Here is a 69,537-nt window from a genome sequence, read left to right on the forward strand (position 1 = left end):
TTCAAAACCCTATATATTAAGACATCAATCCATGCACAATTGAAGACTGAAATCTTAGTGCTTTTGAAGATGAATGGTGGCAGCAGTGTCGATTTCTAATGAGCGAATCGATCGAAAATCACAAAACAAAGCTCACTGTTACCCGTCAATTGGGGAGGTGACCAGCCGGCAGCCAGGGGGGGTGGGGTGAGATGGGCTTTGGTCAGTAGGCTGAGAGGAGTGTTTCATGGTGATAGGAAGTGTTGTCATCGCTAGAAACAAGCCTTATCTACCAATGCGGATGGTGGTATTTATAGTGTTTTTGCAAGATTTCAAACATATAAGGACTTACATGTAATTTTTAGGGGTGATTTTGTTAGATTTCAAATCTTAGACACCGGTTTGACCCATTGATCAAACTGCTCGACCCGTGACGCGATGGCCTGGTCGGGTCACTGCATGGGTCGAGTTTCTAATCATTGCTCTTAAGTGATTGTTGAAGCAACCCTTGTAGTGTTGATGATGGTTGATAGCAAGGGGCGATTAGTGCACTCATTACCGATCTAGCTCCTTCTACCACAACATAACTTATGATGCCTAATACAAGACGAATGTATGAATTAATACTGAAAAGGTAATTTAATAAATAAAACTGAATGACATATTTTATTTAAAATTTAGAATTGAGTTGGTTCGTGGGTAATGGGTTGTCATTTTAATTTGTTTTAAATAAAAATGTGTACATAACAAAACTAAAACACACTTATAATATTATTTTGTAACTAGAAAACTAAAAATATTAATACATCAAAATAATTAAATCTATTAATTTAATAAAAAATAAAATAAATGAAAAGCCACTGCCACCATTGTTGAACCACCTCTATCTATCATCACCGGCGAAATTGATTACAAGAAAACATTGCTCCTCTTCTGATTTACGTAATTGTATATATATATATAAATAAAATTAATGTGATATCATTTTTTTTTTTTTTTAATTTGTATGAAGTATTTGTTGTTAAATAGAGGTATGATATAATAACTAAAATCCAATTGAGGTTTCTAAAATAACAAAAATCCTCTGTTATCTAATAACGAACCGTTAAAGTTAATATTATTAAGACTTAATAAATATTATTATTCATTTTAACTCTTAAAACTTATTATTGGTAAGATTTCTATTATTTCTTAAATTTCAAGGGGATTTATCTTATTTTACCATATATATATATATAAGGGATTAATGTGATTAACTCTTAAATAATAATTTTATTAAAATAATTATCTGATATTTTTGTTTACTCCTACCTCTTTATAATTATTAGAGGGGTGAAATATTTTGATGATTATCTGATTTTCTTTTTATTCCTATTAAACAAATAGTTTGAATCTGTGAAACCACGAAAGTAGCCCAACGACAACAATCAATATGACGTGGCAATTAAGGGTGGGCCCAATAAAAAATTAGATTCTAATTTTAATTATTAATTATATTTTCTTAGGTTTACTTTAACGCCATCTCTCAACTCTATCCATTTCATCTCCTGTCATTGTTGCTGTCTTCCACTTCAACTCACAGGTAACCCATCTCTTCATTATCATCATAATCTTCTTCTCCCTTTGTAGATCTTACAAATTTATTCCTTAAATTTATATTTGTTTAAACAAATTTAATATAATTTTTAGGGTTAAAAGTATGCAAGGAGCCATTAAATCGTTTGTCTCCCATGGGAGTTTGATCAAGACTGCTGTTTTGCAACGCGTCAGTGTGGTGAATCCGGTGCTGAGGCCATTGATTTTTTCAAGAAATGAGTCGGTTTCATCGGCTCGTATGGAAGAGCATGGATTTGAGAGTACCACTATTTCAGATATCTTGAAAGATAAAGGTAAAAGTGCTGATGGGTCTTGGCTTTGGTGCACTACTGATGATACTGTTTATGATGCCGTCAAGTCGGTAAGATTAATAAAATTTACTTGTAAATTTTATATTTGACTCTGATTTTTACACTAAATTTTTAGTATTTTATTATTGATTGATTTAAATGTGTTTGTAGATGACCCAACACAATGTTGGAGCCTTGGTGGTGGTGAAACCTGGAGAGCAAAAATCAGTTGCTGGGATTATTACTGAGAGAGGTTTTATAATTTTTTTAAATTTATTTCTAAGTTTATATACTACATAAAAATAAAAAGAACCCAAAAACGAACATGATTTCTTATGTTGATCGGGTTGATTCGGGTTGTTGGTTAAAGTTTTGAGTATTTGGATCCTCAACCGCTTTTAGCTTTTTATCGTATTATTTTGCTTTGAATGATTTTTAGTTCTGCAAAATTGAAGTTGTGACCACTGTTAATAGAAAAAAAGATAAAGAAGCTAGATAGATCTTAACCAAAGTGGTCATCAATATATGTGTCTTAGCATCTTTAAAAGTGAAGTACGTACTTTTCTTTTTTCCATTATATCTTTGTGGAAATTGAGTTATTCGTAATTTCGTATATGATTCAAATATTTTTCTTTTCTTTTTCCTTTTATTTTAAATATCACATTGGTTTGTACTCCCTCGCTACTGGATCAAAACAAGTTCTTTTTTTTTTTTTTTTAATTAGTGTGTTTATATACCAATTTCAAGATTACAGGGGCCTTTGTGGGGCTTGGATTTTAATAACCATGATCCTTATGGACCATTGACTTTTGACTGTAAGAGATTGATAATCATCTGGTTAAGTATGATGGGCTCATCATTCTACGGCTTTGCTACTTTTTGACTGCAACGAGTCTTGATTTTCTTTTTTCCATGTTTTTGACCTTTGTTTCAAAGGTTTAGAGAATGATGGTATGCACCAGATGTAAAATGCGGAAATTTGCTAGATTATTTATTGAGAACTTGGAAGTATTTTTTCTGTTTTTCTTGTGTTTGCTAGTTCGCATACAATTTTCTCTTAATATAATCTACATACTATTGGCTTGCCTGTGGATGGTCCTTGGTAAATGCATTCAGTTTGCTTATTTTACCTGTTCTGACAATTAAATTTCAGATTATCTCCGGAAGATCATAGTGCAGGGAAGATCATCCAAGTCAACTAAGGTTGGGGACATCATGACAGAAGAGGTATTAAGTAATTTTTATGTAGGAATATATGTTTGGTTTGACTTGTCAGTTTCAGGCCGTTTACTGATGAACTTGTGAATTTCTGCATATTCCTTTTCATGCATACATATGTACATATATTGGGTGTTAATAATCACATCATGTGGTGGTTACAGAACAAGCTTATCACAGTCACACCCGACACCAAAGTTCTGCGAGCAATGCAATTGATGACAGGTTTAAGTAGTGCTGCCTTTCCATTAAATATTTGCATTTGTTCAGTATTTTTCTATTCATATGTCAAAGATGTAAGCTAGAACCAATGATTTGGCAGATAACCGCATTCGGCACATTCCGGTGATCAACGATAGGGGAATGATAGGGATGGTGTCAATTGGAGATGTTGTTCGTGCTGTGGTGAGTGAGCATCGTGAGGAGTTAAACCGCTTGAATGCTTTTATACAGGGAGGTTACTAGATAATGACGAAAATGGTGGAATGTTGAGATGAGCTCTTTGAACACTAATAAAGCAGGAGCTTGTAAATAGGGTGTGTTGTGTGCACCTTTGTCTTTTGTTTTTGCAGATGTCAATATCCCTTGACATGAAATAATACCATGTGGACCAACAGGTTAATAACCAGGACTCCAATTTTGATTTGGATATCTGTGTTTATTCTCTCTGCAAAGGATGGTTAATTATTTCTACTAGTTTGTTGATTTTAATCTATGTTAGTGTGGTGGTATAACTTATTTCAGAAGACTTAGGTTTTATTAAAGTAACACAAATAGTATATATTTGGTTGGCTCATGCAAATGGAGAAAAGCTTTTAGAGCAATGCTAGACTAACAACATCTTCTCACAATTTTTCCTCATAATTTGTCACATGTTAGTTTCTCATTTGTCAATTATAATGATTTCACTTGATAAAATTGCAGTTGACAAATAGTAAATTGATATGTGGCAAATTGTGAGGAAAAGTTGTGAGAAGATGTTGTTGGTAGGGGTGTTCAAAAGCGGTTAGTCGAACCGGTTAACCGCTTTTCTAAACCGAACCGGATTTTCGGTTCAAGAAAATTCTCGAACCGAAACCGAACCGGTTTTAGGAAAACCGGTCGGTTAATTATTTTAAAAAAAGCAGTTAACCGATTTTGAACCGGTTTTTCCTTTTTTTTTTTTAATTTTGTCCTAAATTAAATTGTAAATATAGACAATACATTGGGAACTAAGAAAAAAAATTTGGGTTGGGATTTTAGACTGAGTGAATTAAAGATTTATTTTAGTTTAGGTTATTATATATATATATATATATATATATATATAATTTCTCCCGAACCAGTAACCGAACCGAATATTCGGTTTTTTGAATTTTTTGAATCGTAATCGAACCGTTTTTTGGGTTAACCGGTTTTTCGGTTCGGTTTAGTTCGGTTTTTGCATTTTTTTGAACACCCTTAATTGTTGGTCAAACATTTGGAAGCTTTTATGGGGCCTAGTATAGATGCTGTTTTATTGATAGGAAATGATGGAAAATATAAGGCAGAAGATGAGAAAATTGTAATAATTTATATTGATGTATATCTTTATATAGTTGATATAGGAATAATTTAAAGAAAGAACAAAAAGACCTTCACATTTTCCAACTTCAAAAAAATGGAATATTTATTAGTTTCATGAAGGACCCAAGCCGAGTGGAGTTTTTGAGTTCGACTCATTTTGTGGTGGTTAATGGGGATAGTCATTAGGGTCTGCTTGGGAGTTTTATGGTAGCGGTTATGAAGGTAAACCATCGTAGCGGTTTTGAGGGTAAACCACTGTATTGGTTTTGAGGGATTTTTAGTAGCGGTTTTTAAAACACTCAACCTGTGCTTGAGAGTTTATTTTCTAACGGTTCTAACAGTTTTTTTAAATGATAAATTTACATAAATGCCCATAAAGTTAAAACACTCTCTCTTTTGCTTAATTAACTTTGATAAATATAGATATTTGTGTTGGCTAACCACCGTAGGTATTTGCGTTGGCTGATTCACTTGCAATGTGTTCTTCCATGACAGCGGTATTTCTCTTAATTCTAGCAATGGTTGGTGATCCTGCCTTCTTGCACTCAGCAATTTTTTATAGCAAGAACTTGCTGAATATCGCCCTTTTCGGAACGTTGGTCGCCTTTGTAACTTGATTGTACACTGTAATATCACCAAAAAGTGAATGGTTAGCCATCATTGTCGTCGTGATAGGCTCCAGTGTTCCATTTCTCATCAAATTTTTGCACCGGAAGTCTTCCACTTCAAACCCTTTTGTTATAAAATATCTCAAGGGAACGATGAAGAAACTTGTAATCACCTACAGCCCTGGAAGAAGGCGTTCAAATCTTAGTTATGGAGACAGTCAAGCCAAATCACCTCATTGGTACCAATCTATTTAATATAATAATTCTGTTTTCTTGTTTTACTGTCATGCACCGTTCTCTAATCTTCTTGTTTTACTGTCATGCACCGTTCTCTAATCTTTCTTTTAGGATCTTGTTTTAATAAGTTTTATTAGTTATATATTTGTAAAATATAATTTAGATTATAACATGATTGCTAATTTATTTTCTTGTGAATTAGCGATTGCAAAGGGATTTGTGTGTAGCAAAGGGATTCGTCTGCAGCAACGAGAGATTTGTGTGCTAGAGAGAAGTCAACAACAGCAAGAGATTTGTGTGCAGCAAAGGGAGTGGAAAGGGGTTTATTTGAGATTAAATTTATAAACCAGCCAAAACACCTCGATTTGGGGTGTTTTATAAACCCCTCAAAAATACACTGCACTGATTTTGGAGGATTTTTAAACCAGTCAAAATCAGTCTATTAAAAATCTAGCAAGTGGGGGTTTTTAAACACCTCAAAACCAGTCCAATTAAAAACTCTTCAAAACTAATAAAAAAAAAACTTCCAAGTAGACCCTTAGAGTTTTTATCCGATTAATAGTTTTAGAGTTTTAATAAATTAGTTGAAGTATGTATAAGTTAATCTGAACACCCTTAATGATTAAAAAAAAGAAAATTGGTGCACATGTTACTCTTAATATAGTTTTTTTGGGCAAGTAATAGGAATAGCAATTTCAGCCTTGTAAAAAGACAAAAGAATTTCATTTACGTTTCTTAAAATGAATTTAAATTTAAAAATATAAATTTACGATGTCTGATTATATATTATATAGAATTTGAAATGCGTTACCTATTATAATACAAAATCAATGGTCAGTAATTAATTGATTTAGTTGATGGAATTGGAAAATTAAATTGATTTTGCATTGTTGTACGTTAAATGAAAATTAAAATAAAATAACCGTTTTGTTGCTTTTATTTTAAGAAAATATTGAGTGAAATATTTTTTTTTTTTTTTGGGGTGATATTTACTACTTCACACTTTCAAAAACTCACACATGCGGGCTGGAACTAAACCTAGTAGCAGGCATGAATAATACTTTGCGTACCAACGAATTTTATTAATTAATGTACTAATCTTTGTTAAAATTATTTATAGTATCTGTACTATACGTATAATGTTTATATTATACTTTAAGTTAATATACTGGTTAGTAAAATCGGATAGTACCCATGACATTACCCAGCAGGCAGAAGCCAGGGCCAGGGACATAGCTAGAAAATTTTCCTTTTTTGTTTCTTTCTAGGAATGGGTGCATCACAATGATATAAAAAGTATTATTTAAAAAAGCAATTCAGAATCTAGTGAGAAAAGGGTTGAGATTGTAAATTGACAAAAAAATAGGGGTAATTTTGTAGTTAATGGAGAAGAGTAATAGTAATGGGTCCACACCACAGAAACGCCACAACAAATTATCGTGAGTAGATTGTCCAAATGGAGAAAGAAGATGACGTGGATTCAATTATTTTGCAATTTGAAAAGCTGAAAAAACTGAAACCATTCATTCATTCTGATTAAAAAACAAAACCCAATTCCAATTCCAATCCCAAAATTTCCTTAGTCAAACAAACAAACAAGTCACTGCTTTTTATAGCAACTTCACTTTGTATTTTGAACTTCATTTCTTCCAACAATGGCTTCCACTTTAACCATCACTCCTCCCAAACAATTCTTCTGGCTTTCATCTGTGTTTTCTGGCATCATTATCTGCAAAATTGTTAGACTAACGACATTCTTTTTATTTTTTCAAATATTAGTTGCTTCTAAATTTTTAGATTTTTTGCAGGGATAATAATTATTCTTCTTTTCAAGAGAATTAAATTTTTGATTAACAAGCTTCAGTATATGAAATTTTCTGTTTGCATTGTTTGCTGGAGTATTTCACGTTTTGTAGTGACTATTCAATTTTGTTGTTGAAGGTTTATAAATTAACTGGAATGGTTAGCCATATGTGCTTCAAGGGATATGGGAATCTCAGCATTCCAAAAAAAGTTGAGTGGAATAACAGGTGAAATTCTGTTTGTTTTTCATTCTTGTGTATGTTTAAAATGTTTATCTGCAATTATAAATGAATGAATAAATAAATAAATATTGGTGTCTTTTTGTTTGTACAGGGGCTTTTCAACATTTCATGCTGTCATGGTAGCATTTGCTTCTCTTTACTTGTTACTGTTGTCTGATCTTTTCAGTGAAGATTATAATGATGAGTTAATCATCAATCGGACGTCTACGGTTTCGGAAACATTACTTGGGGTGAGTCAATGCAGGAGGATTTTCATGAGGTTTTCATTGCTGTAATTATTAGCTCTTTCACTAATTGTTTGACTTCTTGCACTGTCCTGGGAGTATATCTTTTCTTTTAACAATATACCTTTAAGTAAGTCTAAACCATGCTTATTGTTGATAGATAATGAATTAATTTGTTTAACGAACTTTGGTAATAACGGCATCTCTTGTGCTACACATTTCATGTGCATAACAGGTTTCTTTGTTATTAGCTTTTGAGTTTTTTATCAAATAAAATATATACTTCGGCTTTCTTGTTATGAAAGTTTGGTTTGTAAACACAAAAGTAGTGTACTTGCTTTTTTGATAAGATTAGGTTCAGAATTCTTGGAAGATATTTCTAAGATTAATTCTGTTAGGTAGTCATCAGAGTAAGGTCATTTTTAATGTGAGATTTCTTAAGTTTCTTGTAGAACTGAAATCACTGCTGTGGCCATCAGAGGGATGCAGCAGGTGCAATTAGTGTGCTGATTTTACTTGAACTGTATAATTTTATCTGTTTAGCAGCTTGAAAATAGTTTAACAACAAGGATATGTGATATATTCCATTCTGATGTTGAATTTTAGTGAAAATTGTTTCCTAATTCGTTAAGGCATGGAGAAAAATTTCTGGAAATTTAATGCATGAAAATTTTAGTTAACATTGAAGCTTTGAAATTGAATTCTTGAAATTTCATTTGTGAATGCATCAGAAGAATTACTAAATCGGCCAGCTGAATTATGGTTTCAAGGAACTTGTAACTTTTTCACTGCAAATTTGTGGGAGAATTCAATTACATGGTAGATCTAAGAACCAAGATTGACAATATGGGTAGATGTGCGGACGGATGTGTGCAATTTACCTTAAATAAGTTACCTATTAAACCTGACATTTCAACTTTTGTTACATTAACCCTGGTTTCACATGCTGCAAAATTGTAGGTAAATTTTGTGAGCTGTTATGCTTGGAAAGGATCTATTAAGTATATTTCAGAAAATTTGTTGGTTCTTACATTCTTTAACAATAGACGGACTGTTATTATCTTTTATTTTTGGTGAGGGATGAGTTGGGTTGTCTTCTATGCTAAAATGCAACTTGTACTTGTCGTGTGCTTTTACCAGCTGGAAAATGTATATCATTACTTTCTCTTTCCACAACTGTAGTGGTACTGATTTTGGTGTTATCTTATGAAACCGATAAAACCTTTGAGACACATAAAGATTTAATTAAAATCTATAGCTTATGTAGCAACATAGTGTACATAGGCATGGGGAAATTTCCTTTATCTTCTTTAATGTGCTTGCATATTTTTTCCACCTGAAGCATTTTTGCGTGAAGCTAATGGCATAGTCTGTTTATTTTTTCTGTCTAGAAGTCATCATCTATATTAGACTGGGTTAAATGACATTAAAGGTTAGATGATAAAATTTATGTTTGGTAATTGATAGTGGATTATGTCAATGCTGCCTAAGCATAGAACTGGTTTCGAAGGATGTTTTTACCTCCTTGTTGGAATTAACTCTGTTATGTGCCCAGCCTACTCTGTTGTGATGCCATAATCTATATATTGGTGGTTCCTTTTGATGTAGGACAAGGATTAGAATGAAGGTCCGAAAATTAGAAGAGATAAAAGACAGGAATAGTTATTAGACAGACAGATTAGAAGAATAGAAATAGAAATAGAAAAGATAAAAGAGCAGACGGTAGAAACTAGACTAGAGAAAAGAATTAGAACAAATAGAATATAAGAAATAAGAAACAGAAATAAGAGAAGATATGCCAAGAGAAAAATATAGAGACGTATGGATGAGGGGAGAAAAAGAAGAGAGATTATCAAGACCAAGGATTAATTATTAATGTTATTATTTTCATTCATATTCTCTGTTATAGTACATACATGAAGGTTTATTTATGTTGGCCAAAAGAAACTGATACAACCACCTGCAGATTCAATCAAATACACCCAACCAACAGTAATTCTCACACAAATCAACCAACACACAATCAATCACAACTCGAGACACAATTGCAAGTCCTGCACTACTTGTATTAATCAGAAGAAATGAATGCAAAAAAAGAACAGATGAGATGATTGGAATTATCCCAACACCCTGGCGATTCGAGGAGCCAGGAACCTCCCCTGTTTTATCAACCCAAATTCAAAAGATACCAGACCTACTACAACTCTGCTGAATATATACTAATTCCCTTTTTCCACAATTACCCTTACTCACACAATATGTATTCTCCAAAACAGAATCCACCCCAATGACACCTGTACTTTGTGGTCCCTCTCCCTTAACAACCTTTCTAATGCTTTTTACGCCCCTTAAGGTGTAGACTTTATGCACTGCTGGCTTATCAATACCCCCCCTTGAAGATTCCCTTGTCCTCAAGGTGAAATTGTGGAACTGTAATTGAATCATGGCAAATGGTTCCCAGGTGGCTTCAAAATCAGGTAAATGCTGCCATTTGATGAAACTTCTTTAGACCCTCTGACAAGGTTCGCATCGCCAAAACATGTATCTGGTTGGACCATTAATTCCATATCTTCAAGAGTGAGTCAGGAAGGGGTTGATGGGTACCGACTGTGTAAGCTCCTCTTGAGCTGAGAAATATGGAAGACAGGATGAAGCGGGCTGTGGACGGCAGATCCAATTTATAAGCCACTGGTCCTATGCGTTCCAACAGGGTAAGGACCATAGAACGGGGGCTGAGTTTCTCGTTCAGTTTCGGGCAAGAGACTTAAACCTGTAGGGCTGAAGCTCAGGAAAACGGAGTCACCGGCTGGAAACAATCATCTCCCGTGAAGATCAGCATTCTGTTTCATGCGAGTTGGCCGCAAGTAATTGTCCTTAACTCCCCTAAAATGGCATTACGTTCAGTCATTGGACATTGATCTCTTCCACGGCAGATGGACAGTCTGTGAATTTTAAAAGGGTGGGGGATCTCGTCCATAGAGGGCCTTGAAAGGCGGCATGCGGATGGATCCGTGGTAGGTTGTATTGTACCGTATTCTGCCCAGGTAAGCCATTAGGCCATGCCGAGGCTGACACTGCAGAAACAGCGTAGATACGCTTCGACACCTATTACCCACCTCCGTTTGCCCTCAGCTGCGGATGGTACGCCGAACTAAATTTCAGAACAGTACCTCAGCCTTGACACTCTTCGCCAAAACTGACTCATAAAGAGTTTGTCTCTGTCGAAACAATGGAATTGGGAAAACCGTGCAGACGCACCACTTCCTTAACAAATAGGGTGCGACCTCCTTTCATTGTATGGGTGGCCGAGACAAAAATGGTTGTACTTGGTTAGGCGGTCAACGACAACAAATGGTATCAACACCCTTCGAACGTGGCAGCCCCCGATAAAGTCCATAGAAATATCCTCAAAGACCTGTTCCAATGGGGAAGCTGAGGAGTCCGGCAGGTTTTATGATGACTGCTTATTCAGTTGACAGGGTACAGGTTTTAATGAAGTTTTGTATATCTCCCCGAATACCTCCCAGTAAACTACTGAAGATACTCTTTTGTAGGTTCTGAAGAAACCCGAGTGGCCGCCACTAGGACTCTGATGGATCATTCAGTAACTTGGACACAAATCTGGACTCTTTGGAATAACCAACCTGTTCTTATAGAATAGGCAGCCCGGCGGATATGATAGTTGGGTCCTAGAAGAAAAAAGGAGAAGATCCTGAATGATTACCCTGAGTTTCGGATCTGTTTGTGCTTCCGTGGCCAACTCCTCAAATTCAGAAAACTGTACCGTAGATAATGCTGAAAGGTGGACCCTTCGGTTCCATCTTCTCTTCGGAAAGAGCATCGGCTACTCTGTTGGAGGCCCCTGGGTAATACTGAATGTCAAGGTAAACCCATTAGCTTGGAGATCCATTTGTGTTGTTCCGGGGTTTTTGATCGTTGATCCGTTAAAAACTGGAGGCTGCGCTGATCAGTTTTGATGAGAATTTTCTGCCCAACAGATAATGGCTCCATTTCCTAACTGCAAAAACAATGGCCATTACTCACGCTCGTAACCGATTTCACTTAGCTGTAGGGGAGATGCCTTGCTGAGAAATGCTATGCGCGAGACTGCGTTACCAAAACAGCCCCGAGGCCTCTCCCGATGCTTCTGTCGGAATTTCAAAGGGCCGTGTGAAATCTGGAACTGCTAAAACAGGGACGGTCGTCATGGCTTCCTTGAGTCTATCAAAAGCCAATTGAGCCGAATCATTCCAAATGAAAGAGTCCTTCTTTAATAACTGAGTAAGGGGCGGGGCAATTGAACCATAACCCTTTACGAATCTCCGGTAATAACCGGTCAGCCCAAGAAACCTCTCATCCCTTCGCATTTACCGGTCGCGGCCAAGAGACCATGGCTTCAATCTTTTCGATCTGCCTCAACTCCATAACCCGAGACTAGGTGACCCAAATATTCCAGCTTAGATTGGCCAAAGGAGCACTTTTTCTTGTTAACCACCAAGATGTGTTCCTGCAAAATCTGAAAAGTGAGTTGTAAGTGCTGAATGTGTGTGGTTAGGCAGGGGCTATACACAAGATATCATCAAAGAAGACCAGGATAAATTTACGGAGAACTGCTTAAAGACTGAGTTCATTAAGGCTTGGAATGTGGAGGGTGCATTAGTGAGTCCAAAAGGCATCACCAGGAACTCGTAATGCCCCTCATGTGTGCGAAAGGCTGTTTTGGGAACATCAACCTCGCGCACTCGATTTGATGTACCCTGACTTCAGGTCCAGTTTAGTGAAAATTGTTGCCCCGCTAATTCATCAAGTAATTCTTCAATGGTTGGTATTGGGAATTTGTCGGGTATGGTAATATCGTCAATGCCCTGTAGTCCACACAAAATCGCCAACTTCCATCCTTCTTTTTGACCAATAGACAGGGCTGGCGTATGGGCTACGCTAGGCTGATAATCCCTGCGATAACTTCCCAACCAGCTTCTCGATTTCATTCTTCTGAAAATACGGGTATTTGTAGGGTCGGATATTGGGTGGTTTAGAACCTGGTTGAAGTTCTATGGCATGATCATGGGTCCTATGGGTGGTATTTAGGATTCTGGTCAAACAGTTCTGGGTACCTGGCTATTACTCAGTTATTCCCGTTTAGTTTTCCTCCTGTATTGGCTCTTCCTTCAACCCTATGGATCCAAATTCCACCACATACCCGTTCCCTGCAGCCTGTAAAGTCCTAACCATAGTCTTAAGTGAAACCTCTGTCTTTACCAGTAGGGGATCCCCTCTAGTTTCACCCTCTTCCCTTCCCAGTCAAATTCCATAGTTATCTCTGCCAATGGCGCTCACATCCCCCAAACTACTCAGCCATGTAACCCCTAAAACCACGTCTGCACCTCCTAACTCAAACGGAAAAACTCCTGCTGTATCTCAATTCCTTGAATTTCAGCCTCACTGCCTTACAAATCCCCTTACCCCGAATGGTACATCCATCCCCAACCATTACTCCGAAAGGCTTTCCTTCATCCACCTTCAGCCCTAACTTTTGAACAACCCCGTGGCACAAAATTGTGGGAAGCCCCACCCACCACCCACCACCCTTTCATTCCCAATCTCCCCTTGTAATTTCAATGTTTTTCCCGAAGAATCCCCAATTGGTTCATCGACAGGGCTAGGGATTTACCTTCACCGTTGGCTTCTTCGTCAGTTTTCTGTCCCTTTTCCGGCGTGTTGTGTTTCGTCGTCATCCAAGAGCAACAGCACTTGCAGCGTCTTGTTTTTACATCGGTGGTTGGTCCATACTTCTCGTCACAGGCGGTAACAAAGCCCACGTTCTCGTTTGTACTGCAATCCGCACCAGAAAGCCGCCGAAATTGTCAATCGGTTGACGGACCCCACAGACTCCGTCGTCTTCTCTTTTCGGTCGGTGATCTTGTTGAAGGTTGGCGTTAACGAAGAAGAATCTGGTGGTCTTGCACTGAAAGTCGACCAGTTAGTGCGTGTAATTCCGGGTTTGGGCTGACCCGGGAATAGGGCTCCCCACGGCCCATTTGGTTTCTAATGGCTTGGGCCTTTGTTTATCCAATATCCAATTCCTCTCCTCAATCCGTGGGCTTGATCCATCAGCCCAAATAACGTACTTGGCTGAGCAAAACGAAGCTCACTTTTATATCTTCCTTTAGCCATTCGCGAAAATTCCCTTGAGCAGTTCATCCCCCAGGTCTTCAATGGTGCTGCACTGGATTCGAACTGTTCCCTATATTCAGTAACTGTCCCTCTTGTTTCAAGGCCACTAAAGCTTCATATGCTGTCCTTTAAATGATGGTCGAAAGCGGTCGATCAAGGCTGTCTTGAAAGTTTCCCACTGAAAGGTGCTCTGGATTCGACCCATTGTACCAGCTTAAGCTCTTCCCTCCATGCAAAGCTGCTGCTGCCCACCATTTCTGTCTCTGGAATTGATTAATGTGAAGTAGCGATCTGCTCTGAAGGACCATCCAAACGGATCCTCACCATTAAAGATGTAACTCCAGTTTCCGGTTGTTTCTTTTTTCGTCTTTCCCACTGTCTTCACGTTCTGATTCCTTATCCCTACTAACATTCTGGTTCTCTGCCGATGAAGAAGTCTTCTCTCTTTCTTGTTCCTTCTCCTCCCTCTCTTCTCTCATGCGCATTAACTCCCTCATTTCTGTCAAATATTCTTTCACACTACCCATGTCAACTTTCAAGGATCCTATATCTTCTTTTACTGTATTCATCTCCTTCTCCACATTATCCATCCTAGTTTCCATTTTGATTTTACCATTCCCCAACTTGGCTCTGATACCAATTTGATACAACCACCTGCAGATTCAATCAAATACACCCAACCAACAGTAATTCTCACCAATCAACCAACACACAATCAATCACACTCGAGACACAATTGCAAGTCCTGCCTACTTGTATTAATCAGAAGAAATGAATGCAAAAAAAGAACAATGAGATGATTGGAATTATCCCAACACCCTGCGATTCGAGGAGCCAGGAACCTCCCCTGTTTTATCAACCCAAATTCAAAAGATACCAGACCTACTACAACTCTGCTGAATATATACTAATTCCCTTTTTCCACAATTACCCTTACTCACACAATATGTATTCTCCAAAACAGAATCCACCCCAATGACACCTGTACTTTGTGGTCCCTCTCCCTTAACAACCTTTCTAATGCTTTTTACGCCCCTTAAGGTGTAGACTTTATGCACTGCTGGCTTATCAAAACCTAATTTGTATGAATCGTATTAATACAGATAATAAACCTTGAAAACAAAATCTTATCAGAGGATAAAGCTAAAATTAAGAGTTAACTTAGTAATATTTAAATTTAATTAAATATTTCCTAATGTGTAAGATAATATTTCTGGTTCTGCATCAACCCCTCATTGATGATTGACTGTAAGGTCTAGGTTAAACCCCAAACATGCACAATGACCCGCATTTATAAATATCTGGTAGTCCTGTTGCTTTTACATCCTTTATGGTTCAAACCCGATTAGTTTGAACTTAGCTATTTGAAGCTCTCCTTATTATCACTAGGCCAACGAAAAGGTTTAAAATTGAGGTGTGGTGATAAACTCACAAAAGTAATATTCTTTTGCATTTACTTTCTGGAGTTTTTTTTAATCATGGGATCCTTGGTTAGCTTCCGCGCAGAAAATGTTAGATAAAAACAGTTTGCGGTGTAAATCTTTCTAATTATTAATCATTTTTTTTTTCTTTGTACAGATTCATGGTTATTTTCTGTCAGATCTGGCAATGATTCTTTGGCATTTCCCAGCTTTAGGTGGCTGGAATAGAATTACAAACAAAGTTGCATGCTTTATGTTTGTTAATGTTTAAGTATTACATCAACCATAATGTGAGACTATCTATTGTTACTTTTATTATACTCTTTTTGGAACTATGTTCTCATTTCTGGGATGTGCTTTTTGGTTTTTGTTTACATTTACCTGTGCTCGCATTTCTTTTCTTTTCTTTTTTCTTTTTAAACCCACAACCCCCTATTTGGTGTGAGCGGTTTTTGTTCATGCCCCATCTCTGGAAGGTTTGGAGTAAACTTGAGTATTTGACAATGATAGGAACCCACTCTATAACTCAATATTTAGGTTGGGCCATGGGTCTTTCATGGCTTGGGTAGAACTCTCCTTGGAAAACCGGCTTGCCAAGGGAGGGTGCCCAAGCCTTTATAACCCACATGCCCACCCTTTTCCCTTCTCATGTGGGCTCCCAATTCCACTACGCTTCCGCAACCGACGTCCACGTCGGCCTCTTTACCCCCGTCGGTCTCTTTACCCCTTGGGTGACTACGCGGACCCCTTTCCCTCGGGCCTCCATGCCCTTTCTGTAGCAGCCCGGGCCCAAGGTCAGCCTGCCACGGGTCAGCCTGCCATGCTGCGTTGCCACATAGGCCAGGATCATGCTCTGATACCATTGATGAACCCACTCCAATAACTCAACATTTGGGCTGGGCCATGGGTCTTTCATGGGTTGGGTAGAACTCTCCTTGGAAAACGGCTTGCCAAGGGAGGTGCCCAAGCCTTTATACACCCACATGTCTACCCTTTTCCCTTTCAATGTGGGATCCCAACATTCCACTACGCTTCCGCAACCGACGTCCACGTCGGCCTCTTTACCCCCGTCGGCCTCTTTACCCCTTAGGTGACTACGCGGATCCCCTTTTCCCTCGGGCCTCCATGCCCTTTCTTAGGGTAGCAGCCCGGGCCCAAGGTCAGCCTGCCACGGGTCAGCCTGCCACGCGTGTGCTGCCACATAGGCACAGGATCATGCTCTGATACCAATTGATAGGAACCCAATCTAATAACTCAATAATTTGGGTTGGGCCATGGGTCTTTCATGGGCTTGGGTAGAACTCTCCTTGGAAAACCGGCTTGCCAAGGGAGGGTGCCCAAGCCTTTATAACCCACATGCCCACCCTTTTCCCTTTCAATGTGGGATCCCAACAGACAATAATTTAATTAATGCATCAGCAGAATTTTCTAGTTTGAAACACTTTGTTAGTTTCCCATTCTTACCTTTCACGTTGAACTGAATCTGTTGGAAGTGTCATTCAGAAGCTCATTTGTACTTACTAACTATTTTCCCTTGTTTTTCCTAATAGGTCCTACATCATGGGCTATCCATGTTTTCAATCTTTCTTGCCCTTGTAAGTGGTCAAGGGCAGATATACATACTCATGGTTCTCTTCTCAGAGATTACAACACCATTTGTAAATCTAAGATGGTAATGTTAACATTTAAAAGTTACTTTCATGTTTCATTTTTGGTTGCCAACATTGGGTTTAACTATAATTTTGCATTCAGGTATTTAGATGTTGCTGCTCAAAAAAGCTCCAATATATACATATGGAATGGTGTTGCATTGTTCCTAGGGTGGTTGGTACAGTCTAGCATACCTCAAAATCTTGATTTATTTCTGTTGGCTATAATATAGTGTATCCTGGGGTGACAGTATTGTGTGGTGCATATTGGTCTGTTGGCCTTATAGTCGACATAATCATTAGACTCATCCGTTTTGAAGCATGTTCTGGTCTTTTCACATTTTGGCGAAGTTGTTTGACTTGGCAAGTTAGTTTGAAAAAATTGCCAAATAACCTTATAAAAATGTTATGTGCACATTGGAATTGTGGATACTTTTGCTTTTCTCCTTTTATCTTAATCTTTCTTCTGTTGAACTGGTAGGGGTTGATATATTCCCAATCGCTACTGCATTTGTGAAACAGATAAATAAACAATGATTCCAGATATTGCCCTGTGGTTAAAGCTTTCTGGCATGTAGTATTTTCCTTGTTTGGTTTGTCTCAGATCCTGCCATGGTCTTTTAACATCTCTTTTGCCATTTATGTTATTCTCTAATAAGTTGAACTTGAAAGAGATGGTTTCTGTAGTTCAAAGTGATTCTATTAAGTGTGCTCTTGGAACAGTGATTACATTTTAAATTTATTGCCCTAAATTTCTATTCTACTACCATCATCCAATGATTTTGTTGTTTAGGAGAAGTTTGTACTGTTCAATGCTTATCTTGTTGAAGTTTGTACTAGTTGATTTCTATTTCCTATTGAATTTGTATTCGCAGAACTGGATTAGGTATTTTATTATAGATCTTTCTAGCCGTTGTACTTCATTCTATCGCATGAACAAATCATGTTATAATGACTCTGACATGGAATTTGTGTGGCCATCAGGTAGCAAGGATTATTTTGTTCATCTATTTTTTCATCCATATGGCCATCCATTTTGATCAGGTGAGTGGATAATCCAATAACTCATGTCACATGGATTTAGTTTTGGAATAAAACTATGTGCACTAACCAATGAGTACTAATCTAAGTACTAACATTGGAAATTTGAAATTCTCTCCAAAAAAAAATTTTAAATTTTCAATGTTAGTACTTAGATTAGTACACATTGGTTAGTGCACATAGCATTACTCTTAGTTTTGTGGAGTAAAGTTAGAATGAAGTAAAAATTGTTTGTTGGTGTAAAATAGGTGAAGGAAATATTCCCCTTGGGGTTCTACAGCTTGCTTACAGTGCCTCCAGTGTTGGGAGTTATGAATGTGATTTGGTTTTGGAAAATTGTAAGAGGTTTGATTAAAACTCTATCAAAAGCAAGACACAGCCAGTGATCCTAACTTTCTCTTCTATGTTGGCCACGTAAGTGCATTTTACTTTTTTTTTTTTTTTTTAAATTTAAAAGATGATGGGGTCATTAATCTGTAAATTGCTATCTTCCCACAAAAATTGTCGATAGAAATTTGAGACATGCTTTCTTTTAGTCAAAATCTTAGCAATTAAGTAGATCAATATTTTTATTTATTTAATAATAAATATGTTAGTTGATTTACTTTTACATAAATATTTACTAATAGTGGGTAATTGGATGACTTTTGTGGTTGCTTTTTATTTATGGAGAATCTCCTTTACACATCACATGATTATATTCTTACATCTACCATCACATTTGTTCTACGAAATTTCTTCATTACAGCTTCACATGTTTTAATAGTGAGTCTTCATATTGATACACCCATATTATTTTCATGTTGCTAGTTTAAATTGTCCAATTGATATGATATTATAAGGGTGATAGCCTTTACATGAAACTGGAAAATTCCTCCGTTTTAGAAAAATCAATTCTTTATAAATAGAAACCCACCAACTCAGTAGTATTTGTTTGAATTTCTTGATACACTTCAACAATTCTATACAGCATTTATTTAAATGTTATAATTACCTTTTAAATTTTGTTACATCGTTTGTTTGTATCATAGATTTTTAATAAACTATTTTTACATAATAATTTTTAAATTTCTCCAACTTTTTTTGAGCTTACTTAAAGAACTGAAATTTTAATAAATCTTTGAACTATTTTATAAGTTTTTCAATCAAAAACTGCATTTTTTTTTCATAAGTTTTACTCAAAGAATGGTACCCAAACGGCGGTGAAACTCTTTTTACATAAAGTTTATCTTTTTTTTTTTCTTAAATGTAATAATATTTTAATTTAACAATTATATTGGAAAGTGATGACAAGGCCTATGGATAAGGATAAAGCTATTTGTACAAGAATAAAGATAAGTTGACAAACATTTCTCATAACTCTCTCATAAATGTTGATATGATAACTTACAATTGGTCAGTTAACATTTGATTAGGCGAAATTTATTATGAATTGATCAATTATAAGTTGACACGTCGCATTTATAAGAAGAGTTTATGAATGTAGTATTGTTGTATGTACAAATTCTCATACATAGTATGTCACGTGCCTTATAGACCATATAACTTAATGCACATGAATACCAATATCATGTGGGTACTCAATAGATAAGTGTAAAACTATTTGTATAAGCTCTAATACAGAGTTTATATAAATTGATGTGGTATATTATGTGGATGCCGTGTGACATGACAGTCTACATGATATTAATGTGAGCTACCGAAGTGGGTTGGTTTGCAGAGAATTTCGGGGGTCAAAGCCCCTGTTAAATGCGCGTGGAGACTGGTTGGTTTGCCGTTTGCCTATTTGCTCTAAATAGAGGCTAAATATCATTGACAACCCCAAGTTTATTGTAGCTTTTGTATCCTATAATTTTAGAATTTTTATTAACCTCTCCTATAAGTATCGTAGGGTTCCTTTTAGATTTTGCTGAGATGAGCTTGGTATAAAGAAAATGGATTTGAATTCGAGTTTACAATATATAATAACTAAGATACATATTTCTCTCAATACAATTATTTTTAAAATTATTTATCATATTTCAAACATGGTATTAAATCTAACTTGATTACTAGTTACATTGATAATTAAATGGTTGGAATCGAAGATTACTGATTCCAAATAAAATGAGTTTGGTCTTGTATCATTGAGTCTACTACAATAAGATTGAACTTGCGATGTCTCTAACATGAATGAGATTCTCTTTCTTTAATTACTATATGATTGGAATTATGTAGACCTATATCAAACTAATCTATTGTTATCACTAAACGTCAATAATACTTTTTTTATAGATATAAAGTTTTTCTAATCAATGAAGTAATTTTTTTTAGTAGTTCCATTTAATAAAACTATTCTTGAAGAAACAAACTGTATCAACCATATCCTTATAAGGAGGTAATAAATACTATTTTTGAAACTATTAAGGGTGATAGAGGAATCGGAGCAAACCCTAGGTGAGGTCCAACATCAATCCTTGAATAAAACACAGTTCGAGTTCGAATTAATTGACAACAGCGTAGCAAGAGTGAGATGGTGCGTGACACATGGAGAATTTTGTACTCCCCATGATAGATGAAAAAGTTTAAATACCCCCAGAGTTTTGTAAAAGTATTTATACCACCCCTCGAAAAGTATTATAAAAACCTCCTCTAAGTTTGCCGAATCTGTGGTGGCGTTTAAACTTGTCGTGGTCCAAGCTTGGTCCGAAGTGTCAGCCAGAGTCTTGTGGCCGTCCAACAGATTATGAATCTCTTGGTGGGTAAGTCGGCTGTTCCCTATTTCTCTGTCTTCTTTTATTGCTTTGAAATTTTAGTACAAAAAGATAGGTAGATCTGATCTCATTCATCTGGAATTATAAGACTAAGACTAAGAAAACAAAACAAAATATGGAGCCCTCCAACTGTAATTTATATAAGCTCTAGGTGGGTTTTCAGTTTGTGGATTAAACTGATATTATCACTGAAGTTCAAGAAGATAGCCTTATCAGGAAAGAAATGTGGAGGAGTTTATTGAAGCAGGGGGTTTCAGTTTTTGGGAGGACAAACCCATTCAAACAATTCCCATTTCAATATATTAGCAGCAGTAATAATGTTAAACCTCCCTTATTATGGTTCTCTCACATTCTTCCGTTTTCGTCCTCTTCGGAAACGGAATCGCAATCTCAATCTCCGCCGTTAAATTCCAAGGAGATGTCGTTCGCGGAGGCCAAGAGATTGATGAGATTGGTGAATGTGGAGGCGTTGAAGATGAAGCTCGGGATGCAAGGGAAGGAGGTGATTGGTTACAAAGAGTTGCTTGAAGCGTGTGAAAGCATGGGAATCGCCAGGTCTCTGGAAGAGGCCATGGCTTTCGCACGTGTTCTTGATGATGCTGGTGTTGTTCTTCTCTTTCGTGACAAGGTGTATCTTCATCCCGATAAGGTAAACTTTTTTTTTTTTTTTAATATTGTTTCGGTTTGCTTTTTAATTAACTTTTTGATTACCGAAAAGGTTAAAAAGATTTTGATTTTATACGAATCTTGTTAAGAAATCAAGAGATATGAGATGAACAACACGAAATTTGTAGATAAAATTTTTATTGTTAGGATATTGAATATATTCCTTTTGCTTTTGATTTGGGGGTCTTTTGAGTGCAAATGAACCGTTTCTGTGTTGATATGACATAAAAGAAAAGGGAAGATTTTACACTAATCTTGTTTGAGAAATTAAGAAATGTTGTTCTTTCTTCAACTTAGAAATGATAAATATATGGACACTTGTATTTCAAAGTTTTTGTGAGAGATTTGGTATAGTTTGGTTTGATCAAAGATGAGCGGGTGATCCCTTTTTTCGCCTCTTGTGTCTAAGAAGAATAATTATTTCTATTAAACTGGATTTTTAAACCAGGGAAAGGCGACTTCAATGTTTGAGTTTTTTTCTTTTTGGATTGGATTCAGTTTAATAGAGTTAGCAATGTTTGATCTATTATGTTTTATTAATCAGAGATTGTCCTTTGAATGATATGAGATGGTATGGATCACTATCTTTTGTGATGTAATATTAGTTTGCGGAATTAAGTCAACCCAAAAAAATTCCTTAATAGCCTACTTTTGTTTCTTAAATTATGCCTTGATTGCCTAGACAACATATTGTCCTGGCTATAATCAACAACTTCTGATTGTTTTTCGGGCTGTCAAACACAGAACACCACCTTAAAACACTAATGATATATCGGTTTTAGTAATTTCACAATATTCATGCATGCGTTTGGTGTTTGTGTGACTACATACGAGATAAATTGTATCAAATGCTTCATACGTGTGAGACCGTCTGTAACACATATGTTAAATCAGAGGATATATGCCTTAAGATTTTGCCGAAGTAAATATGTTTGTTTGCTATGCCTTTCTTTTTTACTGTGCTCAAATCAATGGCCAACAAGACATAATGCATTTGCAATGTTGGTGCCTGGTGGAGGGCTATCTCTGTTTGACTCTGACGTTGGATGAGGAAGGAGAAGCTTTGTCAAATAAGTAACATAGATCTTTTCAAATACGGAAACCATCAGATCCTAATCAAAATACTTTCTGAAACATCACAAGATTTGTTGATTTTGCATTAGAGACTTTGATTAGACAGCTTTGCTTAACTGTAATACCCATCAGATGGTAAAATAAGTAATGGAATTTTGTTCTGTTACATATTGCCTCAAGGTTACTGGTTCAGCTCCAACTTTTCCTGAAGAAAGTGCATAATCTATAGCTTTGAGCATCTGCCTCGCTTGTCCTTTAGCATGTCTTAATTGAAGGCTTTACATTTAAGAGATGTATTCTGAATAACACACAAGAATTCTTTCATGAAACTTTCATTGTAATGCCCTGGATAATTATTTCCTCTTCCTGATTTTATTAACTTTTATGCTAATTCTCATTGTTTATGTCCAGGTGGTTGATCTTGTTAGAAGAGCAGTCCCACTTGCTCTAACTTCGGAAGATGATCCCATGAGGGATGAATTAAAGATGCTGAAGGAGAAGAAGGAAGAAATTGACATGCTAGCTCATAAGCAAGTTCAACGCATCCTCTGGTGTGGGCTGGGTTTCTCTATTTTACAGATTTGTCTTTTCTTCAGATTAACATTCTGGGAATTCTCATGGGATGTTATGGAACCCATTGCATTTTTCTCCACAACAACCGGCATAATCTTAGGCTATGCCTACTTCTTGTTCACTGCAAGAGATCCCACTTACCAAGACCTTATGAAGAGACTCTTTCTCTCCAGGCAGAGGAAATTAATCAAGAGGCACAATTTTGACGTTAACAAATTCAAGGAATTACAATTGAAGTGCAAAACCCCTCATGATGCTTGTACCTCTCTCAAAAATCGTACAGGGCTGGAACTGGACATTGAGGATGCTTTACATAGGGACTAACTCAACTCTCCACACACATTATTTCGCCCAAAATACATCATCATCCAAGTCTATTTTGGTAACCAGTTTGTCTCCTCTTGTTTTCATGAAGGTAGGGCAAATATTTAACTTCTTTTTTTATTTTCACAAAGTAGCCATCAATTTTGTCACATGAATTCATTTTTATGCCCATAGTAACCTATCTCTCAGCTTTGACAAACACTTACTTTTCAAGTTGCTGGTTAGTTTTTTTTTTTTTTCTTGGTAGGTTACACGGCCTGTGTCAAATATATTACATTCGCAGACCACTTATGAGACTATTTGTACTTGGAATTTATGAAAGCATGTATGAATTTATTCAATCTGTGACTCCTTATCATTTTATCTGCGTCGAAAAAAGTGTAATACATTGAAAGTGGTTTACTATGTTTGGAATACTTTTGTTTTGCTCCGGAAACCGGTTGCTGAAGTTGTAATCACATACTGCTTGTGTTTTATATCTCACCCTTGCTTACTCCTAGATGCATAACTGTCATCACAGATAGATCCTTTTTGTTAGAAGATGTTAATACGAACCATTCTTTTCGTAGTTTCAAATCCTGACACGTATTTATCATGTTATATTCACAGATATAGATAGTATTCTTAAATAGTTGTCATTATGCCAGATTTGTTTAAGAGATAGCAGAACCAATGACGATCATTGATTACTATTACATGGTTAAACTTAAGCAATTTGACTTTACTCAGCTAACCTTGAGACCTTTCTTCTAATCTTAAAACAGGAAAAGCTAAAGGATCAAATTTCTTCCTGCAATCCAATATCATAAATTGAGAAGTCACAGTCACAAGCACTATGGAGAGATGGGTGGGTATCCATAGTTGCTTGAGCTTGAAGAGACATAGTTTGAGAGAGTTGGGCTCTTACTGCTGTAGCTTCTGCAGTAGCTGCAACCAATTCACTTTGCAATTGTGAAACCTGGGATTGCAGAGAGGCTATGAGACCAACACTACCATAAACTGGATACATCACCCTAACTCTTTCTTCATACAGCATGCTCTTTACTGCATCTTCTCTTCTGTCTGCTGGAATTCTCTGCAAATAAATTAACATGATTTAGTAATTCAAATTGATGACCCATGTATATAAATAGGTAAAAAAAAAAAGGGAAGAAAAAAAACCCCATTTTGCAGTTGGACATAAACATCAGGCCGATTAGAAGGTACCACATTGTAAAACTAGGATAAAGTTGAGCCAAAAGATCTCAATTCAAGATATATTCATGAGGAAGTGAAATCTCTTTAGGATCTATTCCAACGTTTAGAAATTGGTTACTAGACAAAGATAAACCGCCCAAGAAAGGCATCAAAGCCCTAGTAGCCCTACTAAATGATGATTCAACACTCGTGATTAGTGGAATATATGTACATATGGTGCAAAGAGGATTAAATGTGAATGGTAATCAGAACTAGAAATATTACTTGCAACATTTTGGTGAAGTTACTGCAGCAAAGATTCGATGAACAGCTTCAAAATTGTGAGACTCAGAAGGTGGAAAATAAGGTAGAAAGATGCATTGAGTGGTGCAACGCCTGCGGAGAAGCAGCACATGGCATATTAATTTGCATGCAAACTCTTTCAATTAGAGGATTATGGTTACACTAACAATGACAAATTTGATATTTATTGAGCCCAATTGGAGTTGCATCTGGAAAATGAGATGCAACATATTCTAATAGATATTGCTGGATGAATATGCCATTGGCTTGATTTTTATGGCTGCCATTTTCATTAAAAAGGTCAATGGAAATCACTGGAGAAGTCGATCAATTATTAACCAAATTTTTACGTGGGATGAGGCTAGTAGGCTACATTTGATAATACTGTAGTGTAGGATATTGGGAGGATTGCATCAAGTAATGATACAGGTAAAGGTAACCAACTCCAATTTGGATTATTCACCACCAGAAATGAGGTCTGCCTCACAGCGTCAAATCAGGGGCATTTTGTGGGGCGCATGGTGAGAACTCCGCCGGAACTTTGAGTCTGGGACACTGGGCCAAGATATCCTGAGTTTACAGTGGTGATTAATTTTTAGATTATGATTCAAGTGGAGATTAAAGTAAAGCTATAGAGATAATTTTGGTGAAAGTTCAATATACGTATATAAAGTTTGAGATTTCAATTGTGTATACGTAACTTTAATAATAAAATCTAAACAATATGAAATATACACCGACACCGACACCGATATAAGAGAAAAAAAGTTTTTAAGGGAATTTTTTGAACTTTCATATTAAATAGGATTTGAGATTTGAGATTGAAAAATAAAATCAATATGGATTTAAATGTCATGAGTTAAGGAACGAATGAGCCTAAATTGATGAAGCAAGACATCATAATTCTATCTCTGTTTTCCAACAACAGCAATTTGGAATGAAATCCATTTATGAACAAAAATGCCATTGTTGAATATCAGAGGTTAGTTTATCATTGTAAAGTACATTTAAGTTATCAACTAGTCATTTACATAGGCAATCTGTATCACCAATCCAATGCATCTATACCATTACAATAGCCTATAAAGATCATTCTTCTTAAATATAATGAATTCACCTTCCAGGGAAGTAAGCAGATCAATCACAGCTCCCGCTTCCGATCCATCAAAGTATTCCAAAATATTAGACAGTGAAACCTGCAATAAGATATCCATATTCAGATGTTACTATGAGCAAATGAGAAAAATGTGTAGACTAACTTCAGGGCTCTTTTTCAACTCACCCCCTCGTCATACTCCTGAATAAAGTTTAAGATGGAACTCTCTGTTGCTCTGAATGCACTGGAACTTCCAGCTTCATTTTCAACTCTTTGGCGTTTCATTGAACCGCGTTCATCATCATCATCATCATCATCATCATGGGCTAGCTTTGGTCCCTTGACACTTGTGGAAGTAAGAGAGGCACTTTCTTCATTATTGTGAGATGAACAATTAGCAACCATATTCTTCGGCGACTCTTCAACTACATGAGGTCCTTCAATGTGGCTCATCATCATCATCATCATGGGCTAGCTTTGGTCCCTTGACACTTGTGGAAGTAAGAGAGGCACTTTCTTCATTATTGTGAGATGAACAATTAGCAACCATATTCTTCGGCGACTCTTCAACTACATGAGGTCCTTCAATGTGGCATGCATCAGTAGAATGTTCTCGCGGTGCCTCGCTCAGAAATCCATCAGCTTTGTTGTGGCTAGGTGCCATCACTTCTTGCAACTTCCCCCATTTTTCCATTGCCAGAAAAAGCTTGATATGTGCGTAACTTATCTGGCATCATTGGGCAAATATATTCAGTTTTATTCTCAAGTAAATGACATGAACAAAAATCTCTATACATAGGTCAATAAGCACACATAAAAAAAAAATTAATACAATGGATTCATTCAAAATATCAAAGAATTGACTCAAACACATCAATCTTACATCCTCTGGTAGTTCATTCTTGATGGGCTTCAACTTGTCTGTGGAGCCAACCTTTGAGATTGCACCCTGAATGGCTAACAAAATCTCGTTTGTCAGTCCAATCTCAACACACAGTCTGGTCCAATCAATCTCAAATCCCTCCTGCACAGCCTCTAAAAGATACTCGACAACAGTTTGTTCTTTTATAGGAGCTGACCTACCAGGGTAGTTCTACGGAGAAAAATATAAGTTATGCACTTCAAAAATGACTATGCTGTTAAAAAGATATTTTGTTATAAACATCAAAGATGTCATACAGCAATTTTCTGAATTGATAGATCCTCTTCATGCCACATTTTCCAAGCTTCAAACTTTGCAGGCGTCAGCGGTTTTCTTATAGAAATAGTCTGTAAACCTACTTCGCCATCCAGGGAAAGGTTTAGTTTTTGAGAAAGATGCCTAATAGTTTGAAGAAGATGATTCCCGTGTGTCATTACAAGGTGCTGCAACATTAATCAACATTAGATTGATATTCTAATCTATATGAAAAGAGCTTCATCCGAAGGAAATAAATCTTATTTTCTTTACTAATAGAAATTACTTTCTCAAATTTACAAATAAAAAATGAAATAAGCAAAGTAAGGTTAGTCTCAAGTACTAACAAAGGGTACAGCAAACCATTCTTTTTGCTTAAGTGTCTCAATGTCCCAACATACTTCCTGATATACATAATTTCCTTTCCTCCTCGAGTATGGAAAGAAACATGCACCAGTTCTTAATGTAAACTTGATCAAATCAAGCTAAGAAGCGAGAGAGAATCATTTATATAAAAATGTTAAAGAAACATGCACCAGTTCTTAATGTAAACTTGATTTCCATATAGTAGGTGAAATAATAAAGAGCAGAAAAATTGAATATTTTAATAAAAAATTTCTCTCCTAGGTCCTAAATTCTCTATTTTGTGAAAATAAAAACTGAAAATTCATATACAAACACTGATTGCAAATTTTGAGAGGGAGAAAAAATGATAAACGAGAAATGAGTTAAAAAATGAACAAGGCCATAATGAGCATCAAGAGGACAAATGGAAAGAGAAGATTATTTTAATGCCTCCTAATGACATGGACATACCACTGGGAGCCATAGAAAATATGAAGAAGTAGGAGAGAAAGTGGAAGCAAATAGACAGTAATCAGTGGTCAATAGAATATAAAATACCTTACTAAAAACCTGACCAAACCAAGATATACTTGGAGTTGACATAGACAAACCTATGGCAAGTGAACTGTAAAGGAATTTGATTTACAAGTAGAAAGACTTTTCTACAATTGCTCAGAGTTAAAGTTAGTGTAAGGACAGTTGGGATTGCTCATCTTTACATGGTGCAAACACCATGATAAAAAATTACCAGCCATCAACTTTGCAACTGCAGTGAAATGAATTTTGACTTCCCAAACAACCCGAGAATGATTCCTAGCATAAATTGCTGAAATTGGATAGAGAAAAGATAATAAACTAATAAGAGCAACTCTAAGAGGACAAATAAGAAAGGAAAGAAGGGAGAGAAAAGAAAATAGAAAAAAGAAAAAAAGAAAGAGAGAAATAACCAATCACACAAAAATATGTTTCACTCTGCAAGTAATGTGAAAAAGAGGGTTCCATGTAGTTGATGAACCCCAACAGAAAATGAAACTTTAGACTACATAAAATTACCCTATAATCAAATATCTTATATTCACAATTATTAGGCCAATAATTAAAGGTCAACAAAATTAAGTATATATAAAATTAAGGTGTATTATAAGATTTATACCCAATCATATTACAACACAAATTATCACATTCCTTAACTTCATTATACTTTTGTTCTTTAATACACATTGGGATACATATACAAAAACTAATCTTTTCTGTTCACCAATTAATGTTTGAAAACAAAATTATGTAATTTATGATTAAGGAAATTGTTTAGCTTATGCTGTCATATCCTGAGAGGTGCATGACACTCATTCTGACAATTTGTGCCAGATAATCTATATTGCAACTGCTCCATAATACTGTCAGTTTGCATAAATCCTCGATTATAGTGTAAATATCCTTCCTACAAACAGTTTTTGTAGATAATCTATATTGCCACTACTCTCTAATATCATTGTCAGTTTGCACTTGTACCCCACGGTAGTGTAGATACTTATTTCACCCATGGTAAAATGAAAATACAATAGAAAAATGATTACCACCCCATTAAATTACCTTCCTTCTACCTACTTCTTTTCTGAGGTTAATGAAAGCCTTATATGAGAAACTAAAAGAGGGAAAAAGTTAAAGGTCCTGCACACTATATCATTATTGTCTACAAAAAATAAATTATATTCTTCACAAAGCATAAAGGATACTAAGTTCCAAGCTCAAGAAAACAAGTATTTTGGGTAAGTAACTGCTATTTTCCCTATTGTTAAGATATACCTGGTTGACACCATCGATGTTTGCCAATCTTGCTTTAGTAGATGGCCTTATTAATGCAATTTTCTTTATAGTTTGATCACCACATACAGCATACCTGTGATGAGAAAATAATATTTAGCGCACTCACAAATGACACATTCCATCTAAATAGATAGACATAAGGTTTCCCCTGTAATCTATAAGCCAATTGCCCTTACTAAAGGTAGCCTTGCTTAGATGAGAAAAACTTACGGAGCAGTTCCAGAGAATCTTGCAAGCTTCATTCTCTCCTCTAACAGCATGTGATAGAGTTGTGCCTCAGCCTGAAGTAGAAAAAGACATACATACGCAGAGGAAAAATATGAAGTCAAAGACCAGAATTTTAGAAGTGAAGATATAAAAGCACCAAGTGAAACAATAATGTCAGACCAACCTAGTTAATGTGCCCAGATCATTTGTAAGGTTTCAGTGGGTAAATCATCTCCCACAGGCAATTTAGAAATAGAACCCTATCATACTAAACCAGATAATTTCAACAAAGAAAGAAAAAGAATTCCTCAATTCTCAAGACAATGTTGAAGGAGATTTGTTTGAGGAAAATATATTTAGCAGTTCCAGTGCTCATCATTAGAAGAAAAATCAAATACATAACAAGAAAATATGGGAGATGTGAACATTATTTAAGGCATTGGCTAAACAACAAACTGAAAAAAATTTATTAGAGAAGCTATAAATATGTTTTTGCAGAGATCTAATGACTATTATCCTGAACTTGGAGTTTATGCTCACTTGTTTAGAGTGGAAAAATTGTTTTGGTTTAATTAAGAAACTGAGAGAAAATCTAGCCGATAGCAGTACAATCAGAAAGTTAAAACCTCAAGTGTCATTCCATCTCAAGTAGTAGAACTGCTCTTCAACAAATAGCAATACTAAAATGCAAGGATGCAGTACCTTTTGACACTTGAAAAGGGCTTCATGGGTATCACTCTGAGAATCTAAGTCTAAATCAGTCCAGAGACTCCAAACATGGACAAAAATGCATGATATTATACTAGATTACTAAACAATCCAAACGTATAAACCGAGAAAACCTCAGCATTAGATTTTGGAATCTTGGTCCAATCAGGTTACAGATGCCAGAAGAGTGGGATCTCTAAAGTCTGACGTGATTCAAACTTTTTCACTCCTAATTCTTGAAGACTCAATGCAATAATACAACGGTAGAAGCAAACCAGATTGAAATAACAATAAAAGAGAAAAATAACACTTATTTACCAACCTCTGAAAATCCCTCATGTTCTAATGTCACTAAACTCTTCAGTTCTCCAATTTTGCTTGATGTGCTTTCATGTTCCTCTTCATCAATCATTTCACTGGTTAGCGGCAAAACTAAAGGTGGTTGATGATCAGATCTTGCCAAACTAAGATATTGCTTTCCCTTCTGACTGACACTGATGCATTGAGATATAAAGTTGTAAAATTAATTGTAGGTACAAAATTGACCAGAAAGTAAAATAGTAGTCTTGAACTGGTGGCACATAAAAAGTGGCCGTGAGAAAAATTGCAAAAGCAAGGAAAAATTACAGCCAAAGAGTTTGATAATTTGCAAATAACATAATAAACAAACAGAACATACCTTACAGTTCTGTAAATATCTTTGACAGTCTCCATTAAATAACCTGCATTAAGTTGCAGCTTTTAGTTTAAGACCGACTATAGCTAATTTATTATTCAACCTGAAACGCTAAAAGACAGTGCAATCAGTGTCAAGGTTAGAACAAACATTCTATAGATAAAACTCATTTAAGACAAGAAATAAACTAAATCACTAAATTAAAAAATGTGAAAAGTTAATAACCACTGAAAATTTAGTATGAGCAAAAGACCACATATTTCTTCAGTTGTCTCCTTATACGTATCATTTTGCATTGTACTTCTAGTACTATCAAAATGAATACTATAGCTACCATAAACAGTCCTGAAGGGTACCAATATTAAACAACTAATGTAGTCCTAGTACCAGAAGAGATTAATTGGTAAGCCAGCGCTTTCCACCAATTTGATGAATGATCCCTACCAAGTCCATGAAGTGGAAGCTTGTCAAAGAGAGCATCAAGAACCTTTTTTGACTGTAACCACAATTGAAAAGCAATTATTAATAATATAAGCACCGATCTCAGAACTAAGAAACAGCAATAGAATCAAAGCAAATAAAAGAAATTTGTGTCATCAAGGCTGCTGTAATACAAATAGGAATTCAAGATAATGAAGAAAATTAAAAGGATCTGGAAAGTTAGTTGAGTAAATTTCTATAAAATATTTTCTTTACAATTTCAGGATTGGTATTTTCTTTATTATGCAGGATTTTATGATTTCCTTGTCTGAGTCAAAAAAAAATTGTTTATGATTAGGACCAGCTAGGATCTTTCATAATTCACATACTTATCGTCTATTTTCTCTTCACAAAATTCAAAAACTCCTGGTTTAAGTGGTTATATCTTGCAGATTCAAGACTTAACTTCTAGCCTATTTTCCTCCAGTACATCAAAACTCTGGAATGACTACAAAGCACTGAGGGTTGGAGGAAACTTAGTTGGCAAGGCTTATAACAGGGGTGATGCTGTCTTTAGAGATTATAAAGGTTATCACAAAGGTAGTTTTCAGTCAGTATAGGTATTCATGAAACCTTTTTTGCAGACCTCTTAGCAGTTATTCTTGCATTTGACAAGGCTTATACCAAGGGTTGAGAACCTTTGGTTGGAATGTGATTCAAGGGCTGTTTTAGGTTGGCTAAATAATTCTCAATTTGCAGCTACTTGGAAGTTGAAGATAAAATGGCACACTTGCTTTATCAGATAAGGCAAATAATTTCATGAAAAAATAGAGGAAAAACTTATTCACACTTATTCACTTAAAAAATACATATCATACATCTCTAGTTATAGACTAACTCTAGATATCTTGATAACCTTAAGTTAGGATTATCCTAACTTTTAAATTTAAAAACTAGATAATGCCTAGATAACTCCTAAGTTTTCACATTCTTATCTTAGGAATTCAACACTCCCCCTCAAGCTGATGATAGTGTCTATGCAATTCCCACTTGGAGGTAAGACATCAAAACTTTGTTTAGACAATCCTTTTGTAAGGATTCAGCGGTCTGCTGGCTTGTAGGTAATATAACACACAAAAGCTTCTCTTCTATCTTTTCTTTGATAAGTGGCGATCTATCTCCACTGTTTGGTTCTATCATGATGAATTGGATTGTGTGCAATTCCAATTGCAGCCTTGTTGTCACAATAAGCTTCATAGGTTCCTCACTCTTGTCCCAACTCAACTAATAATCTTTTCAACCAGATCAGTTCACAAATACCTGTTGCATTGCCCTAAACTCAGCCTCTGCACTACTCCTTGCTACTACAGTTTGCTTCTTGCTCCTCCAAGTCACCAAATTTCCCCAAACAAATGTACAATATCCTGAGGTAGACCTTCTATCACTCTTTGAACCTGCCCAGTCGTCATCTGTGAAAGCTTCCACCTTTCTTCATTAGTCTTCCTAGAACAGTCCTTTCCCAGATTTTTCTCAGATATCTTAAAATTCTATTTACACTCAAGATGCTTCTCTTGTGGATTGTGCATATGCTGACTTACAACACTTACAGAAAATGCTATGTCAGGCCTAGTATGAGATAAGTATATCAATCTCCCAACTAGTCTTTGATACCTCCCTTTATCAACTGGTGTATCTCCATTTATCTCATAAGTTTCACATTCTGTTCAATGGGAGTCTCACAGGTTTGCAACCTAACTTCCAGTATCCTTCAATAAATCCAGAACATATTTCTCTGAACACAAATTCCCTTCTATTCCTTGCAATCTCCATGCCTAGAAATATCTTACTGCCCCAAATCCTTTATCTCAAAGTCTCAGCAGAACTTTTTTTACCATATCCATTTCTTCAAGATTATCCCCTGTAAGATAATATCATCAACATATACTATTAAGATAGTAATCTTACCATCCTTAGTCTTGAAAAACAGTGTATGATCAGCTTGTCCTGAATAAACCATAACTCCTGATAGCCTTAGTAAATTTCTCAAACAGGCCCTAGGAGACTGCTTCAACCATACAAGATTTTTTCAGCCTGCACACCTTCTTGTCAGCCTGATTTCCTTCAAAACCTGGTGGCAACTCCATAATAACTTCTCTGCAAGATCACCATTCAAGAAAGCATTCTTAACATCCTTGTTGCAAGGGCCAATCTAATTTGTAGCAAGAGATAGAAGCACTCTAATAGTGTTCAGTTTGCTACAGGACCAAAAGTCTCCTCATAATCTACTCCATAGGTTGTGTGAACCCCTTAGCTACCAATCTTGCCTTGTATCTCTCAACTGTTCCATCTGCCTTGTATTCACGTAAAAACCCATTTGCAGCCAACATAGTCTTCTTTTCTGGTAAGCCACCAGCTCCCAAGTCTTATTCTTTCAAGGCCTTCATCTCCTCCATTACAGCCTCTTTCCATTTAGGATCATCCAAGGCTTCATCTACTGATTTTGGAACTCTATAGTTGAAAGATTATAACAAATGCACGAAAACCAGAGGACAATTTATCAAGACACAAACTTAGAAATAGGATGTAAAGTACAGATCGAACTCCTTTCTAAGAGATATGGAAGATCTCTCTTGATTCAGACTTACGAGACAAACCTTTTCCAACTGATGACTGTGAGTCAATGACTTCTTCTGGTTGGGATAATTGGCCTTGCAGATCATTAAGATGCTCATTACTTTGATGATCAGCTTTCCGAGAATAAAATTTCAGTCCTGGCTGATTGAGTCTTGCTAATCCTTCCCCTGTCTTTTTGTGTTTCTGACCTACAATTTCATGATTTTCTGTTCATAGAAATGGGACTTATAGCCTCAGAATCTGGTCTAGTTAGAAGAGGTTGAGTTAGGGTAAATTCAGGTTTAGAGGTGTTGATGTGAAGTAGGATTAGAATTCTGACTTAAGAAGTTTTATTTCCCAAAACAATCTTCATTTAAGTTCTCCCCCTGAAGAGAAGGATTGGGAAAATAAGTGAGACTCAGAAAGTCACATCCTTAGAAATAAACATTTTTCCCTTAATAGGGCAAAACACTTATAGCCTTTCTGTGTGGGAGAGTATCCTACAAACACACATTTAATGGCCTTAGGTTCTAACTTCCTCTATTCGGAGAATGGGCATGAACATATGCAGTACACCCAAAAGTTTTCAAAGGAAGAGAATTGAGAGCTCTAAAGGTAGGAAATGTTTCAAGGAAGACAGACAAGGAGTATTGAACTCTAAACTCCTAGAAGGCGCCTATTGATTAAATAGGTGGCTTGAGACTGCCTCACCCCAAAAATATTTAGGCTGTTCATGGTGAACATCAAGGCCCGGGCAACCTCTAATAGGTGCCTATTTTTTCTTTCAGCAATCCCATTCTGCTGTGGGGTATCTCACATAGCTTTGGTGGATAATCCCATGGCTGGATAGATAATTTCCTAGGATAGAATTGAAATACTCTCTACCATTGTCAGTCCTTAAGATTTGAATCTGTGTTTGGAATTGAGTTTTAACCATGGAATGAAACTTCTGAAAATCTGACCTGCTTCAGATTTTTCTTTCAAAAATATACCCAACTTAGTCTAGTATGGTCATCAATGAAGGTAATAAACCACTTAGATCCTGCAATGTTGTAACCCTAGAGGGTCCCCAAATATCACTATGGATTAAAGAAAAGGTCTAGACTTCTTGTAGGGATTTGCTGGATACATTGAACGAGTATGCTTTGCATTTGGCAGATTTCACATTGAAATAATGATAATTTTTATTTCTGAATAATATATGAAACACCTTTTCAAATAAGGAAAACTAGGATGGCCTAATCTTCTATGCCATAACATTATTTCTAATTACCAGAAACTGAGGCAGAATTACACCTAGATGCTATAGCTGGATTATTCTCATTACCTTCTCATCAAAGTAGTAGAGCCCTCCTTCTTCTCTAGCATTGCCAATCATCCTCCCCGAGAGTAAGTCCTGAAATTCACAGTGGAAGAAAGAATTTAGCCACACATTTTAAGTCTTGGTTAGTTTGCTAATGGATAATAATTACAAGACAGGCTAGGAACATGAGGAGAATTAAACAAAGATTTCTAGAAGTTGGACTGATCCTTTACCACTACATTTGACAAGGAACCGTCAGCTGTTTTGACCTTAAGATTACCATAACATGGACTGTAAGACACAAAGACACTTGAGTTACCTGACATGTGATCTGAGGCTCCTGAATCTATAACCCAAGGTTTGTTTGTTCCCAAACTAGTATGCAGAGCTGTGAGGGAATTACCAGTCTCAGCAAATGAACATGAATGACTTGAAGAACCAAATGCCCAGAACTGGACTGACTAAACAACTCATGTAGGTGTTCTAACTGCTCTTTGCTGAATGGTACAGGCCTTGATGATCCTCAACTTTCAGAGATGTATTTTCCTCCACATCAGCATGAAATCCCTTGCCATTAGGTTTATTTGTCTTCCAATTTGATGGTCTGCCATGTAGTTTCCAGCAGGTAGCCTTAGTATGCTTTGGCCGATGACAATATTCACACCAATTTTCTCTCCTCGTCTCAACAGTTTTTGATCTACATTAGGATTGGTATGTGTCTCCCAACCCTTGGAAACAAGAGCTGAGGACTCTGATTGTGGCTGTGTACCCAAACTGCTAGTTCCTGCTAAATCACCCATCATCACTTTCCTTCTCTTTCTCTCTTCTTACTTCTGCAAACACTTCACGAATAGAAGGTAAGGATTCTTTTCCCAAAACCCTACCTCTCACTTCATCTATTCCTTATTCAGCCCTGCAAGGAACTCAACACTCTCTCCTTTTCCAACATCTTAGTGTACTTTACATTGTCTTGAGAGCAACTCCATTTTGCCTCATAGATAAATCCAACTCTTGCCACAACTTAGCCATACACTATAATATGGGTTACAGACATGTTACCTGTTGTTGGTCTCTCTCAACCTTGATTTGATCTCAAATATCTGTGCTGAATTCCCCATGTCTGAATATGTTTCTTTTGCTATTTGCCAATATCTTTTGCAGTGGGAAGAAACAAATAGAGCCGCCTATCTCCTCCTCCATGATTGATCAACCAGGCCATTACTGTACTGTTCTCAGCACCCACTTCTCATATTCTGATCATCTTCCTTCGGAGCTTTGACTGCTCCAGTCAAGTAACCCAATTTCCTCTACCTCGAACCATCAACTTCATAGTTTGAGACCATGGGATATAATTTTTTCCATTCAATTTGGTGAACACTAATTTGAACGGAATTATTATCATTTAACTGAGGTTGGACTCCTGTTTGTCCGGATTGCAGATCTGAAGAAGGAATCTGTTGAACATGTGGTGGACTTAGGCTCCTACCCTGCCTGCCACCATCATGGCTGTTTAAAACCATCATTACTATGGCCAGAGAACCTGGCTCTGATACCATGAAAAATAGAGGAAAAACTTATTCACACTTATTCACTTAAAAAAATACATATCATACTCTCTAGTTATAGACTAACTCTGATATCTTTTTTAAATTTAAAAACTAGATAATGCCTAGATAACCTCTAAGTTTTCACATTCTTATCTTAGGAATTCAACATTTCAGATGCTCTCTCTCATTTATCAGGAAGAAATTTTGGTAAATTACCTTGTTTATAAAGGGCTCCTTCAAACTGATCTCAGTTGGTGGGACTTTCCTACCAATATGATTTTGGGGGTGAACCTTGCTACAAGTTCACTTAGCTTAACCTTCTGGTTTGTAACCCTTTTGCTATTCTGATTCTTGCTTATTTCTTCTATCTAAAGATTTTTTTTATTTTAATTAAAAAGAAGCTAGTTTGATTTAAAAAATTAAAAAAGAAAAAGAAAAGACTCGCAAGCCCCACATGAAGCTTAGAGAAAGAAAGGGAAATTGGATGAAATATCATATTTGGGGAGTCCTGATGGAAATGACCAAATAACCTATATATATATATCTCCGGCCTCATCTCTCTCATGTCTCTAACACACTAAACACTCTTAACTTCTCTAAATGAAATCAAACAACATTGGAAGTCATGATTTTTACAAAACTTACATTTTTAGAAAAATGGTTTTTTTGCAAATATAAAAAAATTTGTGTTTTTTGTTTAGTTTTTGAATAAAAAAAGGTAATTATGAGTGAAATATAGGTTTTTGGGGAGCAAAAATTTGAAAATGGTAGATTTGTTGAAATCTTATAGTGGAAAAACGAACAAGTCAAAACTCTGATCCTTTTTCAAGAAATTACAAGATTCTCGTAATTACTGTAATTTTAGTTAAAATATACAAGGTTCTTCTAGAAATTTTACAATGAAAACATTTTGGAGAGACCCTGTAAACTTTTGGAAGAGACCTCAATATATTACAAAATAGCCCACATAAATTTCTAGATAACCTTAAAAAATTACAAGAAAGGACCTCATAAATGTTGACTATCAATTTGGCCCAAAAGTTATGATAATCTTGTAGTTTTTCCAAAAATTACAAGAATGTCATGAAAAATTACACAAATCATATAAAATCCATAAATATCAGGAGAAATTTTTACTTAGATCTCGAATATGCTCCTCTTCCTCAAATAAACCAGCAACCAATTACACCAATTTCACATCCAAAACGCATACTTTTACAAAAGCATATTCTCATCCCATATTTTAACCCCAAAAAAGAAAGAAAATTAATCTAACACATTTGCATGAAATCAAATAAGTTTTTGGTTCTAACTATAAACTCTAACATTTCTACATGCCAGGATGATGTACAATCATTGATTATCATACGCCCAATGAATATACTAAAATAGAGGAAGGATGAAAGATACAAACATAGAAGATGAGAGTATTTTGATATTCAATTAAAGTTACCGGTCGATATGGGAGAGACAACAAATCAAATATGATTATTCCCTCAATTTTTCCCAAAGAAAAAACCATCAAACCAAGATGCACATCAAGATAAAGAATGTATTTGGATTTAATTTTACAAAATCATTTCCATTGGGAGAACCAAAAAAAGAACAAAAAATCTTATAAACCCCAACATCAATTGTCCCCACAAAAGCTATAAAAGAGTTAAACCTATGGGTGCAATACAGGAAAAAAAGAAAAAAAAAGAAAAAACGAAATTTGAGACTCTTAACAAAAGTTGACTTTGCACGCAAACAGTAAGGAAAACGACAGTAAGGAAATCATGAGGAGCTAACATAATTTGAAACAGCTACAACAGAACAAAGTTCTTAAGCATCATTGACAAGGAATATATAAACAAGAGGAAAAAAGAGAGAGAGATAATAACTTGAAATTCGCACTCTACCATATGTCACCAACAAAACTTAGAAATAATAACCAAGGAATGGATAGTGTGAACTATCATAGAGAATATGGATTATGTAGAGAAGGATTGAAATAAGAAGGAAATCAAAAGAATTGAGAAGAAATAGATATTAAGAAAGACAAAAAACAAAACATTCCAACAACAATAATAAGCCATATGTTCTTGATTCTGCTTTCAATAGATATTCTACTATTAGACAAAGACCTTACTCGAGACCCACGAAGAACGTCTATGGGCATATTGAGACCCCAATTACCCCCACATGCTTGAATGCAAGCCATTAATATGTATGATTCCTTAGACATGTCCCGCTCCCTCTTTAAGATTGTGCAGTTATCACAATTTCCTGAAGTCAGAAGGTGAATAAATTACACAATATCTAATAACAATTTACAAAATTTTGTGATGCAAGACATCTTGTTTACACATGATAGACTTATTATAAAGATGAAACTAAGATAGAGTATTTTTTTAATATGTGCAAAGCCCTCTAATAAATGAGTAGTATTATTAGAATCCCCAAGAAGTGATAAGATGAATTAGGACCAATAATGATGCTAAAGTCTAAATGAATGTTGAACATTAAATGCAAGGGAATAAACCAATTTGTCTTTATGTGTGTAAAAAGGTAGATGTCAAAACAACTACTAATGTCAAATATTATATGTTGAGATTAATGATATTCATATATTCGATTCTACATTTATTTTTCATTCAGCATGAGCCCAATTACGTTCTCTATGATCTAGGTGTGAATTGAGACTTACTAGTAGTTCATTCCTATGCTAATATTCTCACAATACAGGATAAAATAGGCTCTTTATTGATAAGATTAAGATTGACGTACTTTATTGATAAAATTGAGGTTGACAAAAACCAGATTGGGCTTGGGTCGGGTGTCAAAACCCAACATGGATTTTACCTAAGGAAGCAGCCCTGGTCTTGTGTTCCTTGAACCCAAGTAGGGTGACAAATGAATTGACAAGGTCAGATCCTTGCCTTGTTTTTGGTGGGGGGGGGGGGGGTGTTTGTTTTTGTGAAGGTGTTTACACAATTCTGTAGGGATGGTGCTAAAAATAATCCTCGAATTGAATCCCTATCCCTCATACCCACCCAGCCCATTTCCCCCAAAATATAAATAAAAATATAAGCAAAAAGAAATATCTAATAATTGGTTGATTGATGCTTCTTAATCAAGAACTTCTAAGCCAAATCCTAATTTCAATCTATAGATGGTTTTGTTACATGTTCTGTTTTATTGTTCTACTGTTCTGTTGTTGGTGATTATTAGTCCAAGTCAGTTGGGATAGTTGAGTTCAAGTCAGTAGGGATAGTTGAGTTCAAGTCCGTCGGGATAGTTGAGTCCAAGTTGTAGAAGTTGACCTGGTAGAAAGGGAAGAGCTAGCCTTCTCCTAATTACTTGGGATCTAATATTTTATTTTTCATTAGAATGATATCAAAACCAAATGACTAGCCTTCTTCTGCTTACTTGGGATCCAACATATGAGACATTTGCATTTCTAAATAGTCAAACAATTCAGATAATACTGAAACACTTTTTGGAAATGATTCAAATGAGTAGAGTTTTTGTTTAACTTATTAGTTGACTTTTTTCCTAAAATTTTCTTTGAGGAATTCTTCATAGAATTTATCAGAGAAATTACAAATTCATGAAACCATAATATTTGCTTTCACATGATTTTCATGAAAATGATTCTAAAGCATTTAGCTTCTATCCAATAGCAAAGCTCTTTTAGTAAGATCACCCTAGACTCAAGAAAGGAGTAGAGGCACATCATGTCATAATATGAGTTCAACTTTGAAACATCATATTATCAAAATGTTTTTGAAGGTGTCGACAGACTTGGTATCTCAAGAGACAGAGGACTAGCCAAAAATTTAGCGATGCTGGAAGTCTTTTTAGGAACTATAGTTTTAAGAACATTCAAGACAATGTGAGTTAGGGGTGTTTAGAAAAATGCAAAAATCGAACTGAACTGGTAACCGAACCAAATTTTCGGTTAACCGAAAAATTGGTTCGGTTTCAGTTCATTGAAATTGAAAAACAGCATTTTCCGTTCGATTACCAGTTTGGGAGAAAATGCAAACCGGTTTTACTAACCGGTTATATATATATATATATATTAAATTAAAAAATAAAAATAAAACCCTAAACCCAAATCCACTTTACATATGTATGAATGTTTAATTTTTATTTAAATATGTATTGTTGATGTTTACATTTTAAATCAGAAAAAATTAAAAAAAAAAAAAAATTAGTTTAAGCCTTAAGGGAAAAACTAGTTCAAAACCGGCTAACCGGTTTTTTCTAAGCAGTTAACCGGTTTTTCGATTAACCAAAAAACCGGTCTTCCCCTAAACCGGTTTGGTTTCGGTTCAGGAAAGTTCCTGAACCGAAAAACCGGTTTGGTTCAAGAAAACGGTTAGCTGATTCAGTTAACCGGTTTTGAACACCCATAATGTGAGTACATCAGTCTCATGGACATAAAATTAAACAAGTTAAAAATTGATTTTTTGCAAGCTTTTGTATATCCAAACCAGCAAGACCATGTGTGGTTGGGTGGATGTAGGTATGCATTGAATGACATATGTACTAAATATTTTTCAAAAAGATAGAAAAGGAAACACATGCATGTTGATACCTACATGTGATGAAGAGGAAGTTGCAAATCTTATAGACATGGGAAATAAACAAGGTAAGAGAGAAACATTAATGCTTATAGATGAATACCAGTAAACTGATATATTTAAATTGAAGGCATACCACATTTGTCAGCTGAATATATTTCTCCAAAGTGATTAAGCAATAACTTTCTTCTGCAAGTTGTCAATAAGCAATAGTGTTGTGCAGCCAACAGTGACTCCATGACAGCTTTTCTTTGGTTCTCCTGGTCAATAACAGCCAAAAAATTATATTAAAACTAAGGTATAATATTCCAAGGATAACTTGCTTGGAGACAAGCAAAATGTAATCAGACATAAATCTATATAATAGAATAATAAATAATTATAGCCCAATCCATAAAACCAAAGCGAGCATAAGGTAAAACAAATTTACAAAACAAAAGCTTAGCAAGTTTCTTAACCAAAAAAGAAGAAGAATTTACTGTTTGGGTTTCTCCACAGTAGAATTCAGCCTTTGCAAAGTCACTTCTTGCAAAATAAAGCCAACAAGCGGAAGCTATACCATCTCTACCACATCGCCCACTTTCCTGATAGTAGCACTCCAAACTCTTTGGACAACCATAATGTATCACATGCCTTATGTCAGGCTTATCAATACCCATGCCAAAAGCTACAGTGGCAACCATAACACGGAGTTCATCCGTAATAAATAATCTGAGACAAAAACAAAGGGTTCAATTTGGCAGGACAAGGATCATGCCAATCAAGTGATAATGCAAGGGCAAGGCATATATTAAACGGCCGAAAATCCATTACCTCCCTGATCTTTCCATCCTATCACTCGAATAGCAACTATTCACATTTTAATCATACTGCCCCAAACCTTTACAGAAGCTCATCAATGACCACCCCAAAGCTCAATTCCATTGGATTTTTGCTATTTTGACCAGGGCAAGACCATCATTTTACTCCAATTGTCTTGAACAAAACTTATAAAGGGTTCTCTTACCCTTATTCAAATCAAAACCTTAATTTTTTTTTATGTAATATCTTTATTGTCAATCAAGCAGAAAGAAAAAAAAAAAAAGAAAGAAAGAAAGATAAATGGAGTCATCATACCCAACAATGGGTGAAGTGGCTGAGATTGCTGCAAAGCAAACACAGGCCAGCTGACACCAGCAGAGTGGGCTTCGTGCCCCACGCCGCAGCAGCGGTGTGGCCTTGTGAGGCACGCTGCTGCCAGCAGCATGGGCTTCTTGCCCCACACCGTAGCAACAACACAACCTTGCAAGCAATGTTGCAAACAACTGTGAAGCAAAATCTAGCTTTGAAACAAACTCTTCTTCATCATCTTTAAATGTTCTTTGGTTCGAATGAGATTTACGTTTCAACATCCGAAGAAGCAACACCAAAAATGGGTAGATCCAATCCAGATTAAGACATTGAGTTTGAAAGAGATTTAGTTGAGCAATGACTTGGTTGAGTAAGTTTTGGAATTAAACTTACAGGCTTTGAATGTTATTTTAAATTTTAGTATTTTCTTTCTTTTTTTTTTTTTTTTTTTTTTTAAGATTTTAGTTTTAGAGTTTGGCTAAAATGGTAATGTGGATTATAAGGGGTAAAACAGACTGTTAACACAATTATCAACAGCAACTTAATGAAAACAGTTAGTAGGGGTGGTCATTAATGAATTTCTACGGAGGTTTGGGGGAGTTTGATTAAAATGTGAATAGTGCCATCCAAGTGATAGCTTTGAAAAATCAGGAGGTAATTGATTTTTGGTCTATATTAAAGCATTTTCACATATATGACAAATAGAATTGCCATTTTACACATGAAGTATATGTGGAAAACCTGTGAGACTTCTCACGAGCTTTACTTCCCATTTGACCATGATACATTCCAGCCTCAATTCCCACCTCCAAAAGTGCCTTGAAAATCTGGTGAATGAAGTGATTAAAAATAGTGTGAGCCAAAGGAATCATAAGAAATAAATTAAATGAGAAAGCTAACAGGTATATAAAGTACAAATGGGAATACTGAAGTCGTGTTCAAGGAAAATATACAACGAATTGCTACATTGGATAGAAACATCATAAAGTGGTCTCTACATCACAGGAACACAAATGCACCCATCAACTACGGGTGAAGTGTAATTGACAGATTCCATTGACTTCAAATACCCTCACAGGGAACACAACTATACTTCAAAGCATCAACAAATTTTGTACAGTATCTAATGAAGTGTATGTAAACTGGCAATTCTTTTACTACTCTAATATATTCATGTTTTACAAGAAAACAATCTTTTGCTTTTATTGGACTCCTCCCGTTGGGTACACCTACAACAAAAAACCCATGCAATACTCATCCTTGTGTAATGCCATTCCAAAGCGCTTCTCCTAAAATGCCCTCCAGATATAACTTGTATTCTTTTCGTTCTAAGATAAATCAAATTTATTATATTTTCATGAAACCCAATTTCATTTAGAGCTTAGACAATAGCAAACATACTGGGATGATATTTATTGTTTTGTTTATCCAGCAACAATGAAAAGATGTAGCCTATTCAAGGACATGCAAGTTCCAAATTGAAATAACTAGCGAATCATAGGTTAAGGCAGCTGATTTGAGTTGAAAAAATGATAGAAGAAAAATGAAAACAGACCTGCTCAACATCTTTGATTGTCGTGCAGTAAATAATAGTTGAACCAGCATTAGCTACAAACACTGAAATTTCTTTCACAAGCTCATCCACAAATGACTGACCCCGATTAATAACTTTCACACCATAGAAGAGATTTTTGCGATCAAATGATCCAATGGCAACATAAGGATCCTTCATTTTTAGGGAATTCATAATGTCATTGCGGACCCTGGAATGCCAAACAATAATTAAAATATTTATATATATATATTTGAAAAAAAAAATTAAAAGTTCTATTGAACTGATACAACTCTAAGTACGACAAGGACAGAGAGTACTTCAAAAAACACAAAATAAATAGAAACACCACAATAGCTAGTGTCAGAAGGAAGACCAAGGATTTTAAAAATGAAGGTCAAGTCAAGGAAAAGCTGGTAGTAAATGAAATAGTGCTTTTATTGACTATTTTCTGAATCATCAAACAGAATATAAAGCCACAATTGGTTCAGAACAGTCTTAAAGGAAAAGATCCAGAGACAGACAGATAAGAGATGAGTCCGTCCATCAGTTCAAGGCATGTCGTAATTTTTAGATATGTACGGAATAAAACAAATACAATCGGAACCGTAACATCCAGTTATCCATTAAACCTTAACTGCTATTAAATGCATTATGTGAATAGCTTATCTAATGGTTAAGATCAGCTAACAGGATATAATCTATTCAATAAAGCACAGTTAATTTGAGTGTGTGTTTGTCAGTGTGTGTAAGAGAGAAAGACTTATTTGGGGCTTCAAAGGACAGAATCTATGACCATCAGCTTGAAATGGCAACATAAAAGGTCATACAAGAGAGGATGAAGCAAAAAGCAAATCAGTTAACACACAAGAAGCATCCGCAAATAAGCACAAGCTTGAGAAAGTAAAATCTTTAGGACAAGAATAAGATGATTCTTGCAAAATAAAGTTCCATACACTCCAGTATTGGCAACATTTCAGTATAGCATCACTAGCTTAATTCTCTATGACCAGAAAAAGTACATGACGACCAACAGTAATTGCTAATTTCAGCTTACCAGAGATTAGGATTTCAACCACATCAAACCAACTTTAGATGAACAAAAATCCATTTATGCGCAAGCTCAAGAAAACAAATTAAAAACTCAAAGCTAATAAGTGGAAGAACTCAATTAATATAAGTCTTGCAAAACATTACATCCAGCCAATTTAAGATAGATTTCCAATAACATAAGGTACATACTTTTCAGTAGCGGTTGCAGTTAAGCCAACAAATGGAACATCCATGAGAGTATCATGTAACTTGTCTAACTGCTTGTATTCGACCCTGATTAAAATTTCATGGCAACAAAAACTATTAGAAATAAAAAGAAAATATACTCTTGTCGTGCTTGGTCAACTGTAAAGTAAACAAAACATATTCCATGAAGTAACAATTTTACTTGAATGATAAATAGAGAAAAACAATATTAGAATGCTTTTTCTGTTTAAGTAATTTTTCTTCTTATTCTTATTACTTTTTTCATCGAGTTCTGTTTTGCTATTTTCTGACAGACCTATTGGTTCTCCATCTATGTATCTTTTTCATATTACAATTAATTATTTAGTTCCGTATTATATATATATATATTGTGAAAAGCCAGCAGCAGATGACATGGATAATGCTTGATGAGTCAATACACAATGCTGCTAACTAAAGAAAGTATCCAGAAGAGTAAGGAATACAAAACCATAGTGAGAAGCAACATAAAGACTGTCTAAGATGGGTTAAGAGACACTCATCCAGGGAAGATATGAATGAGAGTAACCAATTGATCTAGAAAAATGGCATGGTCATTCATAAATTTAAAACGGACAATATTTCACTCCAATTAATCACTCAGCCAGTACAAGTTTAAACACAGGAAAACCAAAAAATTTGAATTATAAGAACAAGAATCACATTTGAAGAGGAAGAAAAAAACAACCTGAAATCATGGCCCCATTGTGATATGCAATGTGCTTCATCAACAGCGAACAGAGAAATGCCCACTTTCAGCAATTTTGACCAAAAACTGCAGAAATAATTGTATAAATATGGACGAATTGTAGTTGAACTCCCATCAAACATATATAGATTTTAATAACAAATTTATCTTCTAGCACCACGAAAAGATATTTTTCTAATTGACTAAGTGAATCAATTTGGGGAAAAAAATGTAGAAGAGTGACCTTATGGGAATTAAGCATGCTTTTTCTGGAGTCATAAACAATAAATGAAAATGACCAGTCTCAGCTTTTGTCTGGACAGTAGGATCAGTCTGAGCAGAGCCAAGATACTCAGCTTTGATGCCCCTTTGTTTTAAACTCATCACCTGTTTGTTCATAATACCAATAGAATCAATAAGCTAAACAATTATTGTAACCATAACTAGTCAAAAGGAAGGTCTAAAATAAGGGCACATACTGGTTGTGTAGCGTTACCAGATCAATTTTATTATTAGTAGCCGTTACACATAACAATGTTTCCACAATCGTAGTATACAATGTGATTACATATCAATGACTAAAAAATGAAACCAGAACTTGCCGGTAAAATTACTGGACAGGAATCATTATAGGCAAAGCCCTAAACCCAAAAAGTAAAAACCTGATCTTGCATCAAAGATATAAGAGGGCTAACGACTACGGCCGTTTTTCCAGTAAGCAAAGGAGGAAGCTGATAGCTGTTAAACAAACAAAGAAATATATATACGTAAATAACCAATACCTGAAACTGTTGATACAATTAAAAACAAAACAAAAACAAAATCTGAGACGAAGCTTTTGATTTACCATAAAGATTTTCCACTACCAGTAGCCATGACAACTAGGCAGTCCCTTTTGTCTATAATTTGATGAATGACCTCCTTTTGATAAGGACGGAACTCGGAATAACCAAAAAATTTCTGTAAAATATGAATAACATTGTTATAGAATGAAATGATGAATAAGAACAAAATCAAAATGATGAAATGAGTCAAAGGAAGTTGAATCTGACTTTGAGAGTAGACTCCATATCATTTGCGCTGGCGCTTCGTGTTGGGGATTGTGGCTTCTCCGAAGGATTTCGTACATCTTTATGCCAGAAGCATTAGAAGTCCTTTCCCGCTCTTTTTCTTTGGGCTGGGCTCCATTGGGCTTTCTAACGACACCACATCCACAGGATTTAATCTTGAGAATGGCCCATCACGTGCAACGTGGCCGCCAGTCAGTGGACTTGACTACGGATGCATATCTCCCACTCTATTTAATTTGCAGGGAATATCAAAGGAAACCTCTTATTTCTGGAGATTTCTCAAAAACAAAAAACATACATTAAGTTTTAAAATGACACTTTCCCACCTTTCATTAGGCTCTGTTAGTGTTTTCTGTTAATATTTTACTAAAAAGATAAAAATAACATTAAATAGTTTATTTCTTAATTAATTTATTATAAATTAAAATTTAATTAAGTCAAAGTCTTTACTCGATTATTTATTTGTTCAAGTGTAAAGATACCTTTTTTCTTTGTTTATTTAATTAATTAGGAATATTAATTTTTTATATTAATTAGGAAAAATGAAAAACATCATAAATTTAATAGATTATTGAATAATAGTGATGAGATATTGATGACATTATAAATAAATATTAAGATCATTTAACTTTAAACAATTTCATAACATTACTCCTAACTTTTTAGATGGAACTAACAACTTTTTCTTTTTTGACTTTTTAAGGGTACTTTCATCTTTTTAATAAAATATTAACGGAAAACATAACAGAACCTAACGAAGGGTAGCAAAGTGTCATTTTTAAACTTGAAGGGTGGGAAAGATCATTTCGTCAAACCTTGGGTGGGAAAATGTTGTTCTCCCATTAGATAATTTGAATAACTAATAGACTAACTTGTCAATTGATGATAATATATTTAATAAATTAGTTCGGTTTAATGGAAATTTTCCTCCCGAGGTTTCCTTGAATAAAAGTTTCCCTCTCAAATTTTAGAAATAATAATTTACCCTCTGTCTTCAATACTTCATTAGAGTTTGGTTATTTAATTTAATAGATTAGGTGTAAAATATGTTAGTCAATTAACTGAAACTGAACAAGAACATAGAGATGAGGGGGTATATTGTTATTTTTGATACCTGAGGGGGGAAATTTTATTTGAGGAAACCTAAGGGAAAGAAATAACTCAATTGGGCAATACAATACTTACAACCTAATCTTACAAATTTTATCTTACAATTCCGACATGACAACTCTTAATTGGTCAACTCGTAATAAGTCCTGTTTGTCAAACAATAAGTCTCGCTTATCTAACTGTGAGCTAACCAATTACGAATTACCACGTCGGAATTGTGAGATAAAATTTATAAAATTAAGTTGTGAGTCAATCTTTATTGAACTCTATTAAGTTAAAATAAGTCCACCAGTTTAAGTATTACCATGGGTAGGGCTGATGGTTTTACTCTTTAATCTCGGTGGGATGATAGTGATGTGAGAGCTTATATTTATTTAATTCTTAAAACAAAAGAAAATTGAAGATGGAATTGTAGATAACTAACAAGATGAAGTAGTCCAACCGCCATACTTTGTCATTTTTCCAACGTTTGCTTGGGCCTTGAGAGTGCCTTGAAGTTGAACCTCAACAGCAGCCTTGCAAGGACCTTCTAAGGTCGCGGAACTTAACGAGAATGTTGCTTTCGAAATCAACACTTTGTTTGGCCTTGTTGATGCACAGGCATTTTTCCATGCACTGGTCAGAGGCTAAGAAAAGAAAAATAACTTAATGAAGATGCTTAATTTGAACAAAGAAAAAGTTAAGAGACATTGAAATCCTTATGCATATGTATTTTGGATTGCACCCGAATTATCTGGTCCATTAGCTTTTCTGTCATCTTTTGTCACATCAAAAACGGCCTAAGCTTCGGTTGTTGATACAAGCAATATCAATAAAAGCATATAGTTCTCACTACGCTACTCGATTTCGCCACCTAATCCATTCTTCCTTTATTGTTCGTTTGGTTTTTTGCTTTAGTCTTTTGGGTGAGTAGAAATGAAATCCTAGATATGCAATAGTCATTTTTATAATGCGCTAAAGGAAAGTCATGCGAGTGATCCCTAACAATTTTATCACCAATTTGGTCCTCCACTTGAAAAGTGTTGCAATGTATTACGTTATAACAAACTTTTCCGTTATTAGTTTCCTTAATTTGTTTCATTTACATTTGACTAAGGAATCATAGATGGAAAAAAGGGGTTTATTCTTTTATAGAAATAAAAGTGCTTTTGCACTATTCAGTTTTAAACAAACGGAGACTAAAATGAAAAGAATTATTAAAACTTAAAAGCGTGTCGTGTTTAAGTAACCCGAATTATGTATTATTGTATTTTAGCATTGGTATGTGGTCAGGGGAGAAAGACATACTGTTGTGTGTGATTTTTCCATCAAGCTCGATGAGTTGCGAGGTATTAGATCGACTCAGAATTAGTCCGATTCTACCGGTTGTCCGACCCAGCCTTAGTTCGTCAACATATAACTCGACCCAGCACAACCTAGTAGCGAACAACCCAAATGATCATTCAATCAATTCCCAAATAACTTTAGATCCCAGATATTACGGGAATGACCAGATTAACAACAACCTCTATGCAATCAAAACGCCTAATCGCGAGAATATCGAAGTTGCAGTTCAATCAATTGTAATCCCTTTATTTTTGCTCTTTCCTTTATACAAACCTTGTATATAAACCCCCTCAAATGATGAAAAAAGGGTTAGAAATTTTCCATAGAACTCTTATTGTAAGCTCTCACAACAAATACAAGAACAGTGGACGTAGGCATAAGAGGTTACCTCGCCGAACCACTTTAAAAATCTTATTATCTTTTACTTTATTGCATCTATCATTCACCCATCGTTGACTATCCATAATCATGCCCACATCCATTCTAATTCCGCCAAGGTCAATCAGATCTCTCTGGTTGGTGCGAATTTTCATATCAACATTTTGGCGCTAGAAGGAGGGCGCCTCCACCAACATCTCAAAAATTTCGGCGAACAGCCACAACAACCTACTCAATTCAGGCTTGTGATGGTGCGTACTAGATCGAAGAACACCACCAGAAACCACGAAAATGTAGAAACCACCCATCAGGAGATGCAACAAGACACCGCTGGACGTCGACCACCTATGCCGCCAAGTCTACACATCACGAATAACAAGGGGGCAGAGTCGTCACACCCCAAAAAGGGCCAACTAGTGGAGATGATCAGAACAATGGTTATATAGTAACCAACTGCCTAGAACCTCGACCAGCCATGCTTCGCTAATGCCTCCACAACAGGTATGAATTCAGTAGGTGGCCAGTCTAACTCGTTAGCGTTGAGAGGTGACCGATACCCTACCATCATAAACTCCATTCCACTCACGAGCGTGAATCTTGTAGGCAAACTAACCTCGGGAGACGGCCAGGGAAGCAACCATTGGGTGGGAGCGAAGGCAACGGTCACCCTTGAGATGCCTAGTAGTATCCCCAACGTCAACGTGCCGGTCTTAACCCATGCTCGAGATAGGCTCAATCCTCGCAAGCTCACGAGACAAGTCATATGCGCCAATCTGGCAATGACCAATATTCCGGTTATAACCAACGTCGCAAGCAACGCATCGACGAGAATGATAACACCTATCAACCTAGCCATCATGACACGACTTCGCACATCAACACACGCAATGGAGGTGCTTCGCAAGCCATGGACTTACGAACTCACTTGTTCAAAGTAAGGCTGAACTGAGCCAGCTAGGGCAACCACAATGAAGATTTAGATCGTGTGTAGAAAATGTTTGACAATCTAAAAGCCTGCCAAAACGGCGCAAAGGAAGAAATAGTGAATTCCCCATTTATAGAGGAGGTTCACTAGGCCCTACTTCCACAGGGATTCAGGGCATCAGAGAGTAAATTCGACGGGAGAGGGGACCCTAAGGACTACCTTGACAATTTCAACGACCTGATGGAGCTACACCAGGTTTGTGACTTAACTAAATGTCACTGCTTCGCAATCACATTAGTAGGGGATGCCAAGAGATGGTACAAGAGACTCAAGGCGAACTCCATCAATTCCTGGCAACAATTCTCCTCGCTGTACCTGCAACAATTTCAAGCGAGGAGACAGTTCGTAATGCCCCTCAGTTACTTGAGCAACATTCATCAGAAGAGGGACGAAACACTGACCTCGTATTTAACGAGATTCCAGAATGAACAAGTGAAGGTTGCGGATGCACCTAAGGAGTCCGTCCGAACTTTTCTGATTGCAGGCATTAGGCCAAACACAGAGTTGTGGAAAGAGCTCCAGAGTAAAGATCATGTGAGTCTGACCAAGTTTTATCAAATGGCTACAAAACACTAGCGAGTGGAAAGCTCGCTGGCAGCATTGGCCAGAAGCTCAACACGAGGAGCACTAGACAGGCGACAAGATTACCGATCAGACAAGTGTGGGGGTTAAGACCGCAATGATAAGGATCCCAACAGGTCCCAAAAAAGATAGAGAATAGATAAATGTGGGACAGGCAGTCGTTGTCGCGATATGTAGAATATACCCCCTTTACGCGAGACATAGCTCACATCTATGAAGTCTCCTATAGAGATTACCCGCTCCAAAAATGATGAAGGGGGCTCCAAGCAGAAGGGATCGACAAAAATATTGCTTGTCGATACCACTGAGACATTGGACACAACACCAATGAGTGTCAGGCTTTAAAAGATGTCATCGAGGACCTGATACGAAGAGGGCACTTAAAGGAATTCGTCAAGAAGGCACCAGCTCACGAAAGTGCTAGTGAGCAAAACAATTAGGTCCAGAACCAAATCCAGCAAGCCTCGATGAACGCCAACAATGAGGTCCTAGTAGGTATGATCTATGGAGGGCCAGACATAGCAAACAGCTCAAGGTGTACCTGCGAACAGTATGCTTGTGAGGCCAGAATAAACTTAGTCCCTTGAATCATGAGCTATGAACAAAGGCCGTCCAAGTGGCCCAGACAAGAGAGTGAGGTAATAGGATTCACAGTCGAGGAATGCAAGGAATCCCCTCGCCACAATCATGACGCGATTGTAATCACAACCATAATTGGTAGTGCTAAAGTACTTTGGGTAATGGTCGATAATAGAAGTACAACGAACATCATTTTCTTGGGAGTTTTTTTAGGAATGAGGTACATAGAGAGAGACCTAAGTGTTGGAATTCATGCATTTTGGACATAGAAATGGTGTAACATGGATGAACAAGATGATGGATGCAAGGTAGAACACAAACATAACAAATAAGCCCAAAAAATTTCAAGGTAAGGATGGAATATTACCTACTCCTTTGCTATTCAACACTTGAATCTTCTTTCTTGGAATCTTAGTTCTTCAAGTGAAGTTGAAGAACCTCAAAATGTGATCCACACAAGTCAAGGAAGAGAGAGCCGTGAGAGTGAGAGATAAAATGAGAGAGTGATTTTGCTTTAATTGATTCAATTCAATTAAAATGGCATAAAACTTAATTTATATACCATGGGCACAAAGTGTAATTTTAAATTGTTTTGGGAAGGCCTCAAACAATTTAAAATTAACTTGAGAATAAACATTTATGTCAAGTCCTTGATTTTATGGTTAATTCATAATTAGACCAAATTTTAATTCCATTAAATATTCTAACCCTTTAGAATAAAATCAATGCACTTTTGCCCCCATCATTGAATCCAATTCAATAATAATATTTAATAAATCCTTATTACCCTTGGTTAGTGCTAGCTATTCATGGATAATCATTTCTCACAAATACATTAATTCGGATGCAACCGTTTACGTCTGAATATCATTAATCTGATTAATGATATGTATTACTCTCTCTCCTTGAGCTTGATTTTATGTGTGACCATTTTGGTTCACTATGATCTAGCCGTGTGCCTAATATCATATTTTGATATGTTTCGTTATAATTCTTTATAATCGAAACTCTCACTGATTATGGTAGACGTCTAGTAATGTTCCATAACCCCTAAAACACAATGAAGTGTAAACTCCAATGAACCTATTCTGATCGTACATATCGTGTAGTCAAATCCCTCTGTTATCTAATTCTGATTAAGAATGGTTCATGGTATGTCAAAACCTTTAACTTAATCTTTAATCGAATTATCAGTCGATACAATGGAACTCGTCAACATGAAACTACTTTTCATCTGACATTTATTATACTCTGGACAGAGATTTCCCTTTTCCAATGTTTATTGACATTCATCTGGGAACTTGAGATTGAACTATTTTGAGTTAACGGATTTCATCTTGACCATCACTTGTCCTCACACATGAATAACATATGACCAAACTGGCTTATTACACAAGACATGACTAGTCTCGTGCTTATACACCATATAAACCATGTGCATCCTATGTTGAATCCAACTGTGATATCTCAGGTCCAAGGATCAATGGTACACTAGCACGATCCTACAATGCATCATTGACCATATCCATGTGATTCATTGGAATCGGTCGTATTCGATAAACAGTTCACTAACCGTTTATCCATGCTAATGCCTTAGTGACATACCTCTTATAATCACCCATACTAATACCATCACATGATATTCAATAGAGACATTCATCATGCCTACTATGCAATGTTATTGCCCAATTAACATTACTTACGTAGGGAATTCTTTGATGATTTGATCTTCTAAAGATCCGTGTCATCCGGACATTTCACATGCAATATTAAATATAATATAATATAAATGAAGCAGAAAATCAACATGTGAAATAAGTACACTTTCTTTTATTCATAATATATTTACAAGATATAATGTCCTGAAACCGACAACATGATTGGTTCCTAGGGCATACACTAACACTAAGGGCATGCCCTTCGCCGCTCTATGGATTTACTGGGGACAGCCTAGTTCCCAAAGGGATGATCAACCTCCCCATGACTCTAGGGGTAGAGCCCAAGGTCCGGACAGTGATGGTTGAATTCCTGGTGGTAGACTGCCGAACCACATACAATGTCATCCTCGGAAGACTGATCTTGGATGACATGAGTGCAATCACATCAGTGCGTTGCCAGGCAATGAGGTTTCTGACTCTTGGGGGAGTCACGACGATCAGAGGCTACCGAAAAGAATCTCAGGAATGTTACAACTGGGCTATAAATGCTACACAGAAATGATAGCTCCCGAGAACAATAGTTATTGTAGAATCTAAGCCAAACCCCAGGCCTCTCGAGGATATCATTGATCCACGCATCCATAGAGAGGAGCCCATAGCGAGGCCAATGGAAGAGTTGCAAGAGATTTGTGTCAGCGAGGAAGATCCAACTCGCATACTAAAAGTCGGTAGTAGTTTAAGCAAAAACATGGTCGACAGCCTAACAGGGTTTTTGAGGAAAAACTTCGACGTTTTCACATGGGTGCATGCAGATATGGTGGGGATTAGCTTAGAGGTAATGTGTCACAGTCTGAACATTGACTCGAAAGCCTGGCTGATAAGACAGAAAAGAAGGTCGATGGATGCAGAGCACTCAAGGATGAAGTTGACAAGCTCTTGAACATCAACTTCATCAGGGAAATGAAGTATCCAGATTGGCTTGCCAAACTAGTTCTTGTCCTAGTCAAGAAGCCGAATGGCAAGTAGTGGACTTGCGTCGACTTCACAGATCTGAATAAAGTCTGTCCAAAAGATAACTTTCTACTTCCATGGATTGACCAACTAGTAGATGTGATAGTTGGAAACGTATTACTTAGCTTCATGGACGCGTACTCGGGATATAACCAAATCCCAATGTACCAGTCCGATGAAGTACATACTTCTTTTATTACTAATTGTGGAATTTATTGTTACAAGATTACGCCATTAGGCCTCAAGAATGCTAGGGCAACCTACCAGCACTTGGTAAACAAGATGTTCGTTGATCAAATTGGCAAGACCATAAAGGTATACATAGACGACATGTTTGTCAAGTCAAAGGTCATCGAAAGCCACATTGAGCATCTGGGGAAGATGTTTGACATCCTCAAAAGATACCGAATGAAGCTCAATCCTTTAAAATGTGCTTTCAGAGTAAGCTCGGGGAAATTTTTAGGCTTCCTCATAAACCAATGGGGTGTAGAAGCCAAACCGGAGAAGATTCAAGCTCTGCTCGATATGAAAAGCTCGACCAGCATAAAGCATGTACAGAGCTTGACAAGACGTGTGGCCGTTCTCAACAGGTTTGTTTCCCGAGCCACAGATAGATGTTTACCATTCTTTGAGACTTTAAAAGGGAAGAAAGTTTTCAAGTGGACAGAAGAGTGTGAAAGAGCTTTCCCGGAGCTAAAGAAACATCTGGGACAACCTCATTTGTTGTCAAAGCCTTTCCAGGGCAAGCCATTGCTATTATACTTATCAGTATCAAAGTCTATTGTCAGCGCGACATTGGTAAGGTAAAGAGGGAGGAGTGCAATGGTCGGTATATTATGTGAGCAAGAGGCTACTCGACGCAGAGATGAGATACCCTAGAATGGAGAAGCTCGCTATTGCCCTTGTCATCATTGCCAGGAAGCTGCAGCCCTATTTCCAGGCACACTCCATTCACGTACTGACCAACTTTCCCCTGAAGAAAATAATGCAAAAGCCCAAGACATTGGGTAGATTGATCTAGTGGACAATGGAAATGAGACAGCACGATATCAAATATATTCTGAGAACAACAATCAAAGGTCAAGCCTTGGTAGATTTTATATCAGAGCTCTCCTATCAACCAGATGGTGAACCAGGCTCGCCAGAGGCAGATACCTCGAGAGAAGTTAAGAAATAGAAACTAGGGGTGGAAAAAATCGGTTAACCAAACCGAATTCCGACTTAGGTAAAAAACCAAACCGAAACCAAACCGGTTTTTCACTTAAACTAGTTTGTAACCAAACCAAAAATTCGATTCGATTAATTGGTTTTAAACCAATTTTTTTAAATGGTCTGGACCAATCGACACAATTCAATAAAACCTTTCGATTTGGCCCGATTTACTATAGCTCAGAATGCCATTCACCCACTCCAAACGGTCTTTGATCGGACCAATAAAAGGGAGACCATAGTTTCCTAGGATTTTTTGGATTGGAGGTTGAGTGGCAGGTTGAGATGGTGAAACCAAAGACTAATAAAAGGGAGACCATAGTTTCCTAGGATTTTTTAGGATTAGAGGTTGAGATGGTGAAACTGTGGTTGATGGTGCTTGTATAGATGGCTTTTGGTTTTGATGATGAAGTTTTTTGTGGAGTATGGAACATTGGAATTGAAGTTGCAGAGAAGGAAAAGATAAAGAAATGGTAGATGCGTATTTGCAGAGATAGTGCGAGAGAGAGAGAGAGAGAGAGAGGAATTTAATAAAAGAGAAAGTTTAAAAATCAGAAGGGGAGAGAGAGAGATATTTAATAAAAGTGAAAGATGAAGAAATCGAGAAAGAGAGAGAGAGGCATTTAATAAGAGAGAAAATCAAGAAATCAAGAAAGAGAGAGAGGCATTTAATAAGAGAAAAAGGTGGAGAAATCAAGAAAGAGAGAGTAGGGCTGCAAAAATCCGATTAACCGAACCGGATACATGCATTTTGTAACCGAACCGATTTTTCGGTTCAAACCATATGGCAAACCGAAACCGGTCTGGTTTTTTGCATTAACCGGTTTGCAAACCAAACCGAATTTTCGGTTTGCAATCCGGTTAACCGGTTTGCAAACCGGTTTTATTAATAAATTTTTTTTTGTCTTTTTTTTATATGTTAAGATAAAAAAAATTTCCTATTGTAATATCAATTTTAATACATTTCAAAAATAACTTTCAACACATATTCCAATAATTGGGTTTTGTAATTTTCTTTTACTATCATCCCATATCTTGTATTGTTTTGATTAAAAAAAAAAAATGTCTATTAATTTACAGGTTTAGCTATTGATGTATTTTTCTTTTCTATTTTTTTTTTCTTTTACACCTAATCTGTAAATGTAAGTAGTTAATCAGATTGAAGGTAAATACATTACAGGTGCCAAACTGCCAATTCCCCAAATTAGCTCAAAATATGTGCAAAATCTGGAGGGATTATGTATAGTTTCTCCTGTGTCCTGTGTGTGGATGAATGAACTTACAATATAAAATAATAATCCTAAAACATACTGCATACTTAAATAAGAAGTTAATGCAAGAAATTTAGCCTAATCGTCTACCCAAGACCAAAGCATGCAGGCAAAGCCTCTCTATTTCATAGACCAGCTTCAAGATTTTTCCATGACAGAAAGGTGAAGTTCTAGGCTGAAGCAAACATATCTGTGTTCTTCCTCCCTCCATATGTGCATGTGCATGGATCTATGACAGAAATTGCAAACCAGATACTGAAAGTACAAACAATACAAGAGTCAAAACTTTTATAATGGAGCAACAACAGTATGATTTAAAAGACAGTAACAATTATAACAGAGCGAACCAAGTTCATGGCACCATTTGTCTATCAAGTTCAACTTAGCCCGAACTGCACAAAAGGGTTGTCAAAATCAGGCATTACATACATACACTTTAATATAATCATAAAGGGCTGTCAAAATCATGTATAATTAATGGTTTTAATTTGATACATTTTATTAAATATAAGACACTGCTTTTATATATATAATATAATGATAATCTGCCTGTATAAATCATTTCATCAGTCCATCAATCATATATAGCAATACAGCTGAAATCTATTCACGAAGCAGGTAAGGTATATCTGTTTATCTACATTAATGGCATCTAATAGACTAATTCTTCTACGGGTTTTGGAATGTGCTGCTTGCCTAAAACAATGTAATGATCTTTTTAAAAATCGTAAGCTTATGAATATGACATTTTATGAGTCCCAAAACTGTGTCAATTACTCAACAAATCAAACATGTCAAACTGAATACTTATTGTCTCTGTCACAGTCTTTAAAACAGAAAAATTATTCAATTTTATGAGTCCCAAAACCGTGTCAATTACTCAACAAATCAAACATGTCAAACTGAATACTTATTGTCTCTGTCACACTCTTTAAAACAGAAAAATTATTCAATTTTATGAGTCCCAAAACCGTGTCAATTACTCAACAAATCAAACATGTCAAACTGAATACTTATTGATCAACCAATCTTAACAAACCAGCTTATAAAATAATTAAGAAATGAGATCAGAATCTTAACAAACCAGCTTATAAAATCAAAAGTAATATACCTCATATATTGGGTTATCATTCAATCATCCATATGACTTGTGCTTTCCAATCCGAAACGCGCAATTTCTACAAATAATTGGACAAGCATAATAGATAGGTTATATTTGCAAAATATATTTGACAAAAACAAGAAATAATCAAATAAATAACCAAAAAATTATAAGTAAATGAACAATTTTACCCTTGTCAAGTTTTGATATTTCGTCCAAGCTCTCCTCTATGATGAATGGTACACGCGAAGCCCGAACCCAATCCTGTGTACAAATAAGAGCCTCCACCATCTTGGGAGTGAGGGAGCTACGAAATGGATCCAATACACGACCCCCCGTACTGAAAGCTGACTCAGATGCAATGGTAGAGACAGGCATAGCCAATACATCTTGTGCTATCATAGACAGAGCTCCATATTTTGTTGAATTTAACTTCCACCATTGCAAGATATCAAAACTCTTGTTATCATTTTCACAATCGTCCGCTAAATATTTGTCCAACTCTGTTTTGTCATTCACAACTTTTTGTCCAGCATGTTTCTCTTTATACATTACCTTCATAAACTCCTCAGTATCAAGATCTACATCATCAACATCAATCTCTATTGCAACTCGAGTCTGCTCACTTGGTTGAGCACTAGGGACCACCTTAAACGAACTATATTGCTCAAATAAAGCCACCAAAACTTCTTTCACTTTTGTTTTCAACCTCTCAGCAAGATCCGTATCAAAAGACTCATTAATAACCCAATTCACATATTCTAACTTGTGTCTCGGATCTAGTACTTGTGCAATGAATAACATGAGGTTGATATTATTAATATTTGACCAATATTTATCATATTTCCCCTTCATCCTTAGAGCCATAGCACGTAACCCAGGATCTAAACTTCTACACCATTTTGAAATCTTCAATCCAACGCCAAAAATGTCCCGCATGTAAGAATTACTCCTAACATAAAGTAAGCCAGAGACACGTAGAGTTTTATCATAAAAGACTTTCAAAAAAGGCAATAAGTATCGTGCGTACTCCCAATCAATGCATGTAGGCAAATCTTTAAACCTTTCCCCACTGCTAAGCTCATCTGAATACTTACTATCCTCTATTTCCAACAACTCAAAAGCTTTCTGAAATTTTACTGCAGCCTCCAACATCAAGTATGTGGAATTCCACCTTGTTTCAACATCGAGAACCAAGTGAGCTTTACTTTCAATTTTTTCTTTTGTCACACACTCCTTAAATTTCTGTAACCTTGCCGGAGAAGATCTCACGTACCTCACTGCCGAACGAATTAGGAATATGGAGTCCTCTATATCTTTTAATCCCTTTTTTACAACTAAACTCAATATATGAGCACAACATCTCATGTGGAGGAAGTCACCATCCAAGACACTCCCCTTCCAACTTCCCAACCGAGTCTTTAGATAACTTATTCCAACATCATTAGAGCTTGCATTATCAACAGTGATTGTGAAAACTTTAGAAATACCCCACTCAAGCAAACACTTCTCCACGGCCTTGCCAATCTCTAAACCTTTATGACTGATAATAGGGCAGAAGTTTATAATCCTTTTTTGTAAAACCCAGTTTTCATCGATGAAATGAGCTGTCAGACACATATAATTGAGGTTCTGACAACTTGTCCATGTATCAGTGGTGAGAGAAACTCTTTGTGAAAACTTAGCAAAGAACTTCTTCATCTTTTGGCACTCATCATTATATATTTTAATACAATCTGAAGCAACCGTTGTTCGGCTAGGAATTTGAAACCTTGGCTGAGCCATACTCATGAACTCTCGAAACCCCTCACACTCAACAAACCTAAAAGGTAAGATCAACAATGACCATTTTAGCTAAAGCCCGTCTAAGCCTATCCTGATCAAATTTCCAAGTCAAAAGTGAAGAATGTGGAGCGTTACTTAACTGATCACGTGCCTGTTGTGCTTGTTGAAACACTAATGTCTTTTGCTTCTTATCCACCATATTTAAGGGATACTTTTTACACCTACTTAAATGATTACGCAGACAACTTGTACCGTTCTTACTTGGACAAGCTAGAACATTCCCACAGTAATTACATGATGCAGTGGCATCATCCTTATTCTCATAAATCATTCTTGGTAAAGTGATCCCATATTTCTGAAGTGTTCTTCCTTTGAGTAATAGAAGTCCCACGTTTTTGGATTGGATGTGGCACTGGTGCCGTGCAAGTAGTTTGATTTGTGGCCACATTTGCAGGTGTCGGATTCGGTGAATGAATGTCACTTGAAGTCTGACAAGCACGAGTATTGTCTCCAGTCGATGACATCTGCAAAATTCGAAAAGAATTTAAACTGAGAACAATTATTGAAACAGCAACAAGAATAGATAAATAAAAGACCTAAACTTCAAGCAAAGAAAAAATAGAATTTAAATTTCAAAGACATGGTCATGATGTGCAAGAATATAACTTTGATACTAATAGCAGTTACTTTAAGTAAATCCAATTAAAAGAAAACCAATTAAAAAAATAGAAGATCCACATCTAAAGGACTCAAAACTTTCTACTAATGTTTTTGATCATGTCTCCACCACAGGAAAAAGAAAAAAAATCTTTAAATAGGCCTTATATAAAGTATGGGTATCAACTGAAAATCTTCTTCTCAGTTTATTTTTTCATTCGTTTTTTTTCTTTCTCTCTCTACTGTGTAAAGTTTTTTTTTCACAAACACCCACCATTTTAAGTTTTCAGCTTAAACCCATCTCTACCTCTTTCTCTTTCACACCCCCAACTAATACAAAACAAAAACAAACCCAGATTTCATACACCCTCCAAAAGGCACCGCTTTATACATATCTCCTTATTCGAGATTTTATTTTTTAATCTGCATTCCATTTATAGTTATTACATTGTATAAAAATCCACTCAATCTCTCAAACTCGTGCAATAAATAATCAATATATTTAAAGGAAGTTAAAGCAAAAGTTGACTATTTAGAAATGTTGATAAAGCAACGGAAATATCTGGCTGCATTCCACCCTCCACCATGACACTCTTCAACCTAAATCCCTCCTCTAAATTATTAGCTTTACAATACCCATTAATTATAGTATTCCGTCGGACGCAAACTCCTCTTCTTAATCTCATAAAAAACCAATAAGGCATCCTTAACTTTACCTTCTTTACACAATCTATGCATCAAAACATTGAAAATGTACACACTTCTCTCTCATAAATTATGACAAAGAATTGCAACATATCCCTATTTATTGTTTACAAGTGACCTCCATATCTATATACTACATTTTTGTTGGAGACAGGAATAGGTATCAGAGAAAATGTTAGATTCTAACTTACCTTCTTCAATAAAAAAGATCATGTGCTGGGGACTGGAGTCTTGGAGAGTGGAGACTGGAGATGACAGCGGCGGTTGATGAGTTTGAGAGGAGAGGACGAGAGGAGGAGAGACGAGTTTGAGAAGAAGATGTTAATGTTACACCTTTGGAGAATGGAGAAGGCAGCAGCGACTGGAGTTTGGAATCTTGGAGACAATGGAGAGTGGAACTGAAGAGGGCAGCGACGGGCCAACGAGGCAAAGATCGACGAGTTTGAGAGGAGGAGAGGAGGTATACGTTGTCTTCTTGCTAGGGATTTCAGATTTAGATTTGGGTATTTAGGATTTTAGATAATAAAATATTTTTAATAAAATAATATTAAATTTATAAGAAAACCGGTTTAAAAAATGATATAAACCGTTAACTAAACCGAAAAACCGGTTTATTCATTTTTTAAAACCAAAAACGAAACCGGTTAACCGGTTTCGGTTCGGTTTTCTGGTTCAGTTTGATTTTCGGTTTTTTTTTTGTAGCCCTAAGAGAGAGTGGTATTTAACAATATAAAATATGGAGAAACCGAGAAAGAGAGAGGGATTTAATGAAAGAAAAAAATTATTTTTAAAAAAAAAATCAGTTTAACAATCCGGTTTCGATTAACCGATTTATTTTTTTTAAAAAATCGAAACTGAACTGAATATTCGTTTTACCCATTATTCTAAACCGAAACCGAACCAAATTCCTAAAAAAACCTAATTTTCGGTCCGATTTTTTCGGTTTGGTTTTCGGTTTTTTTTTTCCACCCCTAATAGAAACCAAAGCTCAACGACCTATGGCAATGGACTTTATATGTGGATGACTCCTCGAACAAGAAAGGGGCATAAACGAGGCTCTTGCTCGAAAGTTCGGAGGGAAACCCGATCAGAGCCGCAATAAGATTCAGGTTTGTCGCCTCCAATAATGAGGCTGAGTACGAGGCGTTGCTCACAGGGATCCGCCTTGCCAAGGAAATGGTGGCAGAGTCCATTAAGATTTACAGTGATTCGCAACTCATAGTCCACCAATTACCGGTGAATACTAGGCAAAGGAAGATAGGATGGCGTCCTACCTCCAGCTATTGGAAACCAAGCTCAAGCAGTTCAGATCTTTCACAATTCTCCAGATCCCAAGGGAGAAAAACTCCCAAGCGGATACATTAGCTCGTTTAGCCTCTGTGATGAACCAAGAAAAAGCTGATTCAATCCCAGTTAAGTTCCTTCCAAGACTAAGCATCTCCGCTCCACAAGGACCATTTTTAGCAACGAGTCAAAGATACAGTTGGATAAACACAATCATTGCCTACCTAAGGGATGGTACACTACCAAAGGAGAGAATTGAAGCTAGAACCTTCCCACAAAGGCAGCTCGATACACACTTTTCAATGATAAATTGTACAAACGCGGATTCAATGTATTGCTGCTATGATGTATCGACCATAAGGACGCGGATTATGATATAAAGGAGATCCATGAGGGAATTAGTGAAAATCATGTAGGAGGTAGATCTCTAGCCTACAAAGTGCTTCGCCAAGGGTATTATTGGCCAACAGTTTTCAACGATGCAACAAACTATATGCGTAGATGTGATAGGTGCCAGAGGTTTGCAGATACTCCACGAACTCTACCTCAAGAATTGGCTACTCTGACAAACCCCTTGCCATTTGCAATCTGGGGCATCAACCTAATTGGTCCCTTGCCTCAAGGAAATGGGGCGTTAAGTTTGCAGTGGTCGCCATTGACTACTTCACCAAGTGGGCAGAGACCGAGCCCTTAACTACCATCACGTCGAATAAGCTGAAGGATTTTGTCTACAAAAACATTATTTGTCAGTTTGGAATCCCCCACACTATAATAATCGACAATTGGAAACAGTTTGATGGTAAAGACTTCAGATCTTTTTGCGAATAGCTCGGCATCAAGAAAAGTTTCATAACTGTTTATCGGCCTCAAGCCAATGGTCAAGTAGAGATTGTGAACAAGGTCATCAAGCACACTATTAAAAAGAAGCTCGATGCCCTGAATAGAAGAAGGGCCAAAGAATTACCCGAAGCCTTATGGTCCTATAGAACAATAGTCAGGAGTTTGACAGGTGAAACCCCATTCTCTCTATCATACAGGTGTGAAGCAACGGCCCCAGTTGAGGTAGGAATCAGTTCGTTCTGAAGGGAAGTCTTCAATGTGGAGGTAAATGAAGACCTTCTCTACTTAAGACTAGATCTAATTGAAGAGCACCGATCCAAGTGTCTCAATTAAGGCTTGCCTCATATCAGCAGTGAGCCAAACGATACTTTAACACCAAAGTCAAAAACAGAGACTTTGCAGCGGGCAACCTGGTTCTCAGTAAGGTCATCTAGGGTACCCAAAACCCAAACTTGGGGGCATTTGGGCCCAAATAGGAATGTCCTTTCAGGATCTCTGAAAAGTCCGCACCAGGATCTTTTCACCTGGAATGCCTCAACAGCGAAACGATACTATAAGCCTAAAACGTCGAGCATTTGCGAAAGTATTACCAATAAGCAGCTCGTGTTTCGCTTATGTCTTTATTTTTGTCATTTGATGTAAGGCCGTTCATGGCCAAAGTGTTTTATTAATAAAAGATGTATTATTCATAATCTTTCTTTGTTCATTATTAATGTTTAAATTGTTTAGCATTTATTCGTCGCTTCAAAGGTCGTGACCCATATGATAGCATTCAAAAAAAAAAAAAAAAAAAAAAAAAAAAAAAAAAAACTCATAGTCAAAGAGTCTAGGAAAAGGTGGCTTATCTCAATAAATCACGCCAAAATCCAACTCTATAAGGGTAAAATATCTCAAATCGACGAAGTTAAACTTGACAAAAAAATTTCAAGAAAAAACGCATCGACAAGAAATCAGCCTTAAGCTGGTGACCAAAACTCAAAATGAACAACTGATCCAGAATTGGAGTTGTTTTTCGCAAAGGATTCCTCGCACACATCCTAAAAAGCTCCTCAAGAAACAAGCTACGCATAACTTGGAGAAAATTCGGATCTTCCATTATAAGTCCAATTGGGACAACAAAAATGATTGCAGAAATAAAAAAACTTTGCTCAACGAGGATATACTGAAAAATCTTCCTTTCATTAATAAACTACTATTACATTCAAAAAAAAAAAAAAAAATGATGTTTCAAGCAGCTGGGGGAGCTGGGGGATCATCGTTGACCGGTCCAGAGAGCTCATCACTGACTGGAAGAGATGGTTCCCTGATGGAAGGAGTGGCATCAGTTTCTTCAAGATTAGAAGCCTCGCCCGGGGGAAGTGTAGTTATGGGAGTCGGATCTTCGATTTCTTACTTAAGCCTGATCTCTTCTTCACCTTCCTCGACCTCCTCATAGCCCTCACCATCATCCTCGGAGTCATACGAATGGACGTAGGCCATTCCTTGGGCTTTGAACTTCATCCTCTCAACTTCTTTCTGATAAGCTTGGGGAAAGAAAAAGAAGTCGATCGAGGGATGGGTTTCCCATAGCTTCCGTATGAGGAAGACCGACGTCTGCCAAACCCAAGTAGTGATGGCCTTATTTACCTCCTCAATTTGAAGTTTGAGTTACTTGGCCTCAGCTTTGGCCTTTTGTCGACCTTCTGCCTTTTGGCCAAAGTCAAGCGATGACTGCTTGAATTTGGCCTCCCAATTCGAGGCAACCTTTTGAGCCGAGAAAAACTCGAAATTTAGTTTATTATTGGCACCTCGCTACTATGCCAAATTCTTCTCAGCCTAAACTGCCTTAGCTTCAGCCTTCGCTCATGCAACCTCGCTCGCATTGAGCTTGTCAAGGAACTCCCTTTTCCTTGAACCCAAAGTCGCTATTTCCTCCTTGAGCCGTTCAAGCTCAGCCTGCTTGGCCTTTTTCTCCTTCTTTGCAACCTTAGCCCTAACTAGAGCATCCTCTTTCACCATCTCCACTCGTTGCCAACTTTTATGAGTTTCCTCCAAGGTGACACAACACTCATCGTAGAGAAGTCTGCTCACCATGGTAACCTAAGAAAAAAAAAAGGATAAAATGGAAAGTCAGCAAGAAGCGAGGATAACATGCAAATAAAAGAAAAGAGGAATGAACTACCAATACCTTCACCACATAACTACACACCAAGGCCAACATATCGATAGGAGTTACATCTTTAACAGCCGCGAATGTTTATAGGGTGACGTTGTCCATGGCCGCTGCGGCCCCAACGCTAATATGGTTGGGGAGTTGGTTGATTAGTGCGTCAACTATAGTTTGGGCTGCTTCATCTATCTTCTTGCTTTTTGGCCGGGACGAGCTAGACTTACTCCCCCCAGCAGCACCAGTCTCGCTTGTAGGAGTAGACTTCTTCTTGGTCAAATCCTTGGCCGTTGTTTTCTATAGGCCGTAGCTTACATGACGACCTCTTTGCTCGAGCCAACATGCTGCTCGACCACTTTCTGCTTTTTCGAACTCGCTTAAGGCTCAAATAATTTCTTCTTACCAAAGCCATCGTACTACTCAAGCCCTTTCTATTTTCCCAAGCCACCAACTAGCTCAGACATTTTCTTTGTCGGCCTCTTTTAGGGCTCAGAGACACTATTTCCACAAACTACCTTTGAGGCAGTCACGGGCTTTTTCACGTTTGGGCCTTCCCTAAGCTCGCCACCGCTGCATTTCACGCCAGCAATGTCAAGGGGCTGCTTCGTTGCCAAAGCAACCGATGTCTTCTTGGTAACTGCCGAGGGTACTGCCTTCTTGTTAAGGCCTTTTGGTTTTTCGGCCAAAAAAAAAAAAAAAAAAAAAAAAAAAAAACAGTGAGCGATCTATCCACGTGGGAAAATAAGCGCGAGTAAATGATAACTTAAACCTTTTTGCAAAACGGTAGGAAACTTGGCATCGTCTTGACAAAAGTCATATGCCTCTGTAAGCTCGTGGCAAGAAGATAGTTCTGCTCAATGTTGACTGCAAAATAAAGCAACTAAGTTAGCTAGAATACAAAGCTCGAAAGCTATCCTCGCACGCATGGAAAGTCAAAGTCTTACACACTTCTGAAGCAAAGGCGCGGGTCTCCCGGGCTTCATAGAAGAAAAATTGTGAGTTCTAATGCGGGACCTTCTTCGGGACATCAACCAGCCCATTGAAACGTACCTTCCTCGCCTTGGAAAGGCAGTACATCTGGTCTTGTCCTTTCTTAGGCCTATACAGATGGATAAGCTCCTTGACGGATGGCTTGCCCAATTCAGCGATCATATACGCTATATACAGAGCGATGATAATTACATATGAATTGTGAACAGTTGAAGAGGAATAATGTCGAACCGCCTCAACATGATGTCAATAAAAGGATGAGGAGGAACGAATATCTTACATCTCAGGAGGGTCTTAGAGATCGCCACCCATCCAGGCGGGGGAGTCTTTCGAGAAGAATCCCCCAGAACCATCAAATTAAGCTGCGGCACATAGACTGCTCTTATGTGCTCCAGATCCCCAATGGTAATCAAGGATTGTGGTTCTCTTCACAGCCTATGGACTGGAGACCGCTTGGATTGAGCCAACTGTATTGAGGCATGGTGGGAAGAGTCCATTGCGTCGGGGTTTCAGCTTTGCGCGATGATTTCCATGGAGACTTGGGGGTTACATCCCCAAAGACTACCTAGCCCACAGGCGAGTCAAACATGTGATCGATTATGTGACTGTTGGAGGAAGACATGATTATAGCTCTCTTTTAGATACCTGAAACAGAAGCAAACATATGTCAGAGCTCAAAAAACTCGACGACCATTTCACTTTTGCTTTCAATTCAGGCACCCAAGATAGCTTGCGCCACACGACGAACGCATGCGACCTACCCAAGGTTCCGACGACCACCGAGTTAAACCCACCTTAAACCAAAGACCACCAGAGATGCACCCAAAAACCCTACTAAAGCCCTAGAACATTCAATGTGGCCACAACAGTGCCACCCTTCGCCACAAAAATTGGAAAAATGGATAAAGAAAGGGAAAAGAACCCTATCGGAACAAAAAAAGTGCAAGAATTTGTCGAAAAGAGTATCGTGACGATGATGAAACAACTACAAAGTGAGCAAAATGAATATTCTGACTACTTCTCCACCTTTTATAGTGGTTTGCATGGAAGACAAAAGGGCGGGGTTTAATTGTAGCTGTCGATCTATAGTGAATCTCGACTCTTCATTTATCGAGCAATCTCAGCCCTTAGACATGGCCATGTGTCATCCATCCACGAGGGGTGACGAACCGTTAGACTGCTACAACAATAACCATCACTGCATGTCACCTCGACTTCGCGCGTGGACAATTGTAGTCACCCACCCGCGACGAAACATGACTAACAAAGGCTACTGCATTTAATGTGACATGACTGCATGGAAATCACAAATTTGCCCTAACTTTTCATTTTCTAAGTTTTTTCAGGTGTCACAAGAAATGAAAATCCAAGTGTGAAGTACGTTGACTGGGCGTGAGGTTGACCCTTGAAGCTCAACTGAACCTGTATCCGGTGACCTGCTAGTAGTGCCGAGCTTGATATCAAATCGAGCAACAATCTTTGAAGCCCGAAACGAGCATCGAACACTAGGGGTAGATGTTGTGTGTGATTTTTCCATCAAGCTCAGTGAGTTGCAAGGTATTAGATCGACTCAGAATCAGTCCGACTCTATTGGTTGTCTGACCCAGCATAAGCTCGTCGACATATTGCTTGACCCAGCATAAGGTAGTCGCAAACAACCCGAATGATCGTCAATCAATTTCCAAATAACTTTGATCCCAAATATTACGAGAATGACCAGATTAACAGCAATCTCTGCGCAATCACAACACCCAATCGCGAGAATATCATAGTTGCTGTTCAAATCAATTGTAATCCCTTTATTTTTGCTTTTTCCTTTATACGAACCTTGTATGTAAACCTCATGAAATTTTCCATAGAACTCTTATTGTAAGCTCTCACAGCAAATACAAAAACAGTGGATGTAGGCATAAGAGGTTACCTCGCCGAACCACTTTAAAAATCTTATTATCTTTTACTTTATTGCACTTATCATTCACTCATCGTTGATAATCCATAGTCTCGCCCATATCCGTTCTGATTCCACCAAGGTCAATCGGATCTCTCTGGTTGGTGTAAATTTTTGTATCAACACGTATCATGCGAAAGAGCCAACACCGGCTCAGCCTGCAAGTTAGCTTTATGTGAAAACTTAAAATAATGGAACTGTTACTCCTTTTTTAGAGATTAAAGGCACATGCAATTTTTTTGAGCTTGGAGTTGAATGCATTGAAAATTCTAATTAGCTGGACCGACTTAAATATATAACATAGAAGAAGGACAAAAGTTATTGACATTTAAGCTTAACTAGAAAAAGGGCAAAAGCCAAAAGGTCAACATGATAAGGTCAAGGGTAAAAAGGGAAAAGCTTAATAAACCCTAACCCTAAATATAACAAAACCCTAACTTTTAATTTCAAAATAAAACTAAAATTCTTTCCCATTTTGATTTAAAGTTTTAGTTAATATAGAACCTCGATTACTATATATATATATATATATATAGTAATCGGGGTATATAACTCGACTATCCGATCTCCCATTACAGACTTGCCAAATTTCGACGACCGATTTGGCTGAGAAAGACAGTGACTGTAAGTTCCGATCTCAAGGAAAATTAAAAATATGAGAGATTTTTCCCTTTTATATGAGGGGCAAAATGAGGAAAGTGGCATTGTTTGGATTCATTGCTACAGAGTAAATTTTGTTAATTTTGTAAAGACCCTCGTATTTTTAGTCAATTTTAATAACCCTTACTTTTTTGTATTAAAACTAACTTTTGACCAATGAATGATAAATTTAAAATTTTTTAAATGATAATGTTACCCTTAAAAGAATTTTAAAAAATTCAAAAGAA

General features: G+C 36.6%; 4 protein-coding genes and 1 long non-coding RNA gene across 6 annotated transcripts; 4 read left to right on the plus strand and 1 right to left on the minus strand.

The window, feature by feature from the left end:
• The first annotated feature begins 1,473 nt into the window (after window positions 1-1,473).
• On the plus strand, window positions 1,474-3,798 carry LOC116105813 (CBS domain-containing protein CBSX3, mitochondrial). The gene is made up of 6 exons (XM_031392220.1): window positions 1,474-1,561; window positions 1,669-1,936; window positions 2,037-2,118; window positions 3,019-3,092; window positions 3,248-3,308; window positions 3,406-3,798. Exons 2-6 carry the CDS (start codon window positions 1,679-1,681, stop codon window positions 3,546-3,548), a joined length of 618 nt encoding a protein of 205 aa, XP_031248080.1. The 5' UTR covers window positions 1,474-1,561; window positions 1,669-1,678; the 3' UTR covers window positions 3,549-3,798.
• Window positions 3,799-7,000: 3,202 nt separating this feature from the next.
• On the plus strand, window positions 7,001-7,744 carry LOC116105817. Its single transcript, XR_004124164.1, has 3 exons — window positions 7,001-7,212; window positions 7,415-7,503; window positions 7,610-7,744. It is a non-coding gene; the product is annotated as an uncharacterized LOC116105817 (long non-coding RNA).
• Window positions 7,745-15,499: 7,755 nt separating this feature from the next.
• LOC116105816 (TLC domain-containing protein 4-A-like) lies at window positions 15,500-18,660 on the plus strand. The gene is made up of 5 exons (XM_031392222.1): window positions 15,500-15,560; window positions 16,883-17,009; window positions 17,090-17,165; window positions 17,971-18,030; window positions 18,276-18,660. Exons 2-5 carry the CDS (start codon window positions 16,909-16,911, stop codon window positions 18,411-18,413), a joined length of 375 nt encoding a protein of 124 aa, XP_031248082.1. The 5' UTR covers window positions 15,500-15,560; window positions 16,883-16,908; the 3' UTR covers window positions 18,414-18,660.
• A 1,836-nt stretch (window positions 18,661-20,496) lies between these two features.
• LOC116105790 (calcium uniporter protein 6, mitochondrial-like) lies at window positions 20,497-24,298 on the plus strand. 2 transcript variants are annotated; one of them, XR_004124161.1, is made up of 3 exons: window positions 20,497-21,429; window positions 22,932-23,508; window positions 24,182-24,298. XR_004124161.1 is itself a non-coding variant. In XM_031392198.1 (2 exons), exons 1-2 carry the CDS (start codon window positions 21,004-21,006, stop codon window positions 23,415-23,417), a joined length of 912 nt encoding a protein of 303 aa, XP_031248058.1. In that variant the 5' UTR covers window positions 20,497-21,003; the 3' UTR covers window positions 23,418-23,758. The 2 variants fall into 2 exon arrangements, 1 of the variants encoding a protein (XP_031248058.1); XM_031392198.1 differs by lacking the exon at window positions 24,182-24,298 and having other exon boundaries at window positions 22,932-23,758.
• A 76-nt stretch (window positions 24,299-24,374) lies between these two features.
• Window positions 24,375-47,226, minus strand: LOC116105789 (ATP-dependent DNA helicase RecQ-like). Its single transcript, XM_031392197.1, has 22 exons — window positions 47,067-47,226; window positions 46,862-46,974; window positions 46,677-46,752; window positions 46,259-46,401; window positions 46,015-46,101; window positions 45,291-45,374; window positions 44,052-44,259; window positions 43,238-43,323; window positions 41,866-42,097; window positions 41,523-41,646; window positions 38,947-39,083; window positions 31,320-31,428; window positions 30,936-30,978; window positions 30,579-30,750; window positions 29,552-29,622; window positions 29,321-29,414; window positions 27,172-27,357; window positions 26,876-27,085; window positions 26,461-26,719; window positions 26,179-26,303; window positions 26,014-26,092; window positions 24,375-24,492 (listed from the first exon to the last, which is right to left on the minus strand). Exons 1-22 carry the CDS (start codon window positions 47,082-47,084, stop codon window positions 24,443-24,445), a joined length of 2,706 nt encoding a protein of 901 aa, XP_031248057.1. The 5' UTR covers window positions 47,085-47,226; the 3' UTR covers window positions 24,375-24,442.
• Between the last annotated feature and the right edge of the window lie 22,311 nt (window positions 47,227-69,537).

The sequence above is a fragment of the Pistacia vera genome, unplaced genomic scaffold, assembly GCF_008641045.1.
Source record: "Pistacia vera cultivar Batoury unplaced genomic scaffold, PisVer_v2 Contig505, whole genome shotgun sequence".
Taxonomy (NCBI): Eukaryota; Viridiplantae; Streptophyta; class Magnoliopsida; order Sapindales; family Anacardiaceae; genus Pistacia; species Pistacia vera.

Bases quoted from the DNA above. Each gene is read 5' to 3' on its own strand.
- LOC116105790 (XM_031392198.1), top strand. From the start codon at position 21,004: ATGTGGAGGAGTTTATTGAAGCAGGGGGTTTCAGTTTTTGGGAGGACA. The intron at 21,430-22,931 runs GTAAACTTTTTT...GTTTATGTCCAG, and splicing joins TGTATCTTCATCCCGATAAG to GTGGTTGATCTTGTTAGAAG.
- LOC116105816 (XM_031392222.1), top strand. From the start codon at position 16,909: ATGTTTTCAATCTTTCTTGCCCTTGTAAGTGGTCAAGGGCAGATATAC. The intron at 17,010-17,089 runs GTAATGTTAACA...TTTTGCATTCAG, and splicing joins CCATTTGTAAATCTAAGATG to GTATTTAGATGTTGCTGCTC. The intron at 17,166-17,970 runs GTACAGTCTAGC...TGTGGCCATCAG, and splicing joins CATTGTTCCTAGGGTGGTTG to GTAGCAAGGATTATTTTGTT.
- LOC116105813 (XM_031392220.1), top strand. From the start codon at position 1,679: ATGCAAGGAGCCATTAAATCGTTTGTCTCCCATGGGAGTTTGATCAAG. The intron at 2,119-3,018 runs GTTTTATAATTT...ATTAAATTTCAG, and splicing joins TGGGATTATTACTGAGAGAG to ATTATCTCCGGAAGATCATA. The intron at 3,093-3,247 runs GTATTAAGTAAT...TGGTGGTTACAG, and splicing joins GGGACATCATGACAGAAGAG to AACAAGCTTATCACAGTCAC.
- LOC116105789 (XM_031392197.1), bottom strand. The intron at 39,084-41,522 runs GTATGCCTTCAA...TTCTGACTTCAG, and splicing joins ATATTCAGCTGACAAATGTG to GAAATTGTGATAACTGCACA. The intron at 29,415-29,551 runs GTAAGTTTTTCT...TTCTCATCACAG, and splicing joins AGATTCTCTGGAACTGCTCC to GTATGCTGTATGTGGTGATC.